Source organism: Taudactylus pleione, unplaced genomic scaffold, assembly GCF_031769625.1.
Source record: "Taudactylus pleione unplaced genomic scaffold, aTauple2 ptg000824l, whole genome shotgun sequence".
NCBI lineage: Eukaryota > Metazoa > Chordata > Amphibia > Anura > Myobatrachidae > Taudactylus > Taudactylus pleione.
Window position 1 is genome coordinate 3,884,935 of NW_028285226.1, and position 70,066 is coordinate 3,955,000.

At 46.4% G+C, this 70,066-nt stretch overlaps 1 protein-coding gene across 1 annotated transcript; it reads right to left on the reverse strand.

The window, feature by feature from the left end:
* Nucleotides 1-17,776: 17,776 nt before the first annotated feature.
* On the reverse strand, nt 17,777-60,715 carry LOC148474667 (fatty-acid amide hydrolase 1-like; the record flags this gene model as incomplete). The annotated part of the gene is made up of 13 exons (XM_088458287.1): nt 17,777-17,905; nt 18,933-19,068; nt 21,571-21,704; nt 29,178-29,217; nt 32,955-32,998; nt 36,007-36,106; nt 45,628-45,722; nt 47,374-47,499; nt 47,743-47,867; nt 49,996-50,036; nt 54,465-54,671; nt 56,008-56,141; nt 60,569-60,715. Coding segments are annotated over 13 exons (1,458 nt in total), but the record flags the coding sequence as incomplete, so codon positions are not given.
* Between the last annotated feature and the right edge of the window lie 9,351 nt (nt 60,716-70,066).

The following is a 70,066-nucleotide window of genomic DNA, read 5'->3' on the forward strand; positions in this document are numbered from 1 at the left end:
ACATTACTCCGCTGGTATCACAGGTGATTTGATCTTCAATTTTATACTTGTCCTTTGTTGTATTGGATTCCAATGAAGTCACAGGTTTGCTAGTTCTGTATTTGGAGGTTGTGCAAGTTTTTGCATCTTCCACAATAGAAAAATCCTTTGTAAAAGACAAAGATATCATAATAAAAACTGATGATACTCTAGGCAGGCCTGTGACTCTCCAGCTATTGTGAAAATATAAGTGCCAGCATACCCTACCACTGATCAGCTGATAAAGCATGCTAGGACTTGTAGTTTCACAACAGCTGAAGAGCCACAGGTTGGCCAGAACTGCTTTAGGGCACCATGATTCAAAAAAGTTTGGGAACCACTGACAAACTGTATATCGTTTGGGCTTGGATCTGCACCTGGGTCTACTGTGGGGTGTAGGTGGTGGATATGGACCGGACACCAAACAGCTAAGACTTCAACTGCCAGGAAGCAATGGTTCCTCCCCCGTAAACCCCGTCCCTGAGTCTGAGGCAAATCAGTTTGTTAACAAGCCGAAGGCAGGAGGAGGAGAGGAGAGAAGGAAGACTGGTACACAGAAGAATCACACTCTTACATCAAAGAGACTGGAAACCTGGTGACCAGGAAACCCAACCCAGAGAAGCCAGGGGCATCAGTGTGGGTGCCCTGTGGACCCTATGGACTTCAAAGAAAGAGAGTTAACAAAGGTAAGTTTTACCATAACTCTCATTTTCTTCTTCAGGGTCCATAAGGATCCACAGTGGATGTTCCATAGCAGTATTCAAGGGTGGGGATGCTCCTGAACTGAGAGGAGTATCCTGCATCCAAATGAAGCATCCTGAGAGGCAAAGGTATCGAAGGCATAAAACATAAGAAAGGTGTGGACAGAAGAACACGTGGCCACCTTACAAAGCTATTCAGCTGAGGTGCCACAGCGAGCTGCCCACGAGAGTCCCACGGAGCGAGTGGAATGAGCAGAGATGGTAGCCGGCACAGGAAGGCTCATCTGTGTGTAAGCCTGTGAGATAGTCATGCGAAGCCATCTGGCCAGAGTCTGTTTGTTAGCTGGCTAGCCCTTCTTGTGGAATCCATAGAGGACAAATAGGGAATCTGTTTTCCGAAGAGAACTTGTACAGTCCACGTAGATCCTGAGAGCACGTACCACATTCAACGAGGCCTCACCTGCCGAGAGGTCTGGTGATTGGAAGCCCAGGACTACGATTTCCTCATTCATATGGAAATGAGAAACAACCTTGGAAAGGAAGTCAGGACAAGTTCGAAGAGCAGCCTTGTCCTGATGAAAGATCAGAAATGGGGAGTGACAGGAAAGTGCCCCTAAATCTGACACCCTATGGGAGGACGCAAGAGCCAGGAGAAAGTCTTCGCTGTGAGCCACTTGAGTTTCACAGATTCCAGGGGTTCAAATGGAGGGCTCTGAAGGGCCTGGAGAACCACTTACAAATCCCACATTGACACCGGAGGAACGAAAGGAGGTTGAATTCGGAGGACATCCTGAAGGAAGGTGTGAACATCCAGCAGTGGAGCAATTATGCGCTGGAACCAAATGGACAGAGCAGAAACATGTACTTTCAGCGAGGCCAGGCGGAGACCAAGGTCCAGTCCTGCTTGAAGGAGGGCCAGGACTCTAGAGACTATAAAAACTTGAGGGTCAAAACTTCTGGTAGCACACCACTGGAAGTATGTTTGTCTACTGTGACCTTCTACAACCTTTCACACTTTAATTGCATTTATTTCCAGGTCATAAAATTTTCTGCACCTTTTAGCTTGATAAACCCATTTATGGCTGTATGCATGTTCTTACAGACAATGATACAGCTTGTGTGCTCTATGCTTCGCTGCTACTATGCTGCACTGCAAACACTCTGGGCCTGATTCTGACCCGGTCGCAAGTGCTGTGCGCTCGCAACTGGGTCGATGGTGGGCCAGTGTGCATGTGCACGATGGAGCCGGCTCCGTCGTGCGCATGCGCGAGACACGGATAGCGATGGGCAATCCGTCACTCCGGGTCTTTTACCAAAGGGGGCATGCTGTCGATGTTGAGTGACAGCACGCCCCCTTTGGTGGGCGGGCCGGGGGAGTGGCTGCCCAAACGGCGGCGTTCCCATGTGAACACCTCCGTTTGGGGCCGGCCCCACTGACATCAAGAGTGATGTCAGTGGGAGAGATTTCGGCTCTGTTAGAGCCGAAATCTCTCTGGGGCTTGCGGCAACGAGACCCTACCACAAGGGTCTCATCGCAAGCCCGATGGTCGCGATGGTCGTGACTATCGCGACCATCTTCCTGGCCGCTTGCTACAGCTGTGGGTGGTCACCCACAGCTAAAAAAAAAATAGCCCTGCCCTGATTCAGAGCGAGCGCTCTGTCAGAGCGTCCGGCTCTGAATCAGGGCCTCTGGGCCTAATTCAGACCCACTCGTGAGCACTGAGTGCTCGCAAGCGGGTTGATGTTGGGCCAGTGCGCATGCGCACGTCGGACCCGGCTCCGTCGTGCGCATGCGCGAGACCCGGATAGCAACAGGCAAGCCGTCGCTATGGGTCTCGCTACAAAGGGGGTGTGCTGTCGATGGTGAGTGACAGCACGCCCCCTTGCCGGGGGCATGCTGGTCAGACGGAGGCGTTGCCATGGGAATGCCTACTGTCTGGGGCCGGCCCCACTGACATCACGTGATGTCAGTGGGAGTGCTTTCGGCTCTGATAGAGCCAAAAGCACTCCAGGGCTTGCGGAAGACGAGACCCTACCATAAGGGTCACCCACAGCTATGCGAGCAGCCAGGAGGCCACTCTAAAATCAGGAAGGACGGCCCTGATTCAGAGCGAGCGCTCTGTCAGAGCGTCCGGCTCTGAATCAGGGCCTCTGTGCTGTCTTCACTATGTGTTCTATGGCAGTGTGCACTGTACATTTGCTGTGGCTAGTATAGTGGTTTATTGAAGAAGTGATGGATACACCAGTACTCAGATACACACTGGTTGGATGCAGTGGATCTTGAGCGGGAGTCACACAGCTCACCAGCCAGTGAGTATATGCAGGATGTGGATAGTGATGCAGGATCACTCTGGAAATGCTTCTGGAGTAGGTAAATCACAGATCTCACTGGAGCCGTGTACCACTGCGTCGCTCTTACATAGTGACAAGATGGCACAGTGCATGCACAGTGCTAGGTTCAGCAGCCATCTTGGTTAGGGAATGAAGCCTCCCCATAGGAACTATCATGGAGTCTGAGCAGTAGCGTGTACTCCATTTTCAACAGTGCTGACCAGCAGGGCCCATTAAATAAGTGATGTGCAGTAAGGAAATAATACATTCTGGCCCTACATTTTATCCCTGCTGTTCTGCCCGTTTCTGAAGAAGCCAGAGGAGTTCCTGAAAGCAGTTGTGCACAGGAACAGAATGCTTAAGCATAATGCAGAAATCTAATCCAACACTGGCACTATTTGTGGTGTCTAGGTAATGTGGATCAGGACTGCGCTCTCCCTATGGAGTCAGTAATTGGTCAGGAAAGTGCAGAACTTGGCATCTGCAGGATGTTTTTTGGTGGCCAGGGCAAAATGTGCAGCAAAGGGACTGAGCTAACAGTTTGTATCTTGACATAGGCATTACTTGGTATGAACTGGATTCCAGTAACATGATATCTTGCTTCTTTGTAAAGACCCTACTGTGGGCCTGATTCAGCTTGGATCGCAGTTGCTAATATGCACGCAATCGGCCAATTGTTGCATTCTGTGCATACGAATGCATCACAGTGTGCGTGCGCGAACCGGCCACTGCAATCCGGACTGCCATCGCAGTGACTACGCAGACCCATTGCATAGTAATTGACAGAAAGTACCGTTTGTGGGTGGTTACGGGGGGGGGAGAAACCCAGGCGCGCCAGGGCGTTTGAATGCCATTGCAGGGGCATGTTTTAAGTATCCACTGAGACGCCCTACGCAGCCTGAGGCCTCATAGTGTGCGATAAAGTTAGCAATTTCTGAGTAAGGTCAGACCATGTGCAAGTGTGCGTGAGGCTGCGATGGTACTTGATTATACCGATGGTTTCGCACTCTTTCTAACATTTCAGATGTGTGTAAGGTAAAGTGGGCGTCCTTATGTAGTGCTGCAGTGGCATGGCGATCACAATTAGCATACTATCGCAGTGGAACTGCGTGCGTATTAGCAATTTCATTAGCAGTTGCATTCCTTACTGAATCAGGCCCTGTGTTATTTAACTTGACATCCTGATAACCTTATTGTTACTCAGATGTCTAATGGTCATGCAGTTGATTCGATGCCGCGTCCTCAGACGCAGCAGCGGAGTACAGAAGCCGGCAGTGGGAATCTTATAACTGAAAGTACCTTCCTGTGGCTTTTGCATACTTTAGCAGAGCCTCGGAGAAAGAAAGAGACAGAGGCAGAGATATTTACATCTATCTCTGTATTAGGCCCATTGCTGTCAGCTCTCATATCCCAAAGCAGGTTTAGGCTGTTTTTCTTTTTGCAGATAATAGGAAACAGTTTTTGTTCAGGGCAGCTGCTTTCAGCTTTAATATCTTTAACCTTCAGTGTGCACGAAAATGTTCTCCAATTTATTCTAGGGCGGCCCACTTGTAGAACCTTACTGAGACATGGTGACGTCCGCAATAACAAACAAACACAAAAAGGTGTAATAACATGAAAATACAGGAAATGTGTCTTACTTTCCGAGGTGAAAGTTGTGTGTCCCTATGCCAGAAAGTAATGAATATCTGAGCCATGTAACTAAGTAGTAGCTCCCCAAGGTGCAATCAGGGTGCAAACACTCCAATTGGGAAAACAACAGAGACATAATAGCAATCATATGGCCTGATTCATTCGCAACTGCAAATACACATGCAATCGGCCCATTGTTCCATTCTGCATATGCATATGCATCACAGTGTGTGAACCAGCCACTGCTATGGGGACTGCGCAGACCAATCGAGGGATTGACAGGAAGCGCCATTTGTGGGGAGGTGACGGGGGGGGTCAGAGAATCACAGATGTGCTAGTGCGTTTGAACGCTGTTGCATGGGCGTGCATAACTTATTCACAGCAAAGCCTTAGGCAGTTTGAGAACTCATAGCGTGTGATGAGGTTATCAATTCCTGAGTAAGGTCAGAGCTTGTGCAAGTGTGCGTGAGGCTGCGATGATACTCTGTGTTACCGATGGTTTTACTATCTTGCTATGGATTACAGATGTGTGTAAGGTAAAGTGGGCGTCCTTATGTAGCGCTGCAACGGCATAGTGATCGCAATGGATTAGCATACTATCGCAGTGAGACTGCGTGCGTAATCACTATTGCAATAACAATTGCGTTCCGTAATGAATCAGGACCATAAGTGTAGTATCTTTATACACCAAATCATTATAACCAAAGGGGGTAATTAACACACATACAGTTAAGAGAGTTTAAAGCCATGTATTTGAATCATAAATGTTTCAAGCATTTATCTCAGTCCACTCCAGCTAGGGAAAGAAAATTCCAAACACCAATTTCTGAGTACATGTTTAAGTGGACCTCAGGGTTCATGGCTCTTTGGTTGATAGTGGGAGCCCAATGATGGTGGGGCATGCCACCCTGGGGGTGTGGGGGTTGTGCATCTTTGTTGGTGGTGGGGGCACATGCCATTCAGGGTGATGGTGGGGGCACATGTCTCTCTTCATGGCTCCTGAATGTCAGGGCTGTGGTCTTGTTTGGGGTTCTTGTTACTGTAAAGATAGTGTGACACAATTGCAACACAAAATATCAGCGCCTGTACAAGAATAAGTATGCACAAGATCACCACCCAAAACTGCAGATAACTTGAAGGAGGTTGGTATTGTTCAGGGGGCATTGAGGCACTGGCCTCTCCGTTGGTCACGTGGGACCTGGCCACTCCAATGTCCCTGGCTTTTCCAGTTATTTTAGCGGCAATGGTGATCATTTTGAGGGTGCTAGCTTGTCTAATGTTTAAGGGGGCACTGGCCTCACCCATGGCTGCCTCAGGGACACTGGCCTCCACTGTGGCAATCTCAGGGGCATTGGCCTCTCCCATAGTGGCCTCAGGGGTGCTGGCCTCTCCTGAGGTGATCTCAGAGGCACTGGCCGCTCTGGTGGCAGTCTTGGGGGCACTTGCCTCATCCATGATGATGTCGGGGTCACTGGACTTGACAGATGTGATGTCAGGGGCACTGGGCTCTTCAATGGCTGACTCAGGTGCACTGGCCTCTCCTTTGGTCTTGCGGGTTCTGGCCACTCCAATGACCCTGGCTTTTTCAATTATTTTAGCAGCAATTGTGATCATTTTGAGGGTGCTAGCTTCTCTAATGTTTATGGGGGCACTGGCCTCACCCATGGCAGCCTCAGGGATACTGGCCTCTACTGTGGCAATTTCAGGGGCACTGGCCTCATCCATAGTAGCCTCAGAGGCGCTGGCCTCTCCTGAGGTGGTCTCAGAGGCACTGTCCTCTCCGGTGGTCTTGGGGGCACTGGCCTTACCCATGGTGATGTCAGAGTCTTTGGACTCTACAAAGGCAATCTCAGGGGCACTGGCCTCATTGGTGGTAGTCTCAGGGGCACTGGCCTCTTCTGTGGTGGTCTTGGAATTGCTGGCCTCTCCCATGGTGTCCTTGGGGGCACTAACCTCTCCTTCAGGGTGTGTAAGGGGAGACTATATAGATAAAAGATAAAAATATAAAACAGTGATACAACTATAAAGATAAATGTTTTGTTAAGTTAAAAACTGCTGCTGTATATATAACGTACAATGGGATATTTATGAAAATTGGTCCACAGGTAACTGCTAAGAGTATGTGGCAATGTCATCAGTAGCCAGACTGTGTATATTTTAGCCTCACACCTACCCCACTCCAACCTATACTACTTACACTGGTATACCCTCACACCTACCCTACTCCCACCTATACTACTCACATTGGCATGCCCTCACACCTACCCTACTCCCAGCTATACTACTCTCACTAGTACACCATCACATCTACTCCAACCTATACTACTCACATTGGTATGCCCTCACACCTACCCTACTCCCACTGGTACATCCTCACACATGCCCTACTCCCACATATACTACTCTTACTGGTACACCATCACATCTACTACAACCTATACTACTCACATTGGTATGCCCTCACACCTACCCTACTCTCACTGGTACAGCCTCACACCTACCCTACTCCCAACTATATAACTCACACAGGTACACCATCACATCTATTCCCACCTATACTACTCACACTGGTACAGCCTCACACCTACCCTACTCCTACATATATTACTCACACTGGTACACCCTCACACCTACCCTACTCGTCCTATACTACTCACCATGGTATACCTTCACACCTACCCTACTCCCACCTATACTATTCACACTGGTATATGATCACACCGAGCCTACTTCACCTATACTACTCACGCTGGTATACCCTCACACCTACCCTACTCCCACATATACTACTCACACTGGTACCCCCTCACTCCTACCCTACTCCTCCTATACTACTCACACTGGTACACCCTCACACCTATCCTACTCCTCCTATACTACTCACACTGGTATGCCCTCACACCTACCCTACTCCCACATAATCTACTCTATTTCTACCTATAATAAATCCACCAGTAATCCCATTTTTGGAACTGTCTTAATCCTCTTTCTGAGTCAGTCTCACTCTTCCCATCTAAAATGTGACATTTTCTCCTTAGACTGTAATCTAACCCATGAGCAGGGCCCTCCCAAACCATTTTATTTTTTTTGTCTACCATTTATGTCCCTGTTTTAGTTATCATGTGTTTTCCTTTCTGTCTATTGCTGCCCAGGGTAATGCTTTACAAATCAGATACAATAATAATAATAATAATAATAATATTATTATTAATAATAACATTTATTCATAGTATTTGAGCCCTAATGACTAAAGTAGTTTCTACGCAAAATCTACTTGTTAATGAAATCACACTGATACTTTTCAGGGCTTGCTCTTGTATTGTGTTTTACAAGGGGTTCCATATAAGAGGCTGAAAGAAACCTTATATGAAAATTAGCGATGTTTGCTGGCCCCCGTGTTTTGGTTTTGGAGCTGGATTCATCATTGTATTTTTGGGGGTTTTGGATTTGCAAAACCACCCTTAAGTGTGTTGGTTTTGGTTTTGGATGTGAATTTAAAAAACAAAATAGATTAAAAAATAAATAAAAACAGCTAAAATCATGTAATTTATGCAATCCAAAACCCAAAATTCGGATTTAAAATCTGAATTCTGAACCACAAAAACATTAGAACCGCGACTCAGGAGATCAGAACCGTGACTTGGATTTACCCGGATTCATGAAATTCGGATGGATTCGTATTTCTGGAAGACCGAGCCACACATCTCAATGCAGGGAAATGACACTGATGAGCCCATTTGAATGTATATGTCTCTGAATTTTATTTTCCCAAGTATATAACAGCTTCCTAATGGGGTAAGGTGCAATCAGGGAGATTGCTGGACTCTTCAGGGAGTCAGGGAGATATCTGCTATTACTTCAGGGAGTCTCCCTGACAATCAGGGAGAGTTGGCAAGTATGATTCATAACTCAATGGCATTTTGATGCACGTGTCACAAAACATTTAAATACTATTAAATATGAATAAACAAAATGATACTCACAATATCTCCATCATATTCATAATCTTCCAATTGGCACTGTATGCCAGGGAGAAATGCAAGGACTGTAAGTACAAAGACAACATGTTACAGCCTTTACCTGTGCATATATGACTATGCAATAGTGTGTTATGTTCATGTGCTGCTATGTACGTATTCTAATAAATACACATGAATAAACATTGGAAACCCCCCCCCCCCTTTAGTGTGAGCCCCACACGTACAGCTTGCTCCACTTTCTGGCTGGGCAATCTTGGCAAATATCAGGGTTGGACTGCCCATCTGGAAGTTCTGGCAAATGCTAGAAGGACCAATGCCCAGATGGGCTGGACCGGCCTGGCCAATGTCGGTCTTTGGATTTGTTGGCGCACGCCCTGCCGCCTGCAGCAGCCCTTGAGAATGACAGCCCTATTTTTGGGTGCGTGCTCACAAGTGTCCCTCTTCCCCATCTTCAAAAATTGGGAGTTATGCCAATGTAGTGCCAGCGTTACCTAACAGAACCAACCAAATACCAAATGTTTAACTATAGCACATGTATGAATCCCCTGCAGGATGAGCTCTGTAGTGTGTGTATTTTAATACAGAGAATAATGTACACTTCTATGTCCTAATATTATATATAGTTGTAAGAGCATAGACTAAGAAGTGGGAGGAGTCAGGAATAGTAAGGGGAGGAGTCTATGCCAGGAGTCAGATGCTGATACGAGGTGGGCCTGTGTGCTTTAAATGCCAGGGCCTATTTTTGGTCCCAGTCCGTCCCTGGCAAATATGATATATAAAAGCCTAACTGTGGCATGTATGTCCCAGGGATAAGTGGCGTCTATGTAAAGGAACCCGAGAAATGTGTCTGCCTCTCTTTGGTTACATTTATAAAATAAATATAAAATAATGTTACATGCATGGAAGCTAAATGTTGGAATACTCACAGCATAGGATCCAAAGCATCTTGCTCTGTGTACACCTCATTGCAAATCAGGGGCCTGTGTCTGGGAGGGGAGGTTATATGGCAGTAATGACATCACACACTGTGATGTCATAGTAGTCTGCTTTACAGGGAAACTGCACCTCAATAATAAGTGACCTGTATAAGTATCAGTAGTTATACAGGTAGAATGACCGGTAATGCTGCCTCTCAGTACACTAGGAACTACTGACGTACACTTTGTGCCTCTGATGTCACTAGTTCTCAGGTGGTAGGAGGAATATTGGTTCAGCCCTCAGAGCACCTGCTTGCCCTGTGTCTAGGTGACAGATAAAGGGAAGATATTGTTGTTATGTGTGCGCTATTTGGCGGTGATAATAGTGACACTAGTGGGATTGCTGATACACCAACTGCTCTTTATACAGGTAAAAAATACGCATTTATTGTGCTCAAAATGCAGAAGCAATTGCGCCCGATTTTGCATCCACCTCTCCACTGGCCACAATATGTGTATTTTATTATCGATATATCTGAGTACTAAGTGATGCAATATATAGGAGGTTACATCCAGTGCCAGAATAATGTCCACATGGGCCTGGAGCTGAAATTTATGAAGGACCTATTGTGTGCCGCTGCAGGGGGTGTGACCAGCGCTGCAGCAGTGTGACTGGTGATGTGGGGGCATGACCAGTGTGTTGTAGGTGTGATTTACATAGGGGTGTGCAGGTGGCGGAACTACCGGCGGTGCAGCTGGTGCATTCCACTGGGGCCCACTGCAATAAAGGGTCCTGCAGCTGGCTGCATTATAATGAGTCAGATTGACTGATTATACACCACCACGTGATGCCAACCCGTCCCAGTGGTAACATTATGGAATGATGCGCTGCCTGTGGTCGTGGATGTGATCCGGCTGGAGTTGGCTGGGCCCCCCTCTCCTCCCCTTATATCCTCTCTCCTACCTGCTCCTCCCGGTCCCGCCCTGCTTTTCCCCGACTGGCCTGGCTCTTCCTTTCTGAGGTAGTCCTTGCCACTGGTGCCTGGGATCTGATGTCACAATTTCATGACTGTCCCCATTGTTAAAATCCAAGGAGGAGAGGAGGATCCACGAGCTGCAGTTCTGGGATCACGTAAGTAAATAGTAATATAAGCATACCTCCCAACATGACCCTCTCCAGGAGGGACACAATGCTCTGGTCCTGGACTTCCCTGGTAATTTATGATTGGTGGAGGCTCCAGAGGTGGGGCTGCAGCACAGTCCAAAATTCAAATAAGGGAGTCACCCCAACTGCCAGTGAGTCCCAGCCAGTGATATATGGCAGTGTGTGAAATGACAGTTGGTGTGGCTCCCCTATTTGAACTGCGCTGTAGCCCCGCCTATTACCAGGGAAGTCCAGGACCAGAGCATTGTGTCCCTCCTGGAGAGGGTCATGTTGGGAGGTATGATATAAGTAATATATTTGTCACCCTCTCCCTGTCACCTCTCCCTGTCACCCACTGCCTCTCACCCTCTTCATCATCCTCTCCGTCACCCTCTCCCTGTCATCCAGTTCCAGTCACACACTGCCTGTCACCCTTTCCCTATCACCCTCTTCCTGTCACCCAGTCCCTGTCATCCTCTCCCTGTCACCCAGTCCATGTCACCCTCTCCTTATCAGCCACTGCCTGTCATCATCTCCCTGTCACCCTCTACCTTTCTCTGTCACCCACGGCACTATGAACTTGGGGTGGGGCAGAGGAGGGGGGCCCAAAACATATTTCTGCACATAGGCCCACCAGTCACGAGTTCCGCCACTAGGGGTGTGGCCTGTGTTGTGGGCCTGGTTTGACTGTATACAGTGCCATAAGTACAGGTATGCGACCGGTGATGCTGCACAGAGCGAAGGACTCTGTTTGCAGCACTGTCGCTACCCCATGGTCCTTGTTACTGGCTAGTAGGGTGCTTGCACCATGCAGCCAGTATCACTCCTGCAGTGCTGCCCAGTCAGACACTCTGCAGTCTTTGCAGCGTCCTCAGGATGCTCCGGGCAGGGTTACAATTCCAGGCCCCTCTACGGGACAGCATAACGTCATGCACTTGGGGGGCAGTGCCGGCACAGGGCGGTCTGGAGTAAGCTGATTGTGTGTGTGTGTTGCGCTCTGGAGCCAGGTGTGTGTGTGTGTGTATGGGTGTGTGTGTGTATGGGTGTGACACTCTGGACGGCCTGTATAAAACACACTGATCCATTTACGTAATCAATTTTTCAGAACTTGTATTTGTCCTTTTGGTAATCTTGACAAAAGAATGAATACAAGTTCTGAGACGATGATTACTTAAATGGATTTTAGTGTATTTTATACAAACCGACAGTCATAATGTTAACATTCATCATGTTGTCATGCAAATTAATGAAAAAATGACTGTGTATTTGTGTATGGGGGGGGGGGGGGTTAGGCCCTAGGGCAGGTGTGGGGAACTTTATGATATATATAACATTATTCACGGGCCCGGTGCAGGCTACGCTCCCTTGATGTGACGCCGCCGGTGATTACAGTAATTCCAGGAGCATCCTGAGGATTCTCTAGGGAGCTGTAAGGGCAGCGGTGTGACCGTCTGAGGCGTCCTAAGCTCCAGGCGGCACTGCTACATAGATTCTGGCTGCAGGGTGCCATTCTAGGCCCCCTGCTAGCCAGATGAGGCTAGCAGAGAAAAGCTCAGAGGGCCAGACCAAATGACTCTGCGGGCCTTATATGGCCCGAGGCCTGAGGTTCTCCACCCCTGCACTAGTGGAAGCTAGGCTGTGGGGGAGGAGGATAGGTTTTAGACACTGCACGGAGAGTTAGGCACTAGGGGAGTATACAGTTAGATTGCGGAGGGTGGCTGCTAGGCACTACAGGGAGGGTTAGAGGTAGGGATTAGGGTTAGGCTGTGCAGGGAGGTTAGGCACAGGGCCAGCTCCAGGGTTAGCACCCCCTGTGCCGCCCAGGTGGTAGTCGCCCCCTAATTACTATAGGCCATGCCCCCTAAATGACATTTGGGGCATGCCCGCATGGCACTCCTCCCGTGTAACGTCCTGTGTAACGTCAGGTGTAACGCCCAGCACTTTGTCACTAGCTGGGTATCCCCCAGGCCTCTCCCAGCACTGAATGGATCCGCGCGTTTGCACACAGCATCCATTCAGACTCCGGGGTCCAGCACAGCCGCACAGGTGCATCGGTGGGGTACCCGACCTCCTAACCAGACCACCCATGGGCCACTTCGGCCCATGGGTGGAACAGCGGGACAGTGCTGTCCCGCTGAAATCGGGATGTTGGGGAGAGCACCACTTTTCGACTGCACTGGTCGAACATCCCAAGAGCTGGCCCTGGTTAGGCACTAGGGGAAGGTTAGGGTTAGGCTGCAGGGGAAGAAGTGGGAATACTCACCGGAAGGCAGGAGCAGCAGAGGTCAGGTCATAAATGCTGGTACCCTGAAGCCGGGCTGGAGCTGCCACAGCCGTCAGGAGCATGTAAGTGGGCCAACAGGGATGATATGTCGCTATTCCATCACAGTCTACATGATGAATGTCGACATATCATACCACACCCACTTCAGTCGCCATAAGTGTGCCTCAAGCTCCTGTACCCTCCCTATTTACCACTGTGTGTGTGATATATCTCTCTCTCTCTCTATACACACACACACACACACACACACACATATTATATGTGTGTGTGTGTATATATATATATATATATATATATATATATATATACACACACACATTATAAATATATATATGTATAATATATCCTCCTGTATCCACCTAATTTAACACACACACACAGATATATATATATATATATATGTGTAAATAAATATATAGATTAGATACATACATCCACACAAAACATACATAAATAATACACAGAGGCCAAACTTTACACTGACCTGTTAACCTGAAGTGACATGCTGGGCTGCAGTGCCTTCCATCCTGAACTAGGCAATTGGTCTGGTGAGTCACAGCTTTGCAGTAGGACAGCCCAGGAGGCGGAGCTTAAGGCACATAGGGGCGGAGCTTCGACCGGCAGTGGTGGGCGGGGCTTGGGTCGACCAGCCGAGAGGGGGGGTGTGGGGGTTACGATGTGCTCAGCTTTGTGCGGCCCGGGAGATGAGTGAGCTGGGCAGTAAGGCTGTCGGTGGTGACAGGGAAAAAAACTTTCTTCCTGTCTGCACTGCAGTCATTGTATCCTGTGTGACTATTTTCAATGGGAGGCCTGGAATAGCCTAATGCAGGATCAGTGGAGATCGCAGTCCCCTTTATAATCAATGAGGATTACAGTCTGACCCCTATGTACCAAGTTTGAACTCACTGATTTACACAATCTTCAGATGGTATATAATGCTTTGTGTCTATGGAGGCATTCTTGCAGGAAAGATATCTTATAATTACTTTATACATAAGCCCTAAAGCTTGTGTTAATATTTAGAAAACTCATATTATGATTAGAAAACTGTCAGACTATGAACCAATGGGGCCCTACAGTAAGTTGCTCAGACAGAATATACAATGTTATAAAATCATCTCTGTCCCTCAAATACATAGTTAGGCTCTACATTGAAGGTATTTCATTGTGCGATATCAGTGTGACTTGTGTGTTAATTGTGCATAGTAGTGATCAGTGTATATCAGTTGTATGAAATCAGCATAAACAGTGTATAGTGATCAGTGTATATTGGCTGTATGATATCAGTCTTACAATTGTATGATATCAGTCTTACCTGTGTATAATGACTGTATGATATCAGTCTTACCTCTGTATAGTGACTGTATGATATCAGTGTTACCTGTGTATAATGACTGTATGATAGCAGTCTTACCTGTGTGTTATGATTGTATTATATCAGTCTTACCTGTGTATAGTTACTGTATGATATCAGTGTTACCTGTGTATAATGACTATGATATTAGTCTTACCTGTGTATAATGACTGTATGATATCAGTTATCTGTGTATAGTGACTGTATGATATCAGTGTTACCTGTGTATAGTGCTGTATGATATCGGTTACCTGTGTATAATAACTGTATGATGTCAGTTACCTGTGTATAGTGACTGTATGATATCAGTGTTACCTGTGCATAATGACTTTATGATATCAGTTACCTGTGCATAATGACTGTATGATATCAGTTACCTGTGTATAAGGACTGTATATCAGTTACCTTTGTATAATGACTGTATGATATCAGTATTACCTGTGTATAGTGACTGATATAAGTGTTACCTGTGTATAATGACTGTATGATATCAGTGTTACCTGTGTATAGTGACTGTATGATATCGGTGTTACCTGTGTATAGTGACTGTATGATATCGGTGTTACCTGTGTATAGTGCTGTATGATATCGGTTACCTGCGTATAATAACTGTATGATGTCAGTTACCTGTGTATAGTGACTGTATGATATCAGTGTCACCTGTGTAAAATGACTGTATGATATCGGTGTTACCGGTGTATAGTGACTGTATGATATCGGTGTTACCTTTGTATAGTGACTGTATGATATCAATATTACCTGTGTATAGTGACTGTATGATATCAGTGTTATCTGTGTATAATGACTGTATGGTATCAGTGTTACCTGTGTATAGTGACTGTATGATATCAGTCTTACCTGTGTATAGTGACTGTATGATATCAGTGTTACCAGTGTATAGTGACTGTATGATATCGGTGTTACCTGTGTCTAGTGACTGTATGATATCAGTGTTACCTGTGTATAATGACTGTATGATATCAGTGTTACCTGTGTATAGTGACTGTATGATATCGGTGTTACCTGTGTATAGTGCTGTATGATATCGGTTACCTGTGTATAATAACTGTATGATGTCAGTTACCTGTGTATAGTGACTGTATGATATCAGTGTCACCTGTGTATAATGACTGTATGATATCAGTGTTACCGGTGTATAGTGACTGTATATCAGTGTTACCTGTGTATAGTGACTGTATGATATCAGTGTTACCGGTGTATAGTGACTGTATGATATCGGTGTTACCTGTGTAGAGTGACTGTATGATATCGGTGTTACCTGTGTAGAGTGACTGTATGATATCAGTATTACCTGTGTATAGTGACTGTATGATATCAGTGTTACCTGTGTATAATGACTGTATGATATCAGTTTTACCTGTGTATAATGACTGTATGATATCAGTCTTACCTGTGTATAATGACTGTATGATATCAGTCTTACCTGTGTATAGTGACTGCATGATATCAGTCTTACCTGTGTATAGTGACTGTATGATATCAGTCTTACCTGTGTATAGTGACTGTATGATATCAGTGTTACCGGTGTATAGTGACTGTATGATATCGGTGTTACCTGTGTAGAGTGACTGTATGATATCAGTATTACCTGCGTATAATGACTGTATGATATCAGTGTTACCTGTATATAGTGACTGTATGATATCAGCCTTACCTGTGTATAGTAGAGAAATGTCTATAAAGATATTATAGTATAGAGGGCGCTGTCATGTGTCAGTTTTCCTAGCAGCTGCTGGAGGGAGGTAGTCAGCCTCCTATAGAGTAATAGAAACAAGTGGAAAGCAGTGCTGATAATGAAAATGTACACAATTTAATATACATACAAAATACACTGAATGCAATAAAATACAATATAAAAACCACAGATAAATTGAAACATATGGAGCATCAAAAGGTCACATGTGACATGGAGAAATAAAACACATGATATTGAATCTCATGCAAATAAATGAACCCTGTGGGCACTAAATACTGCTGCAATTAAATTGGAATGGACACCGATGAAACGTCATTCAAGGAGAGGGTAGGATGAAGTTTGTAAAAGCAATCCAATGATATAGCGATAGTTTTACCAGCTTAGACCAAGATGATTGAGGAACCTGAAATTAGCGATGGCATCACAGTCAGCGAAAATCCAACGCAAGGGATGCTGCCTCTTAACAGTCAGTGCTGGAAACAATGGATAAGGTCCCAAATCCAATTTGGTATTCCAATGCAGGGTAGGTGTCAATGTCCAAAATATTAGGTGCCGTTAGTGTATTTTGTATGTATATTAAATTGTGTACATTTTCATTATCAATGCTGCTTTCCACTTGTTTCTATTACCTGTGTATAGTGACTGCATGATATCAGTCTTACCTGTGTATAGTGACTGTATGATATCAGTCTTACCTGTGTATAGTGACTGTATGATATCAGTCTTACCTGTGTATAGTGACTGTATGATATCAGTCTTACCTGTGTGACTAATATCAGCCCCTGTCCCTTTTACTGTGCCGGAAGGATCACTCAGGTGAGGTGACCAAGCAGTTATTGTTCTTTCCTTCTGCCCCTCTGGTGGTTGGTCACAGCCCTTAAGCAATGAACCCAAATCAGCTGTCAATCTTCACTTATATTAAATATGTGATTCCCAAAATTTCTGTCTGATTTCAAAACTTGTCACATGGTATCCACATGGTGTATTTCTGTAAGCTTTCATTATTATTTATTATTATTATTTATTATTATTATTATTATTAGTAGTATTATTATTATTATTATTATTATTATTATTATTATTAGTATTATTATTATGTTAGTATATTCTACAGAGAGTAAACAAGAATCTGATTGTTTCCAGCATCCAGGATCCAAATACAGACTCTGTGCTGGAATATTTCCACACAAAGAACGTTGCAATGTCAGAAAGATTTCAAATACAATGGAGTGAATATGTGTTTAACAAACGTAAATATGTTTATTATAGCTGAACATTCATAGTTATATTACACACGATACAGATGAAAATAATTGCTTTGCTATAAGAATCCTCATTGCTCAGTCTACCTATGGCTGTCACTTGCTGCTGTCCCTGAAGAGGATCAGTCAACGACTAGTAACCCTCTACAGATAACAGAGTAATAAAGAGTAGCGATATAGGTTTCTCTAATGAAATAACAACTAATAATATATGTTTATAGTAGGGATGTGCAGGCTCGGATAGGTTCGAGTTTGGACAAAAGTCCAGGAATGATGATGTTCGTCCATGTAAGATGATGTTTTGCCTCTTTCTGAGTTCCGTTTTTTTGGAGGGAAAAATCCGAACTCCACGTGCAAACTCGAACCTATCCGAGCCTGCACATCCCTAGTTTATTATAGTCATCTCTAATGAGTTGCCCAAGAGCCAGGCAGGGGCTTATTGCCTCTTTTGGTGATGGCCGCTAAGGGTCTCGACTTCTTTCATGAGACGCAGGCAGAGCTCATCCTGGTGGGTAAGCGCCACACACTGAACAGACAGCGGTAGACCCACCCCTCCTTCCACAGCCTGCAGAGATAGTGATAGAGAAGCAGTTACACAGAGTAAACAGTAGGGGGAGGAAGAGAGACAGAGCACATAACCACTGAGCCCCAGCAATGTTTAGACACCTGTCCAGGCTTTGGGCCTGATTCAGAGCCGGACGCAATTAGCGCTCGCTCATTCAGAAAAAGGGGGTGGCTATTCAAATGAACCGTTCGCTCCTTGCTGTCTGTTGACGCCTCCATGTCTGAACGAGCGAACAAAACATGCGTACGTTTATTTGAAAAATACGCCCCCTGGCCGCTCGCATCATACGTCATGTCCGCTATTTATTAGATTAATCGAGTACATCGAACAGCGTATGAACTGCTCGCTATTCTTGTGGTTGGTTTTTCCTACCACAATTTTGCGAGCAGTTCTGGCTATAAAATAACCCAGTGACGTGGTCAATGACGCTGCAGTTTAAATTATGCACACCCATAAAACGCCCGCTTTGACCTTTAAGCACACCTGCGTTCTGATCTCCACTCCCCGTTTTCAAGCACCTTCCCCTGTTACCACCCACATACGCCTCATTCTGTCAATCAAAATAGCAGGCCTTCGCTATATAGCGAACAAACGATTTTCGGCCGCACTGACTGGTTCGCGCATGCGTATTAAAAACCGTACGCATGCGCAGATGGGCGAACATCGCTCGGAACGAGCGTACTGCCGCTTACGAGCGGCTCTGAATCAGGCCCTTTGTACTCATATATATAAATAAACACAATCCTGGAGATTAGACACTTTATAACAATAATATTATGGGCTTTATTTAATACAATCCGCATTTTGAATGCAGATTGTAGTGTGATATTACCGACTGAATTCGTATTGCGAATTCAGGAAATATCACAGGGAATTTTACTAATTCTACTCCAATTGCCCTTTAGTAACTTTGGGTGAAACTAAAATAATGTGAAAAGGGTGTGAAAATAATGATAATAAATAGAGACCTATGAGAGATAGCACAAATAAACCTCACCTATATCTTAAAAACCACTATAATAATTACCTTCTTATACAGTTTGTCCCAGGGATCATTAAAGTAACCTTTGTAATTTTTTAGCTCTTTCTCGTCCTCCGCAGTGACGGAACCAACAGGAACGACTCCAGCCGGATAATTTAATACATTGTGCAGGCAATGTGAGCTGAGAGACATAAGAGAGATTGGTGACTTATGTAAGCTTCTAAGTGGCGCCCTCTTATCGCTTTGTCTAATACCCAAACCCAAACTTATAGCTGTATTGCTTCATAATTGAACAGTGCTGTGGACTATGCTGGTGCTATTTACATACATGTTAATACTAATAATAAATCATTTAGGAAGACTTTTGTGACATCATGTGCCTAACCCTAATCCTCCCCCAAGTGCCTAACCTTAACCCCTAACCCTCCCCCTAACCCCGCTACTCACCTTCAGAATGCCGGTGGTCGGGATTCCAGCGCCAGGACCTTGACCGGTGTCGGCATGCCGGCACTGGTATTTTAAGCACCGGCATCCCCTTTGCTAGGATATTAACTGTATCCCCTGTGAGCTTCACATCATACGTCTTATTTTGTCACTGTTGCACACTAATTGCCATTGTGTACAAAATGAGGTTACAGTATTACTGAGCACTTCTCCTTTGTATAAGACCAATGCTCTGTATATGTACTGTCCCCAAACACCTGCTCATTACAGACCAATCACTCAGTGCCAGAGCCGTAACTAGACTTTTTGGTGCCCTGTACCAGAAAGAGCATTGGCGCCCCCACATTTTTCAAATAGGGACATAATGAACCCAAAAAAGGGCCATGGCTTCATGGGGAAGGGCCAGGGAAGTGATAGAAGAGGCCAGGAGATGCTGGGGATGAAATAAGAGGAAGCTACAAGCAAGAATGATAATAAACAGAAATTTGACAGGCCCAAACAGTGCCCTCTGACCTGTGGTGCCCTGTGCCATGGCACAAGCCACACTACCTTAGTTACAGCCCTGCTCAGTGTATTTTGATGTGTGCTTCTATACGTAACGTTTTGTAGTATAAATCATAAATGAGAATGGATCTTTGATCAGTGTCTGTGGCTTGTGGTATACTGTATTTGTGTCTTGGATTTGATCCCCATAATTATGGTGCTTAAAACTATTCCATATACCAAAGTTTCACAAACTCCGACATTTACAGTCCAGGTTTTATGGATAGCCATAACGAAATCCAGATGGTTAAATCGAATTGACTGAGGTACTAATTAAGTCATCTGTGCTCAAGTATGGATATTCTTTAAAACCTGGACTGTAATGGCAGAGTTTGGGAACCACTGCCATATACTTCTGGTATATGAAGCTCTGTGAGTATGACTATATGGGGCATATTTGGCTGGTTGCCTATGGGTATACTGACCATACGGGGCACATTAGATTGATGGAATACAATGCTCTATGGGTATACTGGCCATTAGAGGCACATTAGGTTGGTGGCATACAAAGCTCTATGGGTATACTGGCTATACGGGACACATTAGGTTGGTGGCATACAAAGATATATATCGGTATAGTGGCCATACAGGGCACATTAGGTTGCTGGAATACAAAGCTCTATGGGTATACTGGCCATTAGAGGCACATTAGGTTGGTAACATACAAAGATCTATATCGGTATAGTGGCTATACAGGGCACATTATGTTGGTGAATACAAAGCTCTATGCGTATACTGGCCATAAGGGGCACATTAGGTTGGTGGTATACAAAGCTCAATGGGTATACTGGCCATACGGGGCACATTAGGTTGGTGGCATACAAAGATCTATATCGGTATAGTGGCCACACAGGGCACATTAGGTTGATGGAATACAAAGCTCTATGGGTATACTGGCCATAAGGGGCACATTAGGTTGTTGGCATACAAAGCTCTATGGGTATACTGGCCATATGGGGCACATTAGGTTGGTGACATACAAAGCTCTATGAGTATACTGGCCACAAGGGGCACATTAGGTTGGTGGCATACAAAGCTCTATGGGTATACTGGCCATAAGAGGCACATTAGGTTGGTGACATACAAAGCTCTATGGGTATACTGGCCATATGGGGCACATTAGATTGGTGGCATACAAAGCTCTATGGGTATACTGGCCATATGGGGCACATTAGATTGGTGGCATACAAAGCTCTATGGGTATACTGGCCATATGGAAGTAAGTTAGACAATTGAGTCTGATAATTCTTTTGTCATGAACATTGAATATATATTTTTTCTCTGTACTGAAATAAATATATCCTTATGTACCATAGCGCACATGCTGAGATCTCCCTTTTATTCTGCAATAAGAACTTCTTATATCTTACATGAAGTACACCAGTTATATCATTATCATTACATTATGCACATTCTATATCTCATGTTGCTGTATTGGCTGCTAATAATTAGTGAGTGTTGCATGTGCCACTGTCATTATACACTGCAGGACCCCATCGGAGGACCTAAGGTGGTCCTACTGTAGTGAGAGGGGGTGCAGCTACAAGGACCCGACAGCTGAGAATGGTTTTCTATTAAACCTAAGCCACACCATTTCCAGCGGACAAAATGTACAAAAGGGGTCGTAATAAATGTTGCTGTGGGGCCCATAAATCTCCAGTTACACCCTGTATAATAATATATATAAATTAGTGACGAAACACTGTGACTTATAGAAATACCGTAAAGTCTCCCCGGATAACCGATGTTGAAGGCCGGGCCCAACATGGGACATAGGACCACATCTAGATTCAGCTTTCTCCACTCAGTGAGGAATTCTGTCTGGTATTCCTAAAAGAAAAGACTTATCATAAGAGCTGACAATCACAGACAGACCTCCGAGAACAGACTGGGGTACATGAATTATAGGTATTTAATATGTGAATAAAATTTAACAGTGTCATTAAAGAGACATTACTGAGAAATTATTTGAAATTAGAATTACATATATTAATTAAATATGAACACACTTGCCACATATACCATGTTTACCAGATATATATCCAATCCTCTCCTATTTACATCTCTGACCTTATCTCCGTGCACACTCCTGCCCGGGTTGGGTACGGGATGCCGGTGGTCCTCCCGACAGGGTTAGGATACCGACACCTGTCAGTCGGTATCCTAACGCTTCCCCTAACCCTCCCTCCCCTATGCCTAAACTTAACATCCCTCCTAGTGCCTAAACCTAACCTCCCTCTCCCTGCACCCTAAACCTCCCCCTAGTGTCTATCCCTAACCCCTAACTCTCCTCCTAACAGGATTCTGACAGGTGTCTGGATTACGGCGCCGGTATTCTAATTGCCGGGATATTGACTGTATCCCCTCCCGCCCATCCACTTCGCTCCACAAATTAATGCTCACCAACTAATTACTTCATCCCACTCCCTCCTGCAAGATTTTGCCCGTGCTGCTCCCTACCACTGGAACTCTCTTGCTCTCCCTTTCCCTATCAGACTCCACATCTCTACAAAGTTTAAAACAGGCTCTCAAGACCCACTCCTTTATCAAAGCTTTCCAGCTCTTATCCTAACCTACCTTCCATGCTCCTTACTCACTGTCTCTCCCCTCTGTGTCACCCCCATCTGTCTCCCACTCCCCTTTAGATTGTAAGCTCTAACGAGCAGGACCCTCTTCCCTCATGTGCTTCTCCTTTTCTCACTTATACAATCATCTCTTCCCCATGCCCAACAATGGCACCAAATGTTCTGTACTGTAATTATTTTTTTCTTGTTTTGTTCATACTGTTTCTGTTTGCGTACTCTGTAAGGCCCTAATGAACCCTTGTGGGCGTCCTGTGGATCCTAAGGACTTTGAAGAAATAGGTATACTTCTGAAGAAGCTGGATATCGATTTACCAACGAAACGCGTTAAGCCTCTCCACCATCTATATCCATTCATCTTGGACACTTTGACACATTTTCCTGCTTTTGGGACATTTGCATCAACTCCACAGGATAACAGCTACAAGTGGATCCCATCCAGTCTATACTCTGTGATAATACCAAAAGGATTTGGACACATGATAATTTCTTTGGACTGAGATTAAGGATACGCCACCTGGTAAATATTTGCTGTACCTAATTACACAGAACCAACAATTGTCCCACAGCTAGTGTCTTTATCGAATATGGATTAACCAGCCTCCCCTAATAGCGATTACATATGACTACAACTATTTTTAATACAGCACTTATTTTGTGCATTTTATTATTTTCCATATAACAAATTTTATTATATTGTAATGTATTAAATGTGATATTAATTGACTACACATCCGTATCTGAGTTTTTATATACAACAACTATATATAGCGCTGGTATCAACTATTTGTATATTTGAAGAAATAGAGTTAACAAAGATAAGTCTACCATAACTCAATTTCTTCTTCAGGGTCCATAGGTGATCCACAGGGATACCATGGGGATGTCCCATAGCAGTTTCCCCTAAGGCCAGGGACGCTCTTGAGCAGAAAGGAGAAGGTGTAGAACCTGAGAAAGGTGTGGACGGAAGACCACGTGGCTGCCTTGCACAATTGTTCAGCAGAAGCGCCACATCGAACCGCCCACGAGGGTCCCACATACCGAGTAGAATGTGCTGTAACCCTGTTTGGAACAGGAAGATTAGCTTGCATGTAGGCCTTAGAGAGTGTCATTCGGAGCCATCGAGCCAGAGTCTGTTTGTTAGCTGGCCAGCCTCGCTTATGAAGGCCATACAATACAAATTTGCCATACAATACAGAATCTGATTTCCTAAAGGAAATAGTACGATCCACATAGATCCGAAAAGCACGAACCACATCCAAGGAGGCTTCACCTGCAGAAATATCCGAGGACTGGAAGGCCTGAACCACAATCTATTAATTCAAATGGAATCGGGATACCACTTTAGGGAGGTTACCAGCCCTGGTACAGAAGACAGCTCTGTCTGGATGAAAGATCAAGAATGGGGAGTGACAGGAGAGCGTTGTCAAATTATATACCCTGCTCACAGAGGATATAGCGAAAAGAAAGAGCGTCTTCACTGTCAGCCATTTGAGGTCTACTGAGTCCAGAGGTTCAAACGGAGGAGCCTGTACAGCCCGGAGAACCAAGGACAAATCCCACGGAGCCACCGGATGGACAAAAAGGAGGTTGAAGGCGGAGAGCACCTTGAAAGAATGTTCTAACATTAGACAGGGGAGTGATCCTTCACTGGAACCAGATTAACAGAGCAGAAACTTGAACTCTAAGGAAGGCCAGATGGAGGTCGAGGTCTAACCCCGCCTGGAGAAAGGCAAGCCCCCGGGAGACCCTAAAAAGTATATGGTCCCCCTGGGCTCTTAAAGGGGTCTCTCAAGAGTCATGCCGTGAAAGACAGATGAGGTAGGTATGGGTACAGGCAAGGACTCTGCTAGTAGATCCTGCCATAGAGGCAGTGGGAATGGATTGTCTATGGAGAGACTTCGTAGGTCGATGAACCAATGTCGCCTGGGCAAGGCTGGGGCTATTAGTATCACCATCCCAACTTCTTGCTTGAACTTTCGGAGAACTCTCAGGAGGAGAGAGATTGGAGGAAAGAGGTATGCAAGATTTAAGTCCCACCTCACTGCCAGAGCGTCCACGAAGGCAGCTGAGGGATCTCTGGTCCTGGACCCATACCTGAGGACCTTGTGGTTGTGACGTGAAGCCATCAGGTCTATGTCTGGCAGGCCCCATTGTCCACCAGGAGTTGAAAGCCATCCAGATTTAGAGCCCACTCTCTGGCGTGTATGTCCTGATGGCAGTCCGCTTCCCAGTTGAGCACTCTGGGGATGAACACTGTTGAGATTGCCGGGAGATGACATTCGGCCCAGACCAGAATGTGTGCTTCTTCCCGCATGGCTGCCCGACTTCGCGTGCTTTCCTGATGGTTGAGGTAGGCTACCACAGTCAGGTTTTATGCTGAATTTAGACCGGCCTGTCCCGAAGCAGATCTTGTGCCAGAGAGAGCCCTCTGTACACTGTTTGCCCCTCCAGAATGTTTATGGGCAGGCGACTTTCCTCGGTTGTCCACCATCCCTGAAAGGTATGATGACCGATTACCACATCCCATCCGCGAAGGCTGGCATCTGTAGTGAGAAGTCCCCAATTTGGAATCTAGAAGGGGCGACTCTTGTCCGGATTGGACGTCTGTAGCCACCATGAGAGGGAAAACCGAACCTCCGGAGAGATGAGGATCATCTGGGAGCAGATCAGATGATACTGCCCGTTCCACCGGGAGAGAATCAGTTGTTGAAGGGGCCTGGAACTGGGCGTATTCTACCATATCAAAGGAGATACCATGGACCCCAGGACCTGCATTGCTAAGTAAATGGATACCCCCTGATTGTAGAGCAAGTTGCGCAAGTGTAGTATAAAAAGTTTGTCCGCTGGCAGAACAATCCTCTGTATTCGAGAATCCAGGAGTGCCCAAAGATGTACAATCCGCTATGTCGGAGATAGGTAGGACTTTATCCAATTGATGAGCCAGCCGTGTGTTTGCAGGCAGTCAACGGTCAGCTGGAGATGTCGTTGTAACACAACTGGTGAATGTGCCAAGATTAAGTGGTCATCTAGGTATGGCAGGATTCTGATTCCATGGCACCTGAGGTGGGCCACCATAACTTCCATTATTATGGTAAATAACTGAGGGGCTGTTGTCAGACCAAAGGGCAGCACCCGAAACTGGTAATGTTGCTGCAGAACATCAAACTGTAGGAACTGCTGGTGGGTTGGAGTAATAGGTACATGCAGATATGCATCCTGAATGTCCAGAGAAACCATGAAATCCCCAGGCTCCAATGCCAGGACAATTTATCACACATTTTCCATGTGGAACTTGGGTACTCGGATAAATCTGTTGAGGGGAGGGAGATTTAGAATAGGCTGGTGAGACGCCTTCGGCTTCTGAATCAAAAAGAGAGTGGAATAAAAACCTAGTTCCTCGTTGAGCCGAAGGAACCGGTATTTTCACACATGAACGCAGCAGGGAGTGAATAGCTTCCTGGAGGGCCAGGGCCTTGATAGGGTCTGATGGGGGACATGTGCAAAAAAAATAGCTGGGGAGGACACCTGAGGAAGGTGAGGGCGTACTCCTGAGAGATCACTTCTCGGACCCAAGCATCTGTTGTTGCTTAATGCCAAGATCAGACGGAGAGTTTGTCGTCAAACTTGGAACCTGGACGTCTGGCCAACCAAGACTGCTTGGATCGCGGCTTAGTAGTCTTGTGAGAACTAGACTGCCTGGGAAAGGACTGCTCACTTGCCTTACCATGAGGGCTAAAGAACAGAGAAGAGGACAGCCTAGGCTTAGGGACAGCTTCTTCCTAAATATGGGAGATGTAGGTCAGTTTTACCCTGGTAGGGTCTTATGGCAGGCTCTCTTCCAGTGCCTCTGCCCATCCTTCGATAGCCTTAGCCACACAGGCCACGGCCATACTGTAGCTGGCCTGCTGATAGCGCCAGAAAGCAAGCAGACTGACTTGAGACAAGTAAAAGCAGAGTAGAACTTCTGACAAAGCGTGCCACATGCGAATCAACAGTAGGAGGGATTTCTGACTTAGCACACTCACTATTAGGGAGAGGGTAAAAAGACACTAGTCTTTTTGGGACCTGGAACCATTGCCAGGAGTACCCCAAGCTTCCCCCATGAGCTCAGTTTGCTGTTCTGATAGAGGGAATTCAGCCTTAACCACCTTTTGACGTTTAAACATCTGGGTTTTTGGCTTAGGGGCCGGCTCATCATCCTCTACATTCAGGATCGATATAACCGCCCTCACTAAAGGAGGGACATCCACTGTTGAATGACGGTTCTCCTTGCCCGAGGGAGACCCGGAGAGAGAACCCTGTGCATCATTTGCCTCCACAGATGATGCATTAGAATCCGAAAGCGGGGTGGACTGAGAGGATGATACAGTCCGCCTAAGTGTTTTAGTGGCTGTCTGTCCACCTTTTGCTGATAGGCGGCAGACGATTGAGCCATATTCTGCACTGAGTGGACATAAACATCCATCCAAGGAGGATGCATAGGGGTTACTGACATAGTAGGCTGTGATAGCTGTGGGTACCCCATGGTGGAAGGCAGCATGAGGGCTGATAAGAGGTCCACTAGCTGCGTCATAACCTATGATAAGGAGGACACCAAAGGTGGCTCCTGGACAGGGGCTGGTACGGTGGACTGAGGAGGTGGTACATAACAAATAACACACAGACCATTCTGCATGAAATCCTAAGGGGACAAGCCCGCTGAATAGGATCTGCAAGTAACCAGCACAGGGGCCTCAGGCTCCCTTTTACCCTTAGAAGACATAGTAATAACCAGCTAGCAGCACATAATCAGTGTATGACTAGTAATGCAGAGTGACACCTTTCACAAATACAAGTAAATGTGAAGTAATAATGAACCCCTACAGGCCTGGTAGTTGAGGGTTTAAATAAGAGCAGCAGGGATAGATATAACTGACGGAACGTTTTAAGACAGTATAATGCACATAAATAAATCTACTTATAATGGGCACTAAATCAACTACTCAAGCCTCAAAGGGCTGGCAGAGTTATACAGGAAGACTGGACCCAAATCTCCTGAGACCTGTAGCTTCAGAATTAATGGCTGCTGAGTGTCTCCTATAGGCAGGGCCGGATTAAAGGGGGGGCGACAGGGGCGATCGTCCCTGGGCCCCCACACCTGAATGGCCCCCACACCCAGCCATCGGGGTTAAAGTGAACCAGAGGAGACGGAACAAGTTCCGCCTCCTCCGGACACCTAACCCCGGTGCCGCACGGAGACACCAAACGCCCGCTGAGATTGTAACCAGCGGGCACCCGGCTCCCTCCCCGCAGCGGCAGCCAGAGCCGGTGACTAGAGCTCACACGTGAGCTCCGGCTTCCGGCTCAGGCAGTGAACTATGGGAGAGACGTCATGCGTCTCTCTCATAGTGCAGAGGAGCAGCGCCAGCCGAGCGGATCAGAAGGCAGCGGGAGCGGGGCTTAAGGTAAGTATGATTTTATTTTTTTCTCTTTTTAGCGCAAGCGGCTTTTCCACTGCTGTGGGGGACATTACTCGGGGGGGGGACTACTGGGGGCATTACTACAGGGGACATTACTCGGGGGGGGACATTACTACTGTGGGCATTACTCGGGGGGGGATTGCTAATGGGGGCAATACTCGGGGGGCATTACTACTGGGGGCAATACTCGAGGGGGACATTACTACAGGGGACATTACTCGGGGGGGACATTACTACAGGGGACATTAGTCGGGGGGGCATTACTACTGGTGCCACTACCACAGGGGGCATTACTACTGGTGCTACTACCACGGGGCCACAACTACAGGGGTATTACTACTGAGGGCATTACTATTGGTCACACACAGGGGGCATGACTACTGGGGGCACAACTACAGGGGTATTACTACTGGGAACACTACTACTGTGGGTATAACTACAGGGGGCATTGCATAGGGGGCACTGCATAAGGGGCAACACTCCTGGGGGCACTACTACTGGGTGCACTGCATAAAGGGCACGTAATGGGGGCCCCCACATGTTTGTTGCCCAGGGGCCCCCACAGACCTTAATCCGGCCCTGCCTATGGGGAAGAGGGTGAGGAGGAGGAACAGCTCAGAAGCGGGAAATCTCAAAGTGAGGGATCGTGCTCTGGGCTGGGGGAGAGGATGCCGGGGGAGAGCCTATCTCCCCGCTGCTACACCAACCGCCGGGTGCCGCTGGCCTCTTCATGGTCCCCGATGCCAGCTTTTAACTGCACCTTTGGTCTAGTGGGGGAGCGGATGAAGCAGTCACCCCACTGCAGCGTCCTCTGGCAGATCTCCACCGCCGGAGGTAAGGACTGCACAACATGCCTTACCTGTTCTTCTTCGTCTGTCTGGCTGCAGCCCTGGGTCCCCAGTGGAGTTGCAATCAGAGCCCCGCTGGCGCCCACCGTGATCATCGGACCACTCACCCATTAGGACGCCTTGCTGCTTGCTCAGATAAACAACAAAAAAACCTCATAAAAAATCTTGGGGCTGCCTAAGCAGTCCCCCTGTCTAAAGGTGCGACCGGTCCTGCTGGCACCAAATGAAAAACTGTCTGCCTATGGCTGGGGGCGGGGTATAAGTGGAGGAAGACCGGGGCATCCTGGGAGCTAAAGCTTTAACTGTTTGGTGCGTGGATCTCTCCAACCACACACCCCCCATGGTATCCCTGTGGATCCCTATGGACACTGAAGAAGAAATTATTATTAATATATACGCAATGTATACTACCTGCACGGCTATCTGCTCCTCCCAGAGATGCTTCACAGATCTAGATGGAGGAATGAGAGAGATCAATACAGACAATAACCGCAAAACATAACAGAGAAAACACAAAATCACAGAAACTTTGATGGAAGAAAACCTACAGATCCACCGAGTCTGCTCTCTCTGTGAGCCCGATTCATTAAGGATCGCAACTGCTAAAGCGTACAAAGACTGCCGATTGTTGCGTACTGCGCATGAATCGCAGTGTGCAAAGACACCACTGTGATCACAATGCGATCACCCAGAGCACGGAGAGCGATCACATAGTGACTGACAGGCAGTGAGCGTTTGGGGGTGGTGACGAGAGGTGGTCAGAAAAAAAACGCTGGCATGCCTGACCATTTGAACGCCGTTGCATGGGCGTGCATAAATTAGCCAGTGCGATGGCATAAGCAGCTTGAGTACTTACTGCGTGCAATGAGGTTAGCAATGTCTAAGTAGGGTCAGGGCTGCTGTAATTCTGCATGGCCGATGGTACTCGATATTACCCATTTTTATGGAGGCTTGCAAGGTATTACGGATGTGAGATAGCAGTAATAGGAGGCAGTGGACGTCTCTATGCAGGCAGCGCGAAGGCATTGTGACTGCAATCATTAGCATATTTTCACAGCAGACCTGCGCGCAATTATGGAGCTGGAATCGCAAAAGCGATCCTTAATGAATCAGGCTCTATGTTTTTATTGTATATTTTAGACAGAATCGGTATGAGTTCAAATCCCGATGCCTGAAGACCGGCACTAGAAGATCCCTAGAAGGGTAAATATTTGTACTATAGAAAGGGCACTAGAAGAGTAAGTATTTGTACTATTTCTCACCCTCTCCCCCCCTAAGCCTTCTTTAGGGGTGCCTAACCCCCCCTAATGCCTAACCTCCCCCTGTATAGTTATCACAAAATTGATAAAAAGGTAGAACTCTGGCGCACGGTAACTGTGTCTGCCCAATCTCAATCCCTATACCTGCCCAGACAAGTAAAACATACAGAATTAAAAAGCAATGGGAAAAAAAGATCTAAGGCGATACAGATAAAATTATACTTAAATCGTGGAGGTCGTTGATATGGAGGTTTTTCCTTTTCTAGAGATGATCCACTCCGTGGAATACAATATGAAATTTAAACACAAACATAAAAGACCATTATGTGAAGTAATATCAAAACGTAAAACTACAACAAAATGAAATAGTCCTTTTGTGTTTCTGAAGAAAAAAAGGGTGATATCCGTTTTTTTCCAAAAGTAAATGTCAATCAAACAAATCAGGATAGATCCTCACCACCACAAATCTTAGAGATGGGTGTACCATAAACTCACTTAATACGTGAATGGAAATATACATAAAGGTATCTTTCAAAATACTTCACCGTGTGTCAAACGAAAGATTGAAGCATAAGCGTACCCCAACTCACGTAATAAGAAGTTGGGATCAGCATATAAAGGTATCTTTTCCACAAAAAACTAAAAAACCATAGGTAAAGAAGACTTTTGATTTAAAATAGAGGATGAGGTATCACTTCAAAAATGGTTTATTAAAAATACAAATATTAAAAACATGTAAAATAAAATAAAAAATCCTTGAACAAGTAAAGATGAAAATTAGAAGTATTAACAGTAGTATCTCCTCTTACAGGTAAAAGGTCCGGACTGAAACCCGTAATGGATCTACTATATACCTCAAAAATATAAATCCAAGTCTCTCTTATAATCCATAGAATGCCTACAAATCTCTCCACCAACGCCGTTTCGATCCTCCTTGGATCTTTATATTTTTCATCAAAAGTCTTCTTTACCTATGGTTTTTTTCATTTTTTGTGGAAAAGATACCTTTATATGCTGATCCCAACTTCTTATTACGTGAGTTTGGGTACGCTTATCCTTCAATCTTTCGTTTGACACACGGTGAAGTATTTTGAAAGATACCTTTATGTATATTTCCCATTCACGTATTAAGTGAGTTTATGGTACGCCCATCTCTATGATTTGTGGTGGTGAGGATCTATCCTGATTTGTTTGATTGACATAAACTTTTGGAAAAAAACGGATATCACCCTTTTCTTCTTCAGAAACACAAAAGGACTATTTCATTTTGTTGTGGTTTTACGTTTTGACATTACTTCACATATGATCTTTTATGTTTGTGTTTAAATTTCAAATTGTATTCCACAGAGTGGATCATCTCTAGAAAAGTAAAAACCTCCATATCAACGACCTCCACGATTTAAGTATAATTTTATCTGTATCGCCTTAGATCTTTTTTCCCATTGCTTTTTAATTCTTCCCCTGTAAGTGCCTAAACCTACCCCCCCTCCCCGCTCCCTAAACCTAACCCTCCCGGGGGGGTGACTAGCCCTAACCTACCCCTGGGGTTGCCTAACCCTAAACCAACCTTCCCCTAGCCTGACCCTAACCCTCCCAGGGGGGTGTCTAATCCTAAATCCCCCCCAGGAGTCCCTAACATAACCCCCTCCCTGTGGCTGTCCGCACCCGCCGCCCGGCTTACCTTCGTTCGGTGTGCCAGGCGTCAGGATCCCAACGTAGGGATAATGATAGGCGGCAAGATTTTGACGCCTATTATTAGTCCCTTGGCGGGATATGAAAGTCGGGAAGCCGGCGGTCGGCATTTCGCCCGCCGGCTTCCTGACTACATGCATTTTAGACTGGTCTTAAAAATATCCGCATGTTTACACCATGTATTCTCCAATTCTTTTACTGTGTAAGCCCCAACCACAATGGTCAGTAGACAATTCCTCATACCACCCAACATTTGCGAGGGTCGCACGTAAATTTGGGGGCCTTGTCATACGTCACGCCCCCAATCTTAATCATACTGGGGGCCTCCTTCCACCGCTGCTCTGCAATTTCTTCCATAGCTGTATCCATAGATTTATCACTCCCTCTGTATCATACATGCCTACTTTCCCGGAAGTCGTGGGAGGCTCACGATTTTTCGGGTAACTCCCCGCACACCCCGTAGAGTAGGCACTTCTCCTGCATTCCTGCCCACTTCCTAGTGAAGTAGGCAGAATGGGGGAGAATTTCTAGAGCAAACGTGGATTCCCGTGTAGGGGGCGAGGCTTAATGACGCTATTCTGCAATAATCAAGTCATTTGGTCCCGCCCCTATTTAAATTTGCACCAAGGACACAGAGTGTGAGCGGGTGGGAATTTATGTGGAATAATCCACCAGGGTAATATATCTATGTAGAGAAAAGTGATTGGACACTGACAGGACATAGATAAACAATATTTTATTGACGTCAGTACTTTGTAGATCCACCACGTGCAGTGATTACTGCAGACACCCTTCTTGGCAAACTGTCTGTCCACAAGTTACTGGATAACAGCAGGGGGTATGTTTTGCCATTCCGCCTTACGTACACTGACCAACTGTGACACTGAAGAAGGTCGAGTCAGCCTAGAACGCACCCATCGTTCTAATTCGTCCCAGAGGTTCTCACTGGGGTTAAGATCTGGAGTCAGAGGTGGCCAGTACATCCAGGTTACCACATTTTCTGTATACTAGTCCAGCGTCACCCTGGAAACATGGCAGGTGGCATTGTCATCCTGATAAAAACATTCATTGCTTCTGTAGAACTGCCACAATGAACATCTTTATACTTCTCAGAGTTAATGTGACCATGCACGGACCCATGCTAAACCAGCTGCAATGCAGAGGTGTCCAATCACTTTTGTCTACATAGTGTACATTGTATATGAGAGATAATCTGGAAGAGCACACAGGGTCTTACCTTGCACCAACACTGGAATTTAGAAACCTGGAAATCCTCGGATACTGGAAATATTTAAAATAAGATTTACGTACAGGGAAAAAATATCAGCATCACTATAAATTTAAAAATATTTTATCTTCAAGTTAATATTAGATGCCACATTGCAACACTGAGTTCTATGTACTATACAGATGGTTCAGGATCTGCTCTGAATGCTGAAGTTTTATAATCAGTGGCTATGTAGCTAACCAACAGCGTCCAAATATCTGGAGACGGAACCAGTTACGCCTCCTCCGGCCCACCTCAGCCCAGCGCCGCAGGTAGGCTCCATTTGCTGGGCGCCCACTGATATTCTGTTACCAGCGGGCGCCCAGATCTTTCCCCACAACAACACTGGCAGGTGGAGGCTGGAGCTCACTCCAGAGCTCCGGCTTCCAGCTCCTGAAGTGTGCACTATGGGCGAGATGTCATGAGGTCTCTCCCATAGTTCCGAGGAGCAGCCTGTTGAACGGCCGGGGATTCAGGTGTGGTTCTTATGGTAAGTATTGTGTTGGGGTTTTTTTGTGTATAAGCAGCATTACTACTGGGGGCATTACTATTGGTATCACTACTACAGGGAGCATTACTATTGTGGGCACTACTACAGGGGGCATTATTATTGATGGCATTACTATTGGGGGCATTACTATTGTAGGCATTAATATTGGGGGCACTACTACAGGGGGCATTACAGCTAGGGGCATTATTATTTGGGAATTACTATTGGGGGTACTACTACAGAGAACATTACTACTGGGAGGCATTACTACTGGGGGCACTACTACATGGGGCACTGCATAGGGGGCACTGCATATGGGGCACTGTATAAGGGGCACTACCACTATGGACACTGCATAAGGTCCACTGCCACTACTGGGAGCACTGCATAAGGGGCACCACTACTGCGGGAACTGCATAAGGGGCACTACTACTGTCGGCATTATGTGTAGTAGGGGCACTACTACTGTGGGTATTGTGTATACGGGACATTACTTTGGGTTAAAAAGTTAAAATGCCCATTGGTCACAACTTAATGTACCTGCTGCTTACACACCGCTAATTTCTTCTCATGGACTCAAGGTCTAAGGATTACTATTGGGGCTAGGAAACCCATGTCAGGGCATTATCAAAGTGTCACTTAGGATTTTAGCGAGTATTAAGTGAAGCAATAAAACATAACATATTCACTTATGTAACCATTGTGTAAACCATTGTGTCTGCCGGAGCAATGACAGATTTTCGGAATTATGCTGTAGAGTGAGAAAGTTACTAATCAGTGTTAGGGCACCTGGGCGCACTTACCAAACACAGGGACAGGGGTTGGGGGACAGGAGCAGTCTGTTTCTTTACAGTAGTATTCAGGTTATGGGCTATTGCTAGATATGTTATATATTCTCATATAGAAAAATCATTTATTAATTAGTGGGATAAAAGTATAGCTACAATATGGGGCCTGTTTATTTATTATCAGGTTTTAGACCCAATAATTAGAAAATGATTATTGCCAATAAGGAATGATGTACCGCATGCATGTATTTAAATGCACTCGCAGGAATCTGTCCTTGCTGATTGTAAAAGTAAAGTGATCACTAATGTGACCACTTTGCTTTCAGTTTTCGGGACGTTAGCTACCAGGGCCAAGCTCTGGAATGAATTGCTCGTTTCCGCATTATTTAAGGAGAAATTTGATTGATGAATAGAGTTCTAAGGAACCTATTCATCATCACTTAATTTTTACAAAAGTTGTAAAAATTAAGTTATTGGGCCATTCATTAAGGAGGTAAAGCAGCGGAATGGCCCGCTGTCCCCATACACTAGTAACACAGATATCTCCTACTTACCTTCCTCTGGCGGAATGGCCCGCTGTCCCCATACACTAGTATCACAGATATCTCCTACTTACCTTCCTTTGGCAGAATGGCCCGCTGTCCCCATATACTAGTATCACATATATCTCCTGCTTGCCGTCCTCTGCCGGAATGGCCCACTGTCCCCATATACTAGTATCACAGATATATCCTGCTTACCTTCCTCTGGCAGAATGGCCCGCTGTCCCCATACACTAGTAACACAGATATCTCCTACTTACCTTCCTCTGGCGGAATGGCCCGCTGTCCCATACACTAGTATCACAGATGTCTCCTGCTTACCTTCCTTTGGCGGAATGGCCCGCTGTCCCCATATACTAGTATCACATATATCTCCTGCTTGCCTTCCTCTGCCGCAATGGCCCGCTGTCCCCATACACTAGTATCACAGATATCTCCTGCTTACCTTCCTTTGGCGGAATGGCCCGCTGTCCCCATACACTAGTATCACAGATATCTCCTGCTTACCTTCCTTTGGTGAAATGGCCCGCTGTCCCATACACTAGTATCACAAATATCTCCTGCTTAAATTCCTTTGGCGGAATGACCCGCTGTCCCCATACACTAGTATCACAGATATCTCCTGCTTATCTTCCTCTCGCGGAGTGGCCCGCTGTCCCATACACTAGTATCACAGATATCTCCTGCTTAAATTCCTTTGGCGGAATGGCCCGCTATCCCCATACACTAGTATCACAGATATCTCCTGCTTACCTTCCTCTGGCGGAATGGCCCGCTGTCCCCATACACTAGTATGGGGACAGAATTCATCAAGCACCATAAATACAATATTTTCAGAGCTTGATTGCTGGAGCATTCGCCATCTTCCGTATGGGAAGGAGTCCTGGGTCGTGAAAAGGGATCCTTTCGGATGTCGGAGCTCTTGCATGCGTGACCTGCTCCGAGAGGAGCAGTGAAAGTGTTCGGGAAGACAGCTGATTTGATGAATTCCTCTGGCGCTCTCGTCGAGAAGAAACGTTAACTATCGAAGTCCGTTTGGACAATGATAATTAACATATTGAATAGACCAATTAGTGTTTATAATTATGTTGTGTTTTTTTCATTTTTGTTTTTAATGAAATTGTCCGTGTTAAATTTAATTAAGTTCACAAATTTACTTACAGTAAGAATTGTTTTTTTGTTTTTTTTTCGTATCTACTTACTATCGGCCGGAAAATGAAGCCCAGGATCCTCTTCACCACGTCGGGCATCTTACAGAGTTGTGCGCATTCCCCCAGGTTGGGGTCTATGAAGTTGTTCTTACTAATAGAAATAGAAATAAAATACAAGGTGGTTATATAAAGTGGCCCCATTTATTCACTACCCCTGAAATGCGAGTGGGCAACTTACGGACAAAGGTTTTTAGTTTCTCCTGCCTATACATACTATGCCAGGTTATCAGCCCCCGCCATCTTTATTAGTCCCCCTGCATTTCCTGATCACAGAGGTCATGGCATCAGAGACTGCCCCACAAACGCTGGCCAGGATTTTATTATGGATCCGTTAGAGTGCTGCCTCATGTGCACAGCACTCTAGAGCTTCAGCAGTCCCACAGCTGAACATTTAGGGCCTGATTCAGACCCACTCGCGAGCGGCTGTCCGCTCGCAAGTGGGTCGATGTTCTGGACTGAGCATGCGCACGACGGAGGGAGCTCCGTCGTGCGCATGCGCCAGACGCGATGAGCGAAGGAAAGTCCTTCGCTCATTATGTCTGATCAAAGGGGGCGTGCTGTCGATGTTGATTGACAGCACGCCCCCTTTGGTAGGCGTGCCGGGGGCGTGCCTCCCTGACGGGGGCGTTCCCACGGGAACGCCTCCCGTCAGAAGCCGGTCCACTGACATCACTAGTGATGTCAGTGGGAGTGATTTTGGCTCTGATAGAGCCAAAATCACTCCGGAGCTTGCGGTTGAAAACCTCAACCGCAGGCTCCGGCTCGCAGTTTCGATGGTCGCGATGGTCACGACCATCGCGGCCATCAAAATGCACGCTCGTATAGCCTGTGGGTGGTGACCCACAGCTATACGAGCGTCCAGGAGGCGCTCCATTTTCATGGTCCCCGGCCCTCATTCAGAGCGTGCGCTCTGCTCAGAGCGTACGGCTCTGAATGAGGGCCTTAGTTCCCTGCTGACTATAGGCCGCATAGGGGAGCAAGGCCAGAAAGCATCACAGGTGGCCACATGGTGCCTGCAGACAGTTGAGGCCCCCCGTTGATAGTTACGCCGATTGTCATAAGATATTCTTTAAGAGCTCTGCTAGGGGGGAGATGCTGAGCAAGGATCCTTATGCACATCAACTCATCGTAACATAAAGGGATTCTCTCCCGCTTTCCTACGTGCCCTCCAGTCTGCTTACTGCAATGTTATCTATATATAACTAGAGAATTATCCTCATCCCTGTGCTCTGATCCATTGGAGATTCCATTCCACAGCTGGCAACATTCTCCTATTATTGGCTCTGTCTGAGGTAAAAAAAACACCAAATAAATAAAAAATACTTAATTTCTATATATTCTGTATATTGTTAGAGGTGTCCAGCATGGAATCTGGTATCCAGAACATTAGGTAAATCCAGAAAAAGTTCCTGTGACTGAGGACAAATTATGTGATAATTAGGGATGCAATCGGGAAGCCGGCTGACATTAAACTGACAGCCGGCTCCCGACTGTCATATCCCGGCGAGGGTGAAATTCCCGGCGTCTAGATGTATACGCCGCTCATTTCCCCGATGCCGGGAGACCGGTGCCCGGCATCCCGATCGAAGGGATGCTGGGCGCCGCGAGCGGACAGCCGTGGGGGGGAAGGGTTAGGTTTAGTGCACCCGGGCGGGACTTAGGGTTAGGCACCCCCCCGTGAGGGTTAGGGTCAGGCTAGGGGGAGGGAGGGTTAGGCACCCCCCCGGGGGACTTAAGTTTAGGCAGCGGGGAAGGGCTGGTTAGGGTTAGGCACATACGGGGGGATTAGGGTTAGGCATTTGGGGGGAGGTTAGGGTTAGGCACCCCTAAGGAGAGTTAGGGTTAGGGGGGTTAGGTTAGTCTATACCTACCTTACAACGATCAGGATTTCCAGCGCTGTCGGGCTCACGCTGCCGGGATGTGTTCCAGTGTCGTGCTGCCGCTGCCGGGAATTGAACCACCGGCCATGCGGGGGCGGTATTTCATACTGATTCCGATAATTATATGTACTGAATAACTTTTCCCTCATTCACTTGGGTCATATAGCTCCTCTCAGTGATTACAGATGGTGGAGGCCAATGGCCATGTCTCCATGTATGTCTCTCACTTCATTCTCCTAATGCTCCCCTTAGAGATTGTTTGTCATGGCTGTTTTTTGTGACTTTCCCTTCTTGCACTTGTGTAGCAGTGCTCCTCTCAGTGACTGTAGGAGGGTCACTGGCGGGCGTACCTATAATGGGTGCAGGCTATGCAGGGCACATGGGCCCCTGGCTCCCTTTATTCCGTTGTGTCGCAGTGCTCCTCACAGTGACTGTAGGAGGATGTGATCATTAGTCCTGTCTGGGTGTACAACATTCCCTTGTATAGCAGTGCTCCCCACAGTGACTGTAGGAGGATGTGATCATTAGTCCTGTTTGGGTGTACAACATTCCCTTGTATAGCAGTGCTCCTCACAGTGACTGTAGGAGGATGTGATCATTAGTCCTGTCTGGGTGTACAACTTCCCCTCATTCCCTTGTGTAGCAGTGCTCCTCACAGTGACTGTAGGAGGATGTGATCATTAGTCCTGTCTGGGTGTACAACATTCCCTTGTATAGCAGTGCTCCTCACAGTGACTGTAGGAAGATGTGATAATTGATCCTATCAAGGTGTATAACTTCCCCTTATTCCCTTGTGTAGCAGTGCTCCTCACAGTGACTGTAGGTGGATGTGATCATTAGTCATGTCTGGGTGTATAACTTCCCCTTATTCCCTTGTGTAGCAGTGCTCCTCACAGTGACTGTAGGAAGATGTGATCATTGGTCATGGCTGTGTTTATAACTTTCCCTTTATTCCCTTGTGTAGCAGTGCTCCTCACAGTGACTGTAGGTGGATGTGATCATTAGTCATGTCTGGGTGTACAACTTCCCCTTATTCCCTTGTATAGCAGTGCTCCTCACAGTGACTGTAGGAAGATGTGATAATTGATCCTGTCAAGGTGTATAACTTCCCCTTATTCCCTTGTGTAGCAGTGCTCCTCACAGTGAGTGTAGGAGGATATGATCATTAGTCATGTCTGGGTGTATAACTTCCCCTTATTCCCTTGTGTAGCAGTGCTCCTCACAGTGACTGTAGGAAGATGTGATCATTAGTCATGTCTGGGTGTATAACTTCCCCTTATTCCCTTGTGTAGCAGTGCTCCTCACAGTGACTGTAGGTGGATGTGATCATTAGTCATATCTGGGTGTACAACTTCCTCTCATTCCCTTGTATAGCAGTGCTCCTCACAGTGACTGTAGGAAGATGTGATCATTAGTCCTGTCTGGGTGTATAACTTCCCCTCATTCCTTTGTAGAGCAGTGCTTCTCACAGTGACTGTAAGAAGATGTGATAATTGATCCTGTCAAGGTGTATGACTTCCCCTTATTCCCTTGTAGAGCAGTGCTCCTCACAGTAACTGTAGGAAGATGTGATAATTAATCCTGTCAAGGTGTATAACTTCCCCTTATTCCCTTGTGTAGCAGTGCTCCTCACAGTGACTGTAGGTGGATGTGATCATTAGTCATATCTGGGTGTACAACTTCCTCTCATTCCCTTGTATAGCAGTGCTCCTCACAGTGACTGTAGGAAGATGTGATCATTAGTCCTGTCTGGGTGTACAACTTCCCCTCATTCCCTTGTAGAGCAGTGCTCCTCACAGTGACTGTAAGAAGATGTGATAATTGATCCTGTCAAGGTGTATGACTTCCCCTTATTCCCTTGTAGAGCAGTGCTCCTCACAGTGATTGCAGGAAGATGTGATCATTGGTCATGGCTGTGTTTATGACTTTCCTCTCATATTTTTATGTTTTCTCTTGGTTTTTCCATACTTTTGTCATATTATAATTATAAATATGACAAAACCCTTTTTATTTTTTCTGTTCTTTTTCACTTCAATATGAAAAGGGGGTCTATTTACTAAGCTTTGTTAGGAGATAAAGTAAACGGTACCTTACCACCGTTCACTTTGGCCCGTAATCAATTTGAGCCGAGCTACGGCCCGGACTTAACGCTGCCTTCGCCTGTTTTGTAGGCGTTAAAGTATCGCGCGCGTGCCCGCGTATCCCCGTATTCAATTTGAAAGTAGGCGAAAACGGGACCCGGCGATACTTGGATCGGCGTTAAAAAAACTGGAATTTTTGGGAAATAATCCTAGGACCCCCCCAAAAGATGTCCAGACATGGGGGATCACTATGGGTACCCCTGTTTTTGGCTGCAAAAGAAAAATCGGGTTTTAAATAGCCGCTGCAGGTGTTTTTTTTCTTGACTTTGAAGAAGTGATGCAGAAGAGCACTTAGCTAATTTTTTTCGTTTTTAAAAATGGTCCCATCAAATTTGGGGTACATGAAAATGGGTACTAGCATATTTTTAAGTCCCAAAACGCATTTTTATAAATTCTGCAAAAATGCACCTGCCACGGCTATTTGAAACCCCGACTTCCTTCAGGAGTTAAAAATGGGGGTACCCATAGTGATCCCCCATGTCTACACATGTTTGGGCGATTCACACCACGTAGGAACTGTCAGTAGCCGGAGCCAATCAGCGGCCGCTCTACAGTCAGTGCAGCCGCTGATTGGCTCTCGGGAAGTGCCAGCTCCATGCATGTTCCGTCAGCTGGCATTCGGGAGCTATCAGTATGTGTGGCAACACACATACTGATAGCTGTTGTGTGGGTCGTGTAAACTCGTTTTTTTGTTTTGCTAAGTTCCTGGATTACTGCGGAGACCGGCGCCAGGATATAGGTGAGTATGAATTTTTCTTTGCAGACCCATTCATTGAGGACAATCTACTGGACAAGGGGACAGACACATCTGGTATAGGTAAGTATGTGTGAATGGGTAGGTGTGTGTAATAAAGTTATACTGTCACGGTGTGTGTGTTTTGTCTTTTTTTAACTATTTTACAGTGAAGTTACAGGTGCCGCATGTCTGCTGGCACTTGTTGTTCCTCAAGTGCAAAATGGCAGGCATGCTGTCACTTGTAGTTCCACTGTAAAACACAATAGTTTTACATTATTTGCCCCCCCCATTACATCCATACCCACCAAACCAGGGGTATGGGGAAGAGCCCCAGGCTTCAGCGTAAACCTGTGGTGCTCGGGAAGGGGGGACCCAGAGATCACCGGCTTGCGCTGACCGATTTGGGATGCTAATGCTTTGGACCTGGAGCCCCGGTGATTGGGTCTTCTGGCTGTGGCATTACACCCCAGTCGGTTGGGTCTGGCGCAGGTCTTAACTATAGGGGGATCCCCACGTTTTTTTTCCAACTATATTTAAAACCAGAACTGGTCCCTGCAGCCTTGGGTTGGTTTCTAAAATACGGTGGAACCATACACAATTTGTTCCCCATATTTTTAGAAACCATCACTGCCTGGCAAGCCTGGGGCTGGTTTGGCTTTTGGGGGGGAACCTTATGTAATTTTTTTTGTAAATTTTTACCCCGTTTTTTTACAGGTTAAACAAAAGGGGAATTTTCAGGAAATATTCTAGGGAACCCCCTAAAGATGTGGAGATATGGGGGATCACTATGGGTACCCCCATTTTTAACTCCTGAAGGAAGTCGGGGTTTCTAATAGCCGCAGCAGGTGCATAAATGCGGCTTTGAATAAGGTGATGCAGAAGAGCATTTAGAAGTTTTTTTAGGGCAAAACAACTATGCCCATCAAATTTGGGGTACTTGAAAATGGGGTTCAGCATATTTTAAACTTGCTAAAGTGACTTAAACAAATCGTGAAAAATCCACCTGGCGCAAACACCTGCAATCAAAAAACACATGAGGCATACTTGGGGACCCCCCCAGAGTCAAGCTCGCTAGTTTTTAAGTTTGTGCCCCAACTTTTTTTTTTTCGCCCCCTTTTTCAAAGTAAATTTTTGGGGTGTCCTTAAGTTTTGTTTTGTTTTTTTTACACAGATTACCTTTGGGGGACTGACTGAAGGCTGCACGGCGTTTCTCGAAACGTTGCACCCCAAAACCCCAATTCTGCACTTTTTACCGCCTGTCATTCATAGGCTATACTTTACCGCCTAGGCGGAAAGTCTTTGAAGTTGAATACGGGGTAAAACCAAAACAGGCGATAATGACGTCATCGTCAGTAAATTACTGCGGATCCGGACTTAACGCCTCAAATTGAATACGGCCCTTAATCTCCTAACAAAGCTTAGTAAATAGACCCCTATATAACACAGAAGCATTTTCATGTACCATACCCTGACAGTGATTGTTACCAGCCAATCAGTGCAGACACCACATAAATGTACTTCATACACAGTCTAACACATGGTCCCGGAATTAATGTTCGCATTTCACTTTTTCAGATAATTGCTGACTACAATACTTAAATACCTGGACATGGCTTAACTGTGTATAGTGTGCATGTTCTCTTCATGTTTGCATGGTTTTCTCCCACAGGCCACAAACATACTGAAAGGTTAATTGGATTCCTTCTAAATTAACACTAGTCTCCATGTGTGTATGTTAGGGAATTTAGGGGGAGATGTTTCAAGCCGCAGAGTGGGATAAAGTTACGCAACGCAACCGGTCAGCTCCTGTCATTTATCTAGTGCAGCATTTGAAATGTTAGATGCTGATTGGTTGCATTGGGCAATTACACCACTTTATCTACAGTGGTGCTTGGAAGTTTGTGAACCCTTCAATATTTTCTATATTTCTACTGAAATTTGGCCTAAAGCTACCTCAGATTTTCACACAAGTCCTAAAACTAGATAAAGACTAAAGCAAATGAGGCAAATAAATTAAACATGCTAATTTTTAAATTTTTTTGAGGACAATGATCCAATATCACAGTTGCAAAAGTATGTGAACCTTTAGGCTTAGCAGACAGGGCCGCCTTCAGATATCATGGGGCCTGGGACGGGCCAAATAGGCAGAGCCCCCCCAGCCCCCATTATACAGAGCCTCACCCTTCCCCGAGTAATCTCCCTCCCTCCGCACAACGAGGGCCCCGGGGCCTTCCCACCCACTACTTTTTCCCTGTTAAATTTACATTTACTGACAGGCGCCACCTGCGCCCAGTACTATATCCTCTCCCTACCTCTCCGACCGCCCGCTGCTGTTGCAGTGTTTATGGATGCTCCCGTCTGCTCGATTGTGTTATTGGTTAGCAGCACAGAGCAGGCTGGGAGCATCCACTCTGCCTGCCTCCAACAGCCAGCCACATACATAGCAGCAGCGACGGGCATTTGGAAAGATAGTGAGAGGGTATATTGTAGTAGTGGGCACGGGCGGCCGCGGACCACCTGCCGAGCCTGTCAGTGAACGTAAGTTTAGCAGGGTGGAAATAGTGGACAGGCGGTAGGAGGAGCGGTCGGGCCCCCAGAGTATCCGGGCCCGGGACTCCAGGCCCGGCCATCCCCCTTGATGGCAGCCCTGTTAGCAGATACTGTATTTTGAAGGTGAAATTAGAGTCAGGTATTTTCAATCTATTGGATGGCAATCAGGTGTGAGTGGAGAACTTGTCTTTTTAAAAGAACAGGGATCTATCAAAATCTGATGATCACAACACATGTTTGTGGAAGTGTATCAGGCCATGAACATAGGAGATTTCTAAGGACCTCAGAAGAAGAGTTGTTGATGTTCATCAGGCAGGAAAATGTTACAAAACTATCTCTAAAGATTTTGGACCCCATCAATCAACAGTCAGACAGATTGTGTACAAATGGAGAAAATTCCAGATCATTATTACCCTCCCCAGGAGTGGTCGGCCAAAAAAGATCACACCAAGAGCAAAGCCTCAAATAGTTTGCAAGGTCACAAAGGAACCCATTGTAACCTCTAAACAACTGAAGGCCTTTCTCACTATGGGCTAATGTCAATGTTCATGAGTCCACCATCAGGAGGACACTGAACAACAATGGTATGCATGGCTGAAAAAGCATGAAAAAGCAAAAAAAATGAACATTGCTGCCCATCTGCAATTTGCTAAAGATCACCTGGACAAGCCTGAAAACTATAGGAACAATGGGCCTGATTCAGAGCCGTTCGCTATTTGTGGTCGTTCGTTTAAAAACAAGGGGTGGCTATTCAAATGATCCGTACGCACATTGCAGTCTGTTCACACCTCTAAGTCTGAACGAGCGAGCAAAACATACGCTCGTTTATTTGTTAAAAACGCCCCCTGGCCGCTCGCATCCTACGTCATGTCCGCTATTTATTAGATTAATCGAGTACATCGACCAGCGTATGAACTGCTCGCTATTCTTGTGGTTGGTGTTTGCTACCACAAATTTGCGAGCAGTTCTGGCTATAAAATAACCCAGTGACGTGGTCAATGACGCTGCTGTTTTAAATATACACACCCATAAAACGCCCATTTTGACCTTTAAGCACGCCTGCGTTCGGATCTCCACTCCCCATTTTCAAGCTCCTTCCCCTGTTACCACCCACATACGCCTCATTCTGTCACTCAAAATAGCAGGCCCTCGCTATATTGCGTACCAACGATTTTCGGCCGCACTGACTGGTTCGCGCATGCGTACTAAAAACCGTACGCATGCGCAGATGTGCAAACATCGCTCGGAACGAGCGTACTGCCGCTAACGAGCGGCTCTGAATGAGGGCCAATGTTTTGTGGACAGATGAGTCCAAAATAGAGCTTTTTGGTTTAAATGAGAAGCATTATGTTTGGAGAAAGGAGAACACTGCATTCCAGCATAAAAACCTCATACCATCTGTGAAACACGGTGGTGGTGGTGGTATCATGGTTTGGGCCTGTTTTGCTGCATCTGGCCCAGGACGACTTGTCATCATTGATGAGACAATGTATTCTGAATTATACCAGAATATTCTAAGGAAAATGTCAGGACATCTGTCCATGAGCTGCGTCTCAATAGAACGTGGGTCATGCAGCAAGACAACGACCCAAAGAACACAAGTAATTTCACCAAAAAATGGTTAAAGAAGAATACATTTTAAGTTTTGGAATGGTCAAGTCAAAATCCTGACCTTAATCCAATCGAAACGTTGTGGAAAGACCTGAAGCGAACAGTTCATGGGAGGAAACCCACCAACATAACAGAGTTGAAGCTATTTTGTACGGGGAAATGGGGTAAAATTCCTCCAAACCGATGTTCAGGACTAATCATCAAGTATCGGAAACATTTAGAAGCAGTTATTGCTGCACAAGGGGGGTCACACCAGATACTGAAAGCAAAGGTTCACATACTGTTGGCACTTACAGATATGTGATATTGGATAATGTTCCTCAATGAACAAATGAGCACGTCTATTTTTTTGTCTCATTTGTTTGATTTGCTTCTCCTTCTTTACTTTTAGGACTCGTGTGAAAATCTGAGGTAGTTTTAGGCCAAATTTCAGCATAAATATAGAAAATTCTGAAGGGTTCACAAACTTTCAAACACCACTGTATCTCCAAGGCTTGGTACATCACCCTTTAGACTGTAAGCTACAACAGGGCAGGGACTGATATGAAACCCAAATATTCTCTGTACAGTGCTGAGTAAATTGGTGGTGTTATATAAATAAATGATTATTCTTCCAGGGTGCTATGTTTAAATGTATTTACCCCTCACCCTAATATCCAGCTTTCACTACTTGTACTCAGCACATGCCACTTACAACTTATCTGCTACGGTTTTCCCTTTGTCTCCAAGAAACGCCTTCCAGAGCAGCTCATATGCATAACCCACTCGTGGAGGCCTGAACAAGATGAGCTGAAAAGAAAAATTAAATTTTAATAATTTTATATAATCTAAAATTGGTGAAATATAAGTAATGTAAGCAGTAAATGTAGAAGTGAAGAGGAAATTGTTGTTGGAATACTACAACAATTCTAGTCTTAACATTGCTTAAGTAGTTACACTGGAGGTACTGCAGGTGGTGCTGTTACCAACATGTTACTAGATGGTCTTTCAGTCTAGTGCAAATCGACTCCATGTTAGTTGCTAGTTATGCTGTGTCTGTATGGTGAGAAACCAGCACTGTTCATACTACAGTTTTGCTTCATAAACCTTCTATGTTTGTTTGATGACTGATCAAAGAAGCACGGTTATAGGACCAGGCACCATGTATCCCAGTCACCATACCTGGCACGAGAATACTGCAAAGGGCATGTGGGATGCACTGCAGAAGCTGCATGAATGATCCAGTTTAAACAGAAAATTATTCCTAAAAAAACTTTACCAAATGAGACTTGGCAAAGCAAAGGACACTCAGAAGCATGTAAATGCAATACAGGAGACAGTCTATAGGTGAGGATAGAAAGTGCAATAATGTAGTACAGGTTGAGTCTCCCATATCCAAATATTCTGAAATACGGAATATTACGAAATATGGAATTTGTTTTGCATGACTGAGATATTGAAACCTATACTTTTTGATGGTTCAATGTACACAAAGTATGGTTAAGGCACAAAATTATTAAAAATATTGTATAAAATTACCTGCAGGCTGTGTGTATAAGGTGTATATAAAACATAAATGCAGTCTGTTTAGATTTGGGTCCCATTCCCAAGATATTTCATTATGGTATGCAATTATTCCAAAATACGGAATATTCTAGTAAGGACATTTATGTGCTTACCTGTTAAATCCTTTTCTTCAATTCCATAGGACACAGGCTTTACGCTTGGTATAGGTTGGTGAGTAGGAGTCTAGGCACCAAATAGTTAAAACTCTTTACCCATGAGCCCCTGCTCCCTCACCCCCATGACCCTCTCCCAGCCACAGGCAACTAAGTTAAGTTAACATGCCTAAAGCAAGAAGGAGGAGAAGGAAGAACGAGTCACATACAGGTCCAAAAACAAAGCAGATGCGGACAGGAGAAGCAGAGCAGTCCCACATAAATCTCCTTTTCTTCTTTCTCCATAGGGGACACAGGCTTTACCCTGGGATGTCCCAAAGCTAATCTCCTAAGTGATGGAACGCTCCTGAGCTGCGCTGAGAACTCTTCTCACAAAAGTACCAACAGAAGAGGCGAAGGTATCAAAGGAATAGAACTTCACAAAGGTATGGGCAGAGGACCACTTGACAGCTTTACAAAGTTGCTTCACAGAGGCGCCATGTCGAACTGCCCCCCCCCCAAAAAAAAAAAAATATATATATATATATAGTAAATACTGCTAGTGCATGCATGATAATGTACCAGATTAAGAACAGCTATGCATTATAGAAAATACATCATAGTCCTGTGAATTATAACATATGTATAATGTTTAATTCAAGTGCACAGCTTGGAACCTGATCCCTAGAGGAGAGATTGTCCCCCAGGCAGTAGGGCCCACCAGGGGTTTGCTCTGTACCTTTGTGGGCCAGTCTTAACCTTGACATGTACCAGAAAGGGCCCCATCTACGTGCTCCTCTCACCTTGTGTCCAGCATCCTCTAGAAGATGTTTGGTTTCTAGAAGAACTCTTCTCATACCGGGGTTCGCCTGGAAATATCCGTCCTCTTCATAATATCCAATTCGGAGAGGTTTGGTAGAGGAGTAAATCTATAGAACAAAGATCAGCGAGATGAGGGTGTGCCGTAGTGCTGGTCACTAAGTGAATTATAAATTCTGTACTAAGCTCCCAAAAGATATACCCCGTTTTCTGCTGTAAACATGATATTATTATGGTTTTCTGTGGAAATCGGTATAAATCTTACTCCTCCCATGGGAACATCAGAGTTAGGGAGCCCTTCCCCTATCCCCATACACTCCTCACCTATTATATATGTGTGTGTGTCTCATTACCTCCTCATTGAAATGAAGGGGTGGCAAATTTGGGTCCAGGCGAAAAAACTCATCACACCATAGAGCCCTCATGGAAAGTACCAGAGCGTCCACATCTCTCGCCATAGGTCCTGTGCATAGTGACACTGAAATAACAGATACATAATAAATGTTCACCGTTCTTACACTCCATCGCAGTCTGGGCAATAGGAGATACCAAAAAAATGTCCGACCCCAATATAATGTATTACTATCTGTGCAACAGACATGCAACAAATGCGTACCTCTTATATCCTATTATTATCATAGAAATAACACACATGCAACACATGTATACAGTACCTGTTACATCCTATTACTGTCATAGATATAACACACACATTGTACAAATATGCACCCTCTCTTACATGTTTTTAATGTCACCATTGACTCCCATTAAAAGTGTACCCCTCTTGTACCCTATTACCCTCACTGAAGTAACAGACATATAATACTCTGTGCTGTGTACCGGTATCTCAGTTTACAGCACTAAGGAGCAGATGACTGGGGTCACAGAGCATGAGCCCAGCGATCAGCTGACAGGAGTCCCGAAGGAGCTCACTGATCACCAGCCCCTGGTGCAGGTGAGTGTTATTTATTTATTTATTTTATTCTGATTATTTTTCTATGTAATCAGCCTGTGGTCTATCAGACACACATGGCTGATTACAGAAGCCTGCTCCGGGCCCTGCTTTTCCTGTCAGCAGGCAGGGAAGGCTGAGCTGGAGATGGGAAAATGGGGGAAAAGCCTGCATAACACCATCTCTAAATAGCGTTCTTATAGCAGGACTCCATCCCCTGCATCTTTTCACAATTTCTTTTAGTAATCTGAAACAGATCACATTTTCCCTTCCAAGTATGGGAAAGGCGATATGCCTACTAAAACAGTGCAAATTTAAGGGCTGTGGAGTAGTTTTTATGAAAACTGCTCCAAAAGCTCTTTAATACATTTAAGTTATACTAAAATAATGTAAAAAGGGTGTGAAAAAAACAGTTTTCACATTATTTTAGTAAAAAATAATATTGATAAATATGCCCGTTAATAACAGAATCAACCAACCCCTAAACCCCAAAGTGGAGTGTAAATCTGGGCTTACACCGTCAGATAAAATGTCTGTCAGTGTATGGCTCACAATATCTGCTTTCCTCTCTTGGGGAGGAAACATTTACCCGTTCCTCTGCTGAGAAGGAATGGGAAATATTGAGTGGTCGGCCGCGGCCAGGGCCGGTGCAAGGTTTCAGGGCGCCCTAGGCAAAGGTTCACAATGCAGCCCCTGTTTTCCCCAAACCCTCCGCCCAGCTCACAGACACATACACAGCACCCTAATAATATTCACATGACCCGAATTAAAGGGATGATTCCCCCTGCAGTGCCCCCAGTAGAAAGTGCCCCTGTAGTGCACCCAGTTGTAATGCCCTTGTAGTGCCCCCAATAGTAATGCTCCCTGCAGTGCCACCAGTAGTAATGCCCCTTGAAGTGCCCCCAGTAGTAAGGGCCCCTGTAGTGCTCCCAATAGTGCCCCCAGTAGTAAGGCCCCAGTAGTGCCCCCAATAGTAAGGCCCCTGTAGTGCCCCCATATGATGCCCCCAGTAGTAAGCCCACTGTAGTGCCCCCATATGATGCCCCCAGTAGTGCCCCCTGTAGTAAGACAGCACCCCTCCCCCCTTACCTTAAACTCCATTCCGGTGCCTGCTGCCGTCCGTCCCCGGTGCCCGCTCTTCGGAAGTATGTGAGTAACGTCATCATGATGTCACTCCCATATTGCACTGCGGGACCCGGAAGCCAGACCTCAGGAGTGAGCTCCGTCCTCCGGCTGGCGCCAGGGGGGGGGGGAGAGAGGAGCCAGGCGCCCGCTGGTAATACAATCTCAGCGGGCGCCTGGCAAATGGAGGATGCATGGTTTGCGATCGCTGGGCCGGCGGGCCCCCACAGCAATCGCACCCCCTGCACCCTCCGTAGTTAGGGCGGACTCAGAAGCGCCCTCCAGTGGTCGGCGCCCCTAGGCAGCTGCCTAAGCTTGCCTAGTGGAAGAGCCGGCCCTGGCCGCAGCAGTGCATGTTGGAAGATTTATTGGTCACAATACTCTATGCAATTATCGGCCTATTCCACCGATAATCTACATATTGGGCTGATAATTGCATAATTTATGCCCGCCATAACATACAATATTAAATTAAACCAACCAGATACAATTTCCAACATCTATTCATCCACAAATAATATGCAAATTTTACCTGCAGTCATTCCATCAATGCACGCACGGACTCCACGAAGGCTGCAAAATGAAATATTATATATTATATAGGGCTAACAATTAATATTTAACTTTAAATCCTGACTACATGTCTTTAGTGTAAATTGATGTTATTTCATCTACCATGATTGAATATTGTGCTAGAAATTAATATACCGTATATACTCGAGTATAAGCCGAGTCTTTCAGCACATTTTTTGTGCTGAAAAAGCACCCCCCTCGGCTTATACTCGAGTCATGCCCGCATTGTACGCTGCTGAGTAGCGTACCATGTGGGCCGCGGTGCAGACTGTGTCACTGTGACACAGCCTGCACCACGTGTGTAGCGCTGACCAGACGGAGTTCGGTCAGCACTACACACTGCTAAACACACAGCCGCCGGAGCCGGCAGCTATGTGTTTGGTGTAATCAGCAGCCGCTGAGAGTCTGTCAGACTCTCAGCGGCTACTGCTGCTCCCACTGCGGGAGCCATCTTCCGGCTCCCGCAGTGGGTAATGGGAGAGACGTCGTCATGACGACGTCTCTCCCATTATGCAAAGCGGCGGAGGAGCCTGTAGCAGCGTCGGGACCAGGAGCGGGGTTACAGGTAAGTGTTTGTGTTTTTTAACATTTCTTTCTACTGGGGGGGCTACTACCGGGGTGTACTACCAGGGGGGGATATCGCTACTGGGGGCACTACCAGAGGGGGGGATTAATAATGGGGGAACTACCAGGGGGGGGGATGTTGCTACTGGGGGCACTACCAGGGAGGGGGGGAATACTGGGGGCACTACCAGGGGGGATGTTGCTACTGGGGGCACTACCATGGGGGGTTAATACTGGGGGAACTACCAGGGGGGGATATTGGTCCTGGGTGCACTACCAGGGGGGGGATTAATATTGGGGGCACTACCAGGGGGGATGTTGCTACTGGGGGCACTACCAGGGGGGGGATTAATACTGGGGGCACTACCAGGGGGGATATTGCTACTGGGGGCACTACCAGGGGGGGTATTACTACTGGGGGCACTACGAGGGGGGGATATTACTACTGGGGGCACTAAGAGGGGGGGATATTACTACTGGGGGCACTACCAGGGGGGGATTACTACTGGGGGCACTACCAGGGGGGGGATTACTACTGGGGGCACTACCAGGGGGGGATTACTACTGGGGGCACTACCAGGGGGGGATTACTACTGGGGACAGTACCAGAGGGGGGATTACTACCAGTAGCTGCTGCATTTCCCCCCCTAGGCTTATACTCAAGTCAATAAGTTTTCCCAGTTTTTTGTGGTAAAATTAGGTACCTCGGCTTATATTCGGGTCGACTTATACTCGAGTATATACGGTAATCCCATCCATCTTGACCAAATATTGTTCTAGAAACTGATATTACCGTACCTACAATTCTCTGACCATGCATTCTGCTAGAAATTCATATTCTCATATACTGTACGAATCGGTCCAGTTGTAAATAGTTTATGCACCATTATTTGTGCTGGGTTACCTGGGGAATTGGGTCTAACGGGAACCTTGGAATTCACTAGGAATCCCCTGCAAAAGAAGTGATGGACATTAGCCCAGGGAACTCTGCTCATGGCAGCTACTGATGAAGAGGAGGAGGATCAGAAACTGGTGAGGGGCTGGCAGCACTTTGTCATAGTCCATATAGATTCGCCCATTTCTACCCACTGTACATTCTTGGGAATTGCTCCAGGATCTGCTCAACGATTTCAGTTTGTGGATTGTGTACTTAAAAGAAAAAGTTGCTACCTACAGCATAAAATTAAATGTTTTGTTTTGGAATATATTGGTCAAGAATGATTCACTACAGTTTGTGGGCCGCACCATAAGACCATTGCACACCCGTTTTATGCTACATAGAAGAATTTTCAATAAATATCCAGACAAATTACATTATATCAGAATGGTTCTCTAAAAAATGCTTCCATCAAAGGAATTGAGGGCATGATTCACTACCTTAAGCAATTACATATGCAATAGCAATTACGCACGCAGTTCAACTACGATAGTATGCTAATACATTGCGATCACAATGCCCTCGCAGCACTTCCCAAGGAGGCCCACTATACTCAGCACACATCCGTAATGTTTAGCAAGCCTGCAAAACCATCGGTACAATCGAGTACCATCGCAGCCTCACGCACATCAGAAATTGCTAACAACCATGCACACTATGAGATCTCAGACTGCGTAGGCCATCGCAGTGGATAATTAATGCACGCCCCAGCAACGGCGTTCAAATGCACTGGCACACCACCGTTCGCCTCCCCACAGTCCCGATAATAATTGGCCGATTGGGTGCATAATCGCAGTTGCGTAAGGTAGTGAATCAGCCCCCGGGAACATTAAAGTGACCAATAGGGGAGGAGATCGCTGTAGCCTTTTCTGTAAGAGAGAAGCCTATTGGATTTTTTGGCTACAGATCCTCACCCGTTTGGGACTGAATGACACTATAGAATTAAACAATCTCTAGGAATTTTAATTACTAGGATATTGCTTGATGTCTGGAATTAATTTTATGTTTTTGTTGAATTTTCTTCTCTCGACTACTAATTATATATATATCGCTGAACATCAAAACAAATTATATTTTCATTGAACACTAAAACATATCTTCTCCACTATTTTATTAATGACCAGCCCCATGGAATGGGCAGGTTCTCCATCTGAATATGAGTATGCGAGCAGTCAGGGGCGTTTCTAGAGAGGAGGGGGCCCGTGTGCAGTCTCCGACACGGGCCCTCTCCTCTCTCTCCGGTGAGTTGTGCGCGGCCAGCGCCGAAGTTATAGACTCTGGGCACTAGGGTGTGCCCAGAGTCTATAGAGTTTGCACAGGTCACCAGGAAAATGGGTGTGCAGTGCGGGGCCCCCCTGGACCCAGGGGCCCGTGTACCCCGCACACCCTGCACCCATTGTAGATACGCCCCTGCGAGCGGTTCAGCGTCTTTGCACTTAACCCCATGCAACGACACTCCCAGACTGGCCCGGCATGGATGGTGGACTCGAGTTCATTCCTGAGTGGGTGGTGAGCAGTATTGCCGATGGAAATTTTGCATTGAATCATGTGGTAACCAGCCTACACTGTCCTATACTTGGTACCAGTACACCTGTAACTGAGGGTCCTTTTAATGTTTTTATGCAATTAAAACATTTATGCACTATGGAGCGCCCCCTATCTTTCTTTTTAATTTAGTGATATATATTTATATATTAACAAGTATATTGGCCCCGGCATATGCTATCACCTCCCCAGCTTTACTCCACCCTGCCCCAGCAGTGTTGTAGCTGCTCGTACTGTTCTCACCCGCCTCCCTCTGATACTAGGCAGGGGAATAGCGAGGGTGGTTCCAGTGGAGCATGAGCTCTGGGCGCCAAAATGGACAGAGGGTGCCATCCAGGTTTCCCGGAATTCATGGGGCGCTGCACAGTATGACGGCCGCCTGTTAGTTTTATCTCGGTTAGTTTGCTCTACATCCTAAATAAGTTACGGATTGGAGATCCGTTTCTACATTTTATGCTCCCTCAAGCTGCCCAGATTGTCCCCCTCCGCCCCCCCCCTCCTCTGTGATCATCTTCTATCACCTCTCCTTTACTGTCAGATTCATAACATTCACTTCTCACCTCTTTAATTCCCTCCCCTATCTACCATGGGATCGGCTCTTTGCCCCTCCCCTCTCCGTTCTTATTGGCTTCTGTCACCACCCCTCTCCTTTTCTTATTGGCAGGTATGAGTTTTAAAAAAAGTCACTGCTTTGCTATGTAAAGTAATGAGGTGTTCCTAGGCATGACCACAAAGTGTTATTTGAAAGATCTTTTAAAAGATACTGTATTAGGAGACCTGGAATAATAGTGGTAGACAGAACATGGTTAGCTGTACTCACATTAATATAGGTGCAATGTATATTTGTGAAGTAGGAACATAGCTAAGAAGGGAGCTTCCCATAGGTGATCAGAATATATAATACTATCTCCTCTATTGACTAATAACAATGATGCAAATATGATAAAAGCTAGATCCTAGGTGCTATACATAAATAAAGCAGTGCCAAATGAGCTACCCCTTAATGTCAGACAGTGCATTACCGAAGCATTCTATTCCCCCAATGGGACCTCAGCGCCCGATGTGATACTGCCACTTGTTGCTGTTTTTATCTTCACTTCAGTATTCCCCTGCAGGCTGGCCATACCCCACTGGCACAGTTGAGTACAGGGAGGGGGCACTACGACATGCACTTTCTCCGGGCGTCATGGTTCCACACTACTCCTCTGATACTAGGTACCCCGTTCCCGGGGTCTGGTCCTCCTTTGCTACGTCTGTTCCTTCGCCCTAGCAATGGGAGCGGTTAGGGCTCACACATCGGCATACACTCCGTGTGCATTGAGGAGACGGGACAGACCGTAGGAAATTATTATAGCAATATATACAGGAGGAATAGGGCTCACCTCTGTCTGCTTGAAGTTGGCTTAAATCCAGCAATTCCACAAACACTGGACGGGAGGTGAATGCTGCCAGCAAGGTCACTTCCAATACTAAGAATTGAACCTCCACCACCAATCAATGCCCCCTCCCCACCGGAAGATCCTGATACCCCCTTGGCTCTGTTATGGGGGTTTAGTGTGTGTCCGTATATTGGGTTACTGGTTTCACAGCTACAGTAGGAGAAAGCGGTAGAGAGTATTATGTAATAGTACATAGCATTGGAATAAATTCCTAATACAGAAAATGTATATAATGGATGCGTGATTAGAATATTCAGCAAAGGGTGGAAATTATATATTATGTGCATATAAGAGTTTCATATAACAAGAGTAGATTTTACAGTCCAGTGTTTTCCATGTGCAGACTGTTGGTAAAGAGTTGTGTATGCATTACCTTACCCATGATCCTCTGCCAGTAGTGGATGGACATGTATAAATCCTGTTTAAATCCCCTTTAACCGGGTACACACTAGATGATATTGTGGATCGGACTATATATCGTCCACATCGGGCAGTGTGCATCCACTATGTCACTGACGATGCTGGCTCCTGGGCATCGTCAGCGTAGTCACCCATCGGACCTGCATGCAGGTCCAACAGGGAATATCGTCAGCTGGGGGCCATGCTGCCGAATGGCCCCCGAAGTCACTCCCGGCATACTCACTTGCCGATGTCAGAACTGCCACCTGGATCCGCCTTACTTGACATCGGCTGGGTACTCATCGTTAAGTGTGTAGCCAGCATAAGACTGTGCACTGCTTAGTGGACTGTGCCCCATAGTAAGGGTGACTGTTAGCTGCACTCCAGGGCAAGGAACAATAAATGATCTTTCCAATCCCATGGGATCTATGTGTAAAGAGTGTGAGATAATAGAAGTGCAATGAATTGAGTTTAAGTAGTTTAAAATCCAACCGCAACCAAACTACTAAGAAGTCTATATCAGTATGATCAGTGCCTCAATGGAGTTCAAGCCCAACAGGATAGTTCTGACCTTGTCTGACAGGATGGACGAGGAGATGAGGACTAATAGTACAGATACAGGACCCGAATATAAGTCACACTCAGGTCCGAATGCGGCCACATTCAGAATATTGACTGTGTATGGGCAGTCAGCTACTTATCAGGCTTATAGAGAGAGAGCAGCGGATACGAGATACAATAAGCGGAGTTTCAAGTGGGAGATGAGCTGAGCTAGACACATGTGGAACTACAGTAGTGTTTCCCATCCTCAGTCCTCAGAGTTCCCTAACAGTACGTTGTTCAGACTAGAAGATCTGGAAAACATGCACTGTTGATGGTCCCCGAGGAATGAAGTTGGGAAACTTGAACTATAGAGATACTGGGGCTTATGTAGATTTGGACACATTTTGTGCAGTTTGCATGGGATGAGTCTGAGCCACGTGGAACACTGAATAGGCAGCTAGGTACACTGCCATCGAGCACCCACATCACATAGACCTGTGGATAGGAACTACCAGCAGAAACAGCAGATACTTCTTGAATTTACCATAAAAGAGTCTGAGGAACATTTGTCTTGGCAAACACAATGGCTCCTTGTTTCTTAAAAACCTTTACCAGGACTCTGTCCTCTTCCTCCACCTCTTCGAGGTACTGCACAAGGCCGCCAGTGGAAGGATGGCCCTGAAAATCCAACAAAGGTGCTGTTAAAAGGGCGTCCGTGCTTCACAGGTGAGTCAGTTTGAGCCTTTTATTAAGGGTTCTATTCATTATCACTTATATCTACAAAAGTAGGTGAAAATTGACATTTTCACCTGCTTTTGTAGAAAATAAGTTTTCAGGCCATCCATCAAAAAGGTAATGCAGGAGACATCACAGATATGTCCCGCTTACCCTCCTCTCGGGGAATGCCCGCTGTTCCCATACACTAGTATCACATCTATCTCCTACTTACCTTCCTTCCTTCCTCTCGCGGAATGGCCCACTGTCCCCATATACTAGTATCACAGATATCTCCTGCTTACCCTCCTCGCGGGGAATAGCCCGCTGTCCCCATACACTAGTATCACATTTATCTCCTACTTACCTTCCTTCCTTCCTCTCGCAGAATGGCCCTCTGTCCCCATATACTAGTATCACAGATATCTCCTGCTTACCCTCCTCGCGGGGAATGGCCCGCTGTCCCCATACACTAGTATCCATCCTCTCTGGGAATGGTCCGCTGTCCCCATACACTAGTATCACATCTATCTCCTACTTACCTTCCTTCCTTCCTCTCATGGAATGGGCCGCTTTCCCCATACACTAGTATCACAGATATCTCCTGCTTATCCTCCTCTCAGGGAATGGCCCGCTGTCCCCATACACTAGTATCACATCCTCTCGGGGAATGGTCCGCTGTCCCCATACACTAGTATCACATCTATCTCCTACTTACCTTCCTTCTTTCCTCTCGTGGAATGGGCCGCTTTCCCCATATACTAGTATCACAGATATCTCCTGCTTATCCTCCTCTCAGGGAATGGCCCGCTGTCCCTATATACTAGTATCACAGATATCTCCTGCTTACCCTCCTCTTGGGGAATGGCCCTCTGTCCCCATATACTAGTATCACAGATATCTCCTGCTTACCCTCCTCGCGGGGAATGGCCCGCTGTCCCCATACACTAGTATCACATCTATCTCCTACTTACCTTCCTTCCTTCCTCTCGCAGAATGGCCCTCTGTCCCCATATACTAGTATCACAGATATCTCCTGCTTACCCTCCTCGCGGGGAATGGCCCGCTGTCGCCATACACTAGTATCCATCCTCTCTGGGAATGGTCCGCTGTCCCCATACACTAGTATCACGTCTATCTCCTACTTACCTTCCTTCTTTCCTCTCGTGGAATGGGCCGCTTTCCCCATATACTAGTATCACAGATATCTCCTGCTTATCCTCCTCTCAGGGAATGGCCCGCTGTCCCTATATACTAGTATCACAGATATCTCCTGCTTACCCTCCTCTTGGGGAATGGCCCTCTGTCCCCATATACTAGTATCACAGATATCTCCTGCTTACCCTCCTCGCGGGGAATGGCCCGCTGTCCCCATACACTAGTATCACATCTATCTCCTACTTACCTTGCTTCCTTCCTCTCGCAGAATGGCCCTCTGTCCCCATATACTAGTATCACAGATATCTCCTGCTTACCCTCCTCGTGGGGAATGGCCCGCTGTCCCCATACACTAGTATCCATCCTCTCTGGGAATGGTCCGCTGTCCCCATACACTAGTATCACATCTATCTCCTACTTACCTTCCTTCTTTCCTCTCGTGGAATGGGCCGCTTTCCCCATACACTAGTATCACAGATATCTCCTGCTTATCCTCCTCTCAGGGAATGGCCCGCTGTCCCCATACACTAGTATCACATCCTCTCGGGGAATGGTCCGCTGTCCCCATACACTAGTATCACATCTATCTCCTACTTACCTTCCTTCTTTCCTCTCGTGGAATGGGCCGCTTTCCCCATATACTAGTATCACAGATATCTCCTGCTTATCCTCCTCTCAGGGAATGGCCCGCTGTCCCTATATACTAGTATCACAGATATCTCCTGCTTACCCTCCTCTTGGGGAATGGCCCTCTGTCCCCATATACTAGTATCACAGATATCTCCTGCTTACCCTCCTCGCGGGGAATGGCCCGCTGTCCCCATACACTAGTATCACATCTATCTCCTACTTACCTTCCTTCCTTCCTCTCGCAGAATGGCCCTCTGTCCCCATATACTAGTATCACAGATATCTCCTGCTTACCCTCCTCACGGGGAATGGCCCGTTGTCCCCATACACTAGTATCCATCCTCTCTGGGAATGGTCCGCTGTCCCCATACACTAATATCACATCTATCTCCTACTTACCTTCCTTCTTTCCTCTCGTGGAATGGGCCGCTTTCCCCATATACTAGTATCACAGATATCTCCTGCTTATCCTCCTCTCAGGGAATGGCCCGCTGTCTCTATATACTAGTATCACAGATGTCTCCTGCTTACCTTTCTCTCCCGATGTGGCCCGCTGTCCCCATACACTAGTATAACAGAAATCTCCTACTTACCTTCCTCTCAGGGAATGGCCCGCTGTCCCCATACACTAGTATGAGTAGACAAATTCATTGAGCGCCGGAAATACTATATTATTGGAGCTTGCCTGCGGGAGCATTCGCCATCTTCAGATGATATTTGCTCCCGCTCGCAGCGCACACCTCGCTCCTCCATATTGGAAGGAGTTCCGGGTTGCAAAGAGGGATCCGAAACCCGTTTGGCTGCTTCCGCCAGACGCCGTGGGCTTTTGTGCGCGAGTGTGAACTCTAGTTCACGTAGGCGCACTAGTTTCACTGCTCCTAAAGACTCGGAGAGACAGGAGATTTTTGGATCAGCTGTCTCCTCGTTGGAGCAATGATGATTTGCTTCGGCACTTGCTGCAAGTTGGATTGTTATATATTGGGTTATCTGATGGTATAGTAGTGAGTGTGTACCAAATTATAATTTACAATTTTTACATTATTTAAGCCCTAAGATCCTGATTCAGAATTTCCCTCAAGGCTGCCGAAGCCGCTGTCACATTGCGTGGTCTAAAATAAATGCAAATCTTCTCCTGTATTCAAATTTGGCAGAACCACCCCTATCCGTCTGTTGGTGACAGCAGTCGTCATCACTATCAGCACGCATTAACACCAGCCCGATACCTGCACGTTCATTTGTGAATAGCCCACAATACAGCCTACATGCCCCCAGCCCCCCCCCCCCCCTCCACCCAGGACACTCAGATGAGTGGTAGTGCAATGCAGATGAGAATAGTCAGTAGCATGGGAGGGGGAGGAGGTGACAAAGTGGGAGGAGCACAAAAGCAGGGTTCCAGTCAATAGATATCATTCTAACCTGCTACATGCTCCTTCCTCCCCGTCTACCCCATCTGTGTCACCCCTGTTTGTCTTCTCCCTTTTAGAGTGTAAGCTCTTACGAGCAGGGCCCTCTACCCTCTTGTGCTTCTCCTTACTTTAGTTTCATCTACTTCTTACTCACCACAAGGGCACCTAACACTTGGTTGCTTATGCTTTGTTGCAGAGCTGTAACTAGACTTTTTGGTGCCCTGTGCCAAAAAGAGCATTGGCGCCCCCCTCATTTTTCAAATAATGCACCCAAAAAAGGGCCATGGCTTCATGGGGAAGGGCCAGGGATGAGATAGGAGAGGCCAGGAGATGCTGGGGATGAAATAAGAGGAAGAATGATAATAAACAGAAATTTGACAGGCCCAAACAGCGCCCCCTGACCTGTGGTGCCCTGTGCGATGGCACCGGCCACACTACCCTAGCTACGGCCCTGCTCTGTTGCTTATCTGGGTATTATGGTCGCTAATGTAGCAATATATATTATCCATGTCCTGGTCCTGTATTGTATTGTTCTGTAAGTCGCTTGTCTACAATTTGTTTATGTACTTGGTAAGGCGCTGCGGAACATTTGTGGCACCATATAAATAAATGATAATAATAATAATAATAATAGCTATGAAAAAGGTTGACAATGTTAGACAGGCAATAGGTTGACAAGGACAAAAGGTCGACACAGAAAAGGTCGACATGGATAAAGGTTGACAAGGTCAAGATGTTGACCCTAATATGGTCGGCACTTTTTTTTTTTTAAGGTTAGACACTTTCCGGATGGTTAGGGATAGGCACTTGAAGGGACCGTTCGGGTTACGCACTTACCTCGACGGTTACGGTTAGGCACCATGAGGGAGAGTTAGGTACCAAGAGGAGGGTTACAGATAGGGTTTAGAAAATAAATGTCTACTATTTTTGTGTTAACCATTTGACCCTGTCGACATTTTGTACCTGTCGACCTCCATCCATGTTAACCTTTTCTGTGTTGACCTTTTGTCCCTGTCAACCTATTGTCTGTCTAACACCTGTTGTCTATTTTATTCTTGACTATCTTTTATACCAAGCCCAGGTGACAGTCAGAGGAAGAGCAGAGAAGGTGAGAGGGAGTGTGTTCTGAGATGGGGTCGGAGATGTAGCAGCGGGAGGAGTGATGCCCTGTGACATAATATATAATATAATAGTTACCTGATAACCGACATGTTCCTTTATAGAGATGGGGATTCCGTACAGTGGACCCTTTTCCTCTTTCTCTAGAAGTCCTTTGAGCTGGGCCTCTATGTCCGGCATAAAAAAGGTCACGCAGTTCAGATTGTCATTTACTTCCAGCGCCTGTGTGAGAAGATATTAATCAGAGTCTAATGCGATCACTTTACTTATACATATCGCAGGGACGGGATCCTATCGGAGCCCCCTGTCCCTGTCTGTGAAGATTGATACTTCTGGATGATACTTAATTGTTATTGGCGCGAATAGCGGAGATAAGAAATTATAATTATTGGGTCATAAGCCCAATAATGAATAAATGGACACCTTAATGAAGCAAAGAATGCTCATGTATCTTTGCTTCCCTTGTCTGCATAGTTACAGGTATTAGGCAGGCTTATGCTGTGTCCATGCAATAAATCAGTGCTGAATCCAATGCAACAAATGTATCTATAACTGTATTAGTGTATCATACGGATCCCAAAAATGGAGACTAAAAGCAATTGAAGGGACCTCCTGTCTGGTCCATATAGTCACTTGGAGGTGGTGGGGGGGAGGGGCAGTCCTTCATAGACGATTCCATTCCTATTAGGTGAGTTCTGGGGAATGGATGAACAGAGATGTAGTTACCTTGCCTGCTGTTTAAATCTCGGCGGAATATCGACAGCCGGCGCCCCAAACATAAGTATAGAGGGGCTTGGGTAGGTGTTAGCCATGGGGGGAGGGTTAGGTTTAGGCACCACGGGGGGATAGGGTTAGGCTCCGGGACACACACACACACACAAAACCTCAGCTAGCTTAATATAGTTGTATTCTGTAGCACTCAATAGAAAGCAATCAGTCTATGTTCTTTTGGGTTGGGTACAGGATGCCAGTGGTAAGGATACAGACAGCGACATCCCGACAGACTCCCGACGCGTACAGCCAGAGCCGGCCCTAACCAGTTTGATGCCCTTGGCAAGATTTTGGGTGATGCCCCTAGCACCATCGCTAGTTCCGCCTCTGACCCAGCACCCCTCTCCAAGCACAGCACCTATCAACCAGCAGCACAGATCACAGCAGCAGTCAGCAACATCCATCACCCCATACCCATTGCAATCCTCATCCACAGACATTTTAGTGCCCTGTGCCAGCAAGAGCATTGGTGCCCCCACTCCCTTGTTTGTCTCAGGTTACTGGACTCCGCAAAGGTCCATTGTAGGAGGAGCTGCTGTGGCTGGGCATGCCCAGCAGCCCTCCTCCAGTGGCAATTTTTTTTACTGCCCGCTGTCTCTGCTCCCCAGTCCCGCTACTGCCAGCTGTATGAGCTGCCGCCCAATCAGAGCTGAGCTGAGAGCTCTGATCGCGTTAGGACAGCAAGAGCAGAGGTGCGTCCACCTGTCCCAGTCCCTTCATTTCCTGCTGTGAAGCTGAATTGGCCCTAGGCTTGGAATGCATGCCCCTAGGTATTTATTTAATTTGTCTATGCCTAGGGCCGGCTCTGCGTGCAGCTAAGTACCCTAACCCACCATTCCCGCAGCCTAACCCTCCCCTCCCCCAGCCTAACCTTAACCCTCCCCTAGTACCTAACCCTAAACCTAGCCCTTTCCCTAACCCTAATACTCAGCATCGGGATGTCAGCGGTTAGGATTCTGGAACCGGGATTCCTACTGCTGTCTGGATTCTGGCGCCAGGATTCTGACCGCCAGCATGCCGACTGCCGTGACGCAGGCAACTTCCCATTCAATCTACTGTGAGTATCATTTCATTATTGTTGCTGATCAATACTATAACACAGGGTTGCCGACATTTAGCTCCCTCCTTCCGGGAGGGAGCTGTCAGGCTTCCACACGGAGGGCGTAATGCGGCAAAAGGGGGCGTGGTCCAGCAAATGATGCATCATTGTGGCCCCGCCCCCTCTTCACAATGCTGAGATTAATGGCATTGTGAAGCAGGGGGCGGGGCCACGAAGACACGATTCAGCGCGAATGTCGTCACTTCCCCCTCCCCCTGCTGCCGAGGTTTATACAGACGGGTCGCTGGGGCCGATTAATGTGAACTAGTCTCACAAACTGCTATACCATGTTGAATTAATACTTTGCCTGCTTAAGCTGCACAGACTGTGCGCTAAACTGCAATCTCCATATATGCACTCTTATGTCACAAACTCCTGATAATACTTATGGAATATTTATTACTTATGCATACAGTATGTCTGCTTAATGTTAGGCCTGATTTACTAAGAAATGGGTTGTCAAAACTACCAGTCATCGGTGCCTTTGACTGATTTAAAACAGCTATAGTCTGGTTTAGCATTTATTTCTATTGCTATTGTGGGTTTCCAACTTAAAAAAGTTCATCAAGCGAAACGCGCGTTTCTAATAGAGCAGGAATCTCACTACTGACATCACGAGTGATGTCAGTAGGGCCGCCCAGAAATGGCAGGCGTTCCCTCAGGAACGCCTCCGTTTGTCTGGCCACCCCCCCTCCCCGCCTACAAATGCAGTGCGCAGTGCCCCACCATCGACCCACTTGCGAGCGCACAGCAACTATTTGTAAGAGAACATAAGCTAATAGCTTTGCATTAAGTGCTATAGAATACAATTATACTTAACTTGCTGAGATGATGCTCCTTTATAGGCAAAAGTTTGACTGCATACCATCTACCAGTGTAAAGGCTCGGTGAATAATTCATAAAAGGATTTCGGTACTATAGAAGCAGAACATTGGTGCACAAACCACAGGCCGTGGAAAGCGTACAGCCTGTGGCCTATGGCCACCGCTCGAAGCCTGCCATCCTCTGTTCAGATCTACCCTGATTATATTAATAAGAGTAGGTCTGTCAGACAGTCACTAGTTGGGCGCATCCCATCAGTAACTTGTCTGTAACAGGCAGCCTTTGCAGCAAATTAGATCAGTTGCCAGGTTGCAGAACTCAGTCTCACATTTGGCGATCTCACCAGACTGAGGGGTCTATTTACTAAGCAGTGTTAGGAGACAGAGTGAAAAGTGATAAGAAAGGGATAAGGTACCAGCCAATCAGCTCCCAACTGTCATTTTTCAAACACAGCCTGTGAGATGACAGTTGGGAGCTGATTGGCTGGTACCTTATCCCTTTCTTATCACTTTTCACTCTGTCTCCTAACACTGCTTAGTAAATAGACCCCTAAGGCTCTGTTCCTGCACACGTGTGCATGGCATGCAGGATCATGCTAAAGAGCAGAGTCCAACCCGAGACAGACACATCCCGATGGACAGTGCCAGGCTGCACCAACCTTTCTGGACAAACGTATATATTAGCTTTTCTAATACCGGTATAAAAGACAGTCTAGGACGCACATGTAACATAACATATAAAATTAGTTTATATAAAGCTGTTTAATTGTTTTTAGGCTTAAGTTCATAGTGATCTGTGCAGTGATTCTCCCAAACTCACCTGCCTCAAGCAGGTCTATTGTCTGGTCGATATTTGGATGCTTCTCGGTCAAATTCAGAACCGACCGTTAGTAAATCTCCATCATCTATGTAAAGTTTTGATGGTCATTCCGATGTTCTAAACTGCTCTATAGTTAAATTTTTGGCCGATTTGGCATCGATTTTGACTTCAATAAATCTCTGATTTTCAAACTAGCCACCAAATTGCACAAAAATGCTAAATTGCCCTTTAGAAAATTTACCCCACACAGTAATTTGCTGACAAAAGCCATAAACAGTAACCACAAGCCACCCTCAAACTTTAATCTCAGTTATCTGAAAGACAACAATATAAACACCTCTGATAGACTTTGATAGTATGTACCACCTTGAATCATTACACACTAAAAAAACAAAGAAGAACTCCCAATCTCACCAAAACAAAGGTACAGTAGAAGCACTTAAAGAATTTCAGAACAATAGAGAAATAACCATCAAACAAATGGAGCAGGGAGTTGTGATTGTGGATACACAGAGACAGTGGTGGGCTGGACCGGGGGGCAGGGTGCCAGCTGCCCCCCGTGCCGGTACATATTGTGTGGCACTAGGGCCGCTGGCCGTAAGCTCCTTCCCGGAGTAAGCTGCTTCACTCACTCACCCTCCCCGTCACCGCACCACCTGATGAGGAAGCAGCTGAGACAGGAGCCAGCAGCAACCAATACATGCCCTGTGAGCCGAGAAGGTCTCACCCAGACGCGATCCATCTCCGCACTGCACCGACACTGTGAGAGCCGCAAACCCCGGCCAATTAGCAGAGAAGATGAAGGCCAGGCTGTTTTTCTACAAACAACAGCCCAGGTGGAGATCCTGGAGACCTGGACTCCCGCTGCATCTCCTCCTGGACCGCAAGGTACAGTTAATAACTGGCTGCATGCAGTGACCCCTGGCTCCTCAGCTCTCATACTCCAAAGAGACCTGCTGCATAAGATATTGCAATAAAGCTGTCAATCATTCACCTTGAACATGCAGCAGAGTGACTGTAATGCATACAGATGAGCAAGCATCTAGTGGTTATGCAAATTTTGGTACCATAAAGAGCCCCAGAATCATGTATTTGGTGACTGGCAGGGCTTTCTGGGACTTGTAGTTCTCCCGCAGTATGGGAAATGTAGTTAGCTGAAGCTTTGTCTTATTTCTAATCCTTCTTGAAAATAGACTTCCTGCACTCTACCAGACTGCCCTGAAGTGTGTTCGGTGTATCTGATGTTACATGGCTGCACAGAGGGTGGTTGGTGTTGCATTAAGTGAATTGTTTCCTTGGTCTGTGAGGAAATGGTTTCAATGACATGTCTCGGTAGTGCCATCATTTGAAGAGTAGCATGTGTTTTATAGTTGTCTGGCACCCATACACAAACCACCTCTGGCAGAATGCTGAATTTAGGGCCTAATTCAGCATGGATCGCAACTGCAACAGCATATGCAGATGGCTGATTGTTGCGTACTGCGCATACACGATAGCAGCATTGCACTCGCATTGCGATCACACAGACTACAGAAAGCCATCCTAGAGTGAATGATGTCAGGTCAGCATTTGGGGGTGGTGACGGGGAAGGTGGTCGGAGAAACGCAGGCGTGCCTGCCCGTTTGAACACTTACATAGGCGTGCATAAATGAGCCATTGCGACAGCATACGCAGCTTGAATACTTACTGTATGTGACGAGACTTGCCATATCTGAGTAAGGTCAGACCTACTATAATTGTGCGTGAGGGGCCGATGTTAGCAGTGACAGCCGGGAAGGTTCCTCGACCTGCCTCCTGGCTGTCAGTGTCAGGCTGTGGCACAGTGCAGCTAGCATGAGAAGGGGCCGGCATACTAACACAGTTTCCCCCCTCAAGCTCCCCCACCAGAACAGCTTCCCTTCCTTGGCTCTGCAATAGCCCCACCCCCAGTTCTCTTCACTTCCTCACTTCTCTTTCCTCCCTGCTTCTACTGGCACCACACAAAAGAAGGCTGACCCTACTGTAACTGCAGTGTACACCACAGAGGTCTCTCCCACTGTCACCTTCTCCCCTGCAGTCTCTCCCACTGTCCCCTTCTCCCCTGGAGTCTCTCCCAAGGACCCCTTTCTCTGCAATCCCTCTGGCTGTCCCCTTAACCCCTGTAGTATCTCTCACTGTCCATTGTGCCCTGCAGTCTCTCCCACTGTCCCCTTTCCCCTGCAGTCTCTCCCACAGTCCCCTTATCCCCTACACTGTAGTCTCCCTCACTTTCCATCTCTCCCATTATTTCCTTTTCTCCTGCAGTCTCTCCCACTATTTCCTTTTCTCCTGCAGTCTCTCCCACTATTTCCTTTTCTCCTGCAGTCTCTCCCACTATTTCCTTATCTCCTGCAGTCTCTCCCACTATTTCCTTTTCTCCTGCAGTCTCCTCCACTGTCACTTTTCCACGGCAGTCTTTTTTACTGTCTGAAAAGTTTGAGCTTCATCCCCCTCTCCATATAAGGTATGCCCGTACTCCCTCCCCATCTGCACCTCTTCCCCCTTTCCACCTGCACCTCTTCCCCCTCCCCATCTGTGCCTATGTCCCCTCCCAGCATGTTTGCCTCTGCCCTATTACCGCATGGCTGGTGGCTGCAATCAGGTGGCTGGACAGAGGACCAATTGCATTTGTGCCATAAAACTGAACCTAAGGATGACAGGTAATCACAACTGTCTGTTACTAACGGGCTTATTTATCACAATCTGCAATTTAAATGTGGATGTGATAAATATTTTACACCCAAATTTGCAATGTGTAAATTAATAATTTGATGCAAATTTACTAAAATCCTCTTGCCAGGAGACGGGCTCCGATAAGAGCCTGCCCTGGGGAAGAGCTACGCTATCACACTGCTTTCTGGTTCGGGTCCTCGGTGTACACTGCTCTCAGGGGATAACAGAGAAGAATTCGGAGCACCCCTCTCCGGAAGAATTTTCAAAATAGTAGCCCATAGGCTACTATTGGGTAACGCCATCTGGAGATGGCGTAACCCTATTGGGGCCAAGCTCCACAATGTGCTGGTAGAAAAGCCAGGGCCACTTACTTGTGTTTGCCCCCCAGGCTAAAAGTTGCCAGCCAGCCCCTGCACTAGAGGAGCCCTAACGTCAGATTCTCTCGCGAGAATCCGACATCAGGGAGCTGCGGCTCGGCCTCGATCGGGGATCCGAGTCAGGCGGGGAACACCCGAACAGCATTCGGGCGGACTCGGATCCCCAGTGTTCGGAGTGGTTCGGATTCCACAGAATCCAAACCGCTCATCTCTAAGCCAAAGTATGCAAATCCCGCCATCACACACCAAGGCATTAGCACGCCCACTATGTCTTGGTGTGCGATCACGGTGTGTATTTAGACGCCCACCAGCCTGACTTAAGACACCCACTTTCCCTTAGAGATACACGTCATCTCCAGGAAGTGTATGCAACAATCGGTAACATAGAGTAACATCGGACCCATACGCAGCACTTGTGGCAGACCATACCCAACCGCCAACACTGCGAGTGCTTCCGTATATAATTCAGCCATGTGACGTGTACTATGACACTGCGTCTTAGTTATGCACGCCTCTGAGATGGCGTTAAGACGCTCAGACACGCCTGCGTTAACACCACCACTCCCCCATTTCCATCGACCAACCCCTGTCACCACCCACAAACGGCTCGTCCTGTCACTCAAGCTAGCGAGGCATCTGTATGCAAGGGGCGATTGCTTTGCGATCGCATGGACTGGTTCACACATTGCAATGCATACACATGCGCACATTGCAAACATCGGCAGGCTATGTGCGAACACAGCCTAGTGAACGGGTCTCAATCGGGCCCTCAGTATCATAGCAAGGCACTATTGCACCCTTTGACTCCCCCAATTATGATGTCACAGAGGAGGAGGATGAGACCAGGAAGCTGAGTGATGGTGCATATGAGGTGGCTCTCCAGGCTGCAGGTTACTATTCCAGCCAATCAGCTGCAGCTATTCCACATTACACACTCAAGGCACTGAAATTGCATTGGAATTCTTGAGAGAGCCTCACACTGTAGAATAAGGCACAAGGCTCAGGAAGAGTTACCAGCAGTGTATGGTCTCATTCCCTCATCACACAAAATAATTTTCCTTATACACTCTAGGACAGTGATTCCTAACTTTGGTCATCAAGGCACACTAATACCCCTTTTACACCGGAGCTAAAACACGGGTTTTTGAAGGGTTAACCCGGGCAGCTCCCTGGTGTAAAAGGGGAGAGAGTTGGATCGCCGGGTCGAGTGACCCGGCAATCCAACCCAGGTTACTAGCAGGGTTTAACACGGGCGTAGCCCGTGAAACCCTGCTATGAGAACAGCGCACTCCGGGTCACGTTGATCTGGAGTGCGCTGCTAGCCGGCCTATTGGTCCGACTTCAGTGGTGCTTGGGGATGACATCTGCAGTGTGAGCGGCGCTGACTCAGGAATATCCCGAGTCGGCGCCGGCAAAATTCCGGGTCTGATCCGGATAGGTACTTTGTTCCAACTCCGGGCCAGACCCGGAATTTAGGTGGAAAAGGGGTATTACAGTCATGGTTTTACTGATATCCATTCTTAAGCACAGATGGTTAAATCAAAATAACTAAGGTACTAATTAAGTTACCTGTGAACAACTATGGCTATCCTTAAAACCTGGACTGTTAGTGTGCCTTGAGGATCATGGTTGGGAACCCCTGCTCTAGGACAACAAGATTTGCTAAACCTATTTACTGAAAGGAACAGTATAAGAACCAAATGTACGGTATCAGTGTTATATCATTCCTTAATATCTATTTCCCATTCTAAATGACAAATGGGCATGTCAGCTTTTCCTATGTTTTAGGAAACCTGCGTAAAACCAGATGAGCAATATTCACACACTGGGCGGGATGCATGAAGCATCGCAGGCGGGATGCATCCTGCCGCCCTTCGCATGCATGCCGGCATTCATAACCCCGGTATGCATGATGACCACCACAAAGGACCGCTCTCTTGGTAAGAGTGGCTCTTTGTGATGGAGAGACTTTCGGGTCTATGATCCCTCACACCCCTGTGAAACATAACCACGCCCCTTTTGCGAGCGCTCACGTGCCTACAGTGCGCGCACAGGGGGAACTGCCAGGGCTGATCTACAACCCCAGTTTGTCCCTGTAGAAGACTCTTACCCTCGCCGGTCACCACAAAGCAGGGATGGAGACTGGGCGGAGTTTAAAGATCCTGCAGGGACTTATGGGAAAATTTCCCTCTGTCCCTGCAGTTTTCGGGAAATGTAAGGATTTTCTGTGTATGACGCCATTCTGAGATGACGTTATATAAAGTAAATATTTTTCAAGCAATTTAACGCTTTTTGTTTTGCTGAATAGAAAAAAGCATTGAAGCACTGTAGAGATCAATGGCTGATCCGTACAGTGCGGTACTCTGGGAATTAATGGAGAAGATAATTGTGTTATCTTCTCCATTATCCCATTGCTGAATACTGGATTTAGATAAAAAATGCGGAAATGAAAGTTTCTGAATTTTTTCTGAAAAAAAATCATTGCTGAATAGACCCCTTAGTAAAAAAAGAGAGATTAACGCCCTATCGACAACTGACACTAGTACATTAACTTAATGCATATATTAAACTGGTCAGCCTTTTATTAATTATCAATCAATCAATAACTTAACTATGGTTATGGCCGAAAGAAACAGCAGCCATCAGAGGTCAGCAACTACCAAATCAGATGACTAGAAAAACTTGCAGGGCCAATTGCCCACTCAGAAAGTCCATAGGTCACATGAGACTCCCCCATACCTTCCAACGCACGGTTAGCCAACCAAGGCTGCTGACCCCAGCAGCGACAATCAGCCAAAAGGTATATCAAAGGGGAGTGACCTATTAATCAGCCCACTGACCTCCCGGCTGCAGTTCTTTCCCGCCCAACGCCAAAGAAAAAAAGCGACATCAAAAATAGGCAAAGAAAAATTAAAATAAAGAATAGGGAGAGAGGGGAAAAAGCTGAAAAGAGGCCGTCTCATATCTGCAGCTGCCCTAAGAAAACTAGCTCCTCCC